The 72089-nt window shown below is 34.1% G+C and overlaps 4 protein-coding genes across 5 annotated transcripts; 3 read left to right on the top strand and 1 right to left on the bottom strand.

Moving 5' to 3' along the window:
- Positions 1-5496: 5496 nt before the first annotated feature.
- LOC139850206 (uncharacterized) lies at positions 5497-6123 on the bottom strand. The gene has a single exon (XM_071839793.1). It carries the CDS (start codon positions 6121-6123, stop codon positions 5497-5499), a length of 627 nt encoding a protein of 208 aa, XP_071695894.1.
- A 32389-nt stretch (positions 6124-38512) lies between these two features.
- On the top strand, positions 38513-42342 carry LOC139846851 (glyoxylate/hydroxypyruvate reductase HPR3). Of its 2 annotated transcripts, XM_071836394.1 has the most exons (3): positions 38513-39007; positions 39220-39279; positions 41671-42342. In XM_071836394.1, the coding sequence occupies exons 1-3, from the start codon at positions 38564-38566 to the stop codon at positions 42196-42198; spliced, it is 1032 nt and encodes a 343-aa protein (XP_071692495.1). In that variant the 5' UTR covers positions 38513-38563; the 3' UTR covers positions 42199-42342. The 2 variants fall into 2 exon arrangements, with proteins under 2 accessions (XP_071692495.1, XP_071692496.1); XM_071836395.1 differs by lacking the exon at positions 39220-39279.
- Positions 42343-43196: 854 nt separating this feature from the next.
- On the top strand, positions 43197-46358 carry LOC139850648 (glyoxylate/hydroxypyruvate reductase HPR3-like). Its single transcript, XM_071840199.1, has 2 exons — positions 43197-43739; positions 45720-46358. Exons 1-2 carry the CDS (start codon positions 43314-43316, stop codon positions 46245-46247), a joined length of 954 nt encoding a protein of 317 aa, XP_071696300.1. The 5' UTR covers positions 43197-43313; the 3' UTR covers positions 46248-46358.
- LOC139850649 (expansin-A7-like) lies at positions 43603-48290 on the top strand. The gene is made up of 4 exons (XM_071840200.1): positions 43603-43739; positions 46885-46998; positions 47120-47429; positions 47929-48290. The coding sequence occupies exons 2-4, from the start codon at positions 46899-46901 to the stop codon at positions 48239-48241; spliced, it is 723 nt and encodes a 240-aa protein (XP_071696301.1). The 5' UTR covers positions 43603-43739; positions 46885-46898; the 3' UTR covers positions 48242-48290.
- Positions 48291-72089: the final 23799 nt, after the last annotated feature.

The raw sequence follows: 72089 nt of genomic DNA, 5'->3' as shown, positions 1-72089 counted from the left end.
TAAGGAAACTCCTTGTAACATTTATCCATGGATAGAGAAACTCCTCACATTACATTAGTATTCGTCACGAGGGTGAATAGTCCTAACGAACATTTTTTTTTTTTTGAACCCTAACTAACTTGTTCAAACATATCTTAAGAGATTCTATTCCAACACGGTGTATCCTTGTCAATTATCCCGTATCGAAATACTCGTTTCACTTCTAGTTTTACAAGAAACCCTGGAGACCCGCTTAGACATGAGTACCACGTACCACCCACAAACCGATGAACCGAGCAAACGAACGATTTACGTCTTGGAAAGACATGTCACAAACTCGTATTGTCACCTTTAGTAGATCACTCGTACAACAGTAGTTACCACTCGTGTGTTCACCCGCACTTTCCGAAACCCTATATGACCGCTAATGTCGTACCCCTGTTCATTTAACCAACGCATGTGGCAAACAAAACACAGAATCTGAACTCAATCAAGAAACAACAATTGAGATCATTCAAGTCCGAGAAGGGCTCGAGACAACCCATAGTCACCAAAAGAGTTATACCAAACTTAGATGAAAACCTCACAAAATCCCTGTAACAGTGTAATATTGAGAACCCGCACCTTGGAAAGGTGTAATCCGTTTCGGGAATCAGGGAAAGTTAAACTCGCGACACGTTAACCCTTTTGAAACCTTGGGGCGTATTGGAACCGCTTCCTACCGTTTGGAACTTCTGACTCAATTAAGTTTCCGCTTACCCTGTGTACCATGTAACAAACTTAGAAACGTGTCCTGCGGAACAGGAACGTGCAATCCTGCTAGATACATCAACTATCGATGACAAACTTCTCTTCATAGGAAAACTAGTTGAAACCAGGGATCGTAAAAACCGAACCTTAATACAACGAAATACCCTAACTATCCAAATTCATGAGAACACTCAAGGACGTGCCTTCACTTATTCATAACATTGACAACGTAAAGTCTCGAGTAAGAGATATCGACTACTACTTCCAACTAAATTTCGGGACGAAATTTCTTTTGAGGTGTGGATAATGTAACATCCCGCATTTTTCCGTTAAATTATTTTAACGCCCGTCTTTTTCTTTTTAAATAATACCCTTCGTATCTAGATTCGTATCCTTGTTATGTAACGTTTTAAATATTCTCGTTATCGGATTTCAATATCTCCCGCACTCCCGTGTAACTTAAAATAAATCGTTTGGTTATATCCCGCACCCGATTTGAACTCGAAGGACTAAAGTCGCCAAAGGGTCAAACTAGTGACTAGGTCAACTAGTCAACCCTTCTCCTCCATCCATTCATTTCACCTCCTTCTTCCTTTTTGATACTTTCAAACTCTCCCAACATTCAAACCTCAAATCATCATCCAAATCCGTTCAAGCGAGCTTCAATCCAAACAAACTACATATTCTTGATCCTCTCATCATCCTCTTCGATTTGATGCTAACCACTTCGATTTTGGGTAACATTTCTTAAACACTAGATTTCTTTAAATTCGTGTTCTTGACTTAAAAGTATGTTAATTGGTGTCTATGGCTCATTGTGATGTCGTGTATGTAATTTGTATGCTCGATTTGTTGTTTTTGGGAGTAACTAGTTCATTATGAAAATTGCTTGCTAAATCCTTGATTTTGGATGATCAAATGTTGTTAGATTGTTAAAGTACATGTTTTAAAAGTGTTACTAGTATCTTTAGCTTCGTTTTGATGTATAGGTTGATTAAGGAAACATCAAACTCATGACTATTGATTTTTGTGAATTTTCGTTAGAGTTTGATAGACTTTAAATGAACTTTTGATGATTTGAATGCCATGAAATGTTGTTAGTAAGTGTTTAGTTGTATTACATGTTTCATTACCTTCAAAACGGCATATCATATGTATAAATTGGATTCCCGAAACTTGAATTGCAATTGATGAACTTGAAACCTTGTTTTAGAACGTTTAACGAACTTTCGACGAGATTTTTGTTGTCTAAAATGATAAATTTGATTTAGGAAATGTATCTAGTTGTGTTCCTTGTCGAAAGAGCTTTCCGGTGATATAAAATACATGTCTTGATTGTTTGCGGATCATAAACTAGGATTGATTGAAGTTTGGCTCGTGCCTTGTGTTTTCTGCAAACAGGACCTGTAAGCCTTTTGGGACGCCGTCCCAACCTCCTAGACGCCGTCCCACCTTTTGAACCTAGACGCCGTCTAGGATATCAGGACGCCGTCCCACCCTTCATTGTGGGACGCCGTCTAGCCATTTGGGACGCCGTCCCATTGTACTAAAACTGGCTGTTTGGGTTGTCTTTTGACGTAAAAATGTTTGCTATGCTACGGACCTCCGATTAACATGAAACTTGGCCAACATACTCATATATGATTATATAACTTAGAAAAATTGTCGGATACCCGACCCGACCCCGTTGACTTTGTCTTTGACCAAGTTTGACTTTTAATCAAACTTAACCAAATGGTTGTGCAATCGTTCTAACATGCTTTTATACTTGTATCTTGCATGAAACATGACAACTTGATTCACATGCTACATTATTGAGTCGTAACGAGCCATAGGACTAATTGAACATCTTTGACCTATCGTGTTTACCGTTATTGATACAAACCTATTGTTTAGGTCAAGACTAGCATTGTTCTTTGCACACGTTTACTTGTTGAAGTACTTTATTAACTCTCGCGCTCAAGGTGAGATCATAGTCCCACCTTTTCAACAACTTTTATACTTTTAAATCGTGGGCTGAGAAACATATACTTTGTTACATCTTGTACTACTTACTTTTATGTTTTGAACACAAGTGTGAAAACAAACATTCCACGTGCGAGTTAGAACAAAAATGCCTCAATTCGATTATCATTAGTTACACTTGCAGGGTGTAAGCGAGAACTTATATTGTGTGGCCATACGGGTTTAACAAACCCTCATTCGGACGGTTCGCTACCGTTATGCGGATGAAATATATTTTTGTGTTTTAGTGTGGGTTCTAGCACTGTGTGATGGGGTAACGTTGGTTAAGTTTTGATAATTGAGTGCTCGCGTATAACAACACTTTTGGAATGCAAATGATTTGGATAATCTACGTTATGGAAATACAAAATCTTGTGGTTCAAAAACAACGTTTAATACTTACTAAACCTATGATTTCACCAACATTTTCGTTGACAGATTCTTCTATGTTTTCTCAGGTTTTGAATGCTTAGTGATACATGCTTCCGCACTCTTTTGATACTTGCTTGGATGTCGAGTATACATGCATTTTGGAGCATCTTTTGAACTTATTTAAACTGTGTCGCATAGTTTTCATTTGTACTTATAACGCTGTAACTTAACTTGTGGTCAATTATCTTTGTAAACTTTGAAACAATCTTTACACTTGAATGGATGCGACATATTTTGGGTCAAACGTCTGTTTTAAAGACTTATGACCAGGTAATGGGACCTACGTAGTCGACGCCGTCACTTGACGATTTGTCGGGGTCGCTACATATGGTATCTCAAGATTACATAATATACAATATAAGTTGATTAAGTTATGGTTGGAATAGATTTGTTACCAATTTTCACGTAGCTAAAATGAGAAAAATTATCCAATCTTGTTTTACCCATAACTTCTTCATTTTAAATCCGTTTTGAGTGAATCAAATTGCTATGGTTTTATATTGAACTCTATTTTATGAATCTAAACAGAAAATTATAGGTTTATAGTCGGAAAAATAAGTTACAAGTCGTTTTTGTAAAGGTAGTCATTTCAGTCGAAAGAACGACGTCTAGATGACCATTTTAGAAAACATACTTCCACTTTGAGTTTAATCATAATTTTTGGATATAGTTTCATGTTCATAATAAAAATCATTTTCTCAGAATAACAACTTTAAAATCAAAGTTTATCATACTTTTTAATTAACTAACCCAAAACAGCCCGCGGTGTTACTACGACGGCGTAAATCCGGTTTTACGGTGTTTTTCGTGTTTCCAGGTTTTAAATCATTAAGTTAGCATATCATATAGATATAGAACATGTGTGTAGTTAATTTTAAAAGTCAAGTTAGAAGGATTAACTTTTGTTTGCGAACAAGTTTAGAATTAACTAAACTATGTTCTAGTGATTACGAGTTTAAACCTTCGAATAAGATAGCTTTATATGTATGAATCGAATGATGTTATGAACATCATTACTACCTTAAGTTCCTTGGATAAACCTACTGGAAAAGAGAAAAATGGATCTAGCTTCAACGGATCCTTGGATGGCTCGAAGTTCTTGAAGCAGAATCATGACACGAAAACAAGTTCAAGTAAGATCATCACTTGAAATAAGATTGTTATAGCTTTAGAAATTGAACCAAAGTTTGAATATGATTATTACCTTGTATTAGAATGATAACCTACTGTAAGAAACAAAGATTTCTTGAGGTTGGATGATCACCTTACAAGATTGGAAGTGAGCTAGCAAACTTGAAAGTATTCTTGATTTTATGTAACTAGAACTTGTAAAATATATGAAGAACACTTAGAACTTGAAGATAGAACTTGAGAGAGATCAATTAGATGAAGAAAATTGAAGAATGAAAGTGTTTGTAGGTGTTTTTGGTCGTTGGTGTATGGATTAGATATAAAGGATATGTAATTTTGTTTTCATGTAAATAAGTCATGAATGATTACTCATATTTTTGTAATTTTATGAGATATTTCATGCTAGTTGCCAAATGATGCTTCCCACATGTGTTAGGTGACTCACATGGGCTGCTAAGAGCTGATCATTGGAGTGTATATACCAATAGTACATACATCTAAAAGCTGTGTATTGTACGAGTACGAATACGGGTGCATACGAGTAGAATTGTTGATGAAACTGAACGAGGATGTAATTGTAAGCATTTTTGTTAAGTAGAAGTATTTTGATAAGTGTATTGAAGTCTTTCAAAAGTGTATAAATACATATTAAAACACTACATGTATATACATTTTAACTGAGTCGTTAAGTCATCGTTAGTCGTTACATGTAAGTGTTGTTTTGAAACCTTTAGGTTAACGATCTTGTTAAATGTTGTTAACCCAATGTTTATAATATCAAATGATATTTTAAATTATTATATTATCATGATATTATCATGTATGAATATCTCTTAATATGATATATATACATTAAATGTCGTTACAACGATAATCGTTACATATATGTCTCGTTTCAAAATCATTAAGTTAGTAGTCTTGTTTTTACATATGTAGTTCATTGTTAATATAATTAATGATATGTTTACTTATCATAATATCATGTTAACTATATATATAACCATATATATGTCATCATATAGTTTTTACAAGTTTTAACGTTCGTGAATCACCGGTCAACTTGGGTGGTCAATTGTCTATATGAAACCTATTTCAATTAATCAAGTCTTAACAAGTTTGATTGCTTAACATGTTGGAAACATTTAATCATGTAAATATCAATCTCAATTAATATATATAAACATGGAAAAGTTCGGGTCACTACATTTTAACATCCTCATGACGGAGGACACGAGCAAATGTTTCTTGAAGAGAGGGAATTGTAGACTCATTCAAAAACTGGGACTTAATAGCATCATGTTCTGGTCGTAAACCAGTTAGAAAGCTCATGACCGCTATTTGCTCACGTTGTGTCTGCATAGTCTTGATATCAACACTCAAAGGCATCACAGAATTAAACTCCTCATATACCTTCTTAAATTCCATAACATAATCCATTAGAGATCGATCGTGTTGCTCACCGCGATGAAAAGATTTGCACACATTAAATATTCTAGATATATTGCTCTTTCCAGAATACAGAAAATCGAGATACTCCATAAGCTCTTTTACATACTCACAATGATTTACCAAAGAAGTAACCGAAGATTCAATGGAATTCATAATTTGAAGAAAGAGTCTGGCATCATTTTGTAGCCACAGACCCCGTGTATCATCTTTAGGAGGTTCGGAAGTAAGATGAGAATCTTTTTCCATGCTCCTAAGATATACACGGATTGTCTTACTCCATTCAAAGAAGTTAGACCCATTAAGTTTATTGTCGGTCAAACGAGCTGCAACAGGAATAGTCTCGCTTAAATTACCGTCTATTTTCTTTTCATCGCTCATTTTTTTTATTATTATTGTTTTTTTATTATTTTTTTTTTTACAAAAACACTCTGAAATAAAATTAAATTAAAATATAGGTTAAAATAAATATTATATAATATGGATAGATGTGCTTTATGCTTTGCTAGTGGATATAATAGAAGATATAAATAAATAAATATCTAACTCCACTTGCTAAGTGGATATAATAGGATAGAGAACCAGAGTACCAGACAGGAGAGTACCAGACAGATTCACCAAAAGAAAAACACAGTCGACCCTTTTTTTTTTCCTTCAGCGAGCAATCGGAATAATATTCTGGAAAGATGATCGGAATCAAGAGACAGACACTCAGACTAGAAAATCGACGATGAACAGTGATACACGTGCTCTCACGTGCCTGTGAACGGACGGGGTGCGACAGAGATAGGAGGCGTGTGGGGGTTCTGTGGTGGCCGGAATTCAAATTAAATTTCAGGGTTTGCTATTCGAGGACTTCTGAATCGATTGGCGGGGGTGGTGATATCAGAAAATGACATCAAAGTGGCCAATTTTTATTGACAGTGACGATCAATGGTGATGACAGTGGTGATGGTGATGACAGTGGTGACTACAGACTCAAACGACAACAGGTACGCTCTGATACCATGTAATTTAACATTTACAAACATCTAAACTCTCTGTAATTTCATCTCTCTTAATTCATACATATTTACAACATACAACGAGGATATATATAGACCCGAGATACAAGACTTGACTGCCCAATAAATGCACTAACTCAGCTAACTACATTAATTGCACTGACTACCTACTAACATTAAATGTGTATACGTATGTATTATGTATTATAACAGGAAATAATACTAGTAAAACCCGAATGCATGACTTATTTCTGGACTTATGAATTACGTGTCTTTATTGCCTTTGCTGAACGACTTGCGTATTAACTAAAATTGTCTTCGCAACTGCCTTGTATTAAAGTTATTGTGTGCTATATTTCATACTATATGTAAAATAGCGGTATTGTAAGTTTGTAAAATATTGTATAAAAGTTTGAACACGAAATATTATTATCAGTTTTTCATATAGAATTGTAGTAGTTGAATTGTATAGTAGCTACTAAGTATGAACTTAACGGGTAGGTACTACCCGAATTAAAACTATAAAACACTAATATGAAGAAAAAGCTTTTATAAATAATTTCATATTATGCTACGAAATACTATTGACTACTCTTAAATTATATATGATTAACTCAATACTTTTGGCTATTTTGAAGGAAATGGCACCGACGACTCGTCAGAACTTGAACATGAGTGGGGAAGACTTCCGTATTTTCCTTGCTGCAAACATAGCCGCAATACAGGCCGCAATGTAAAATAACAACAATAACTCTGGTTCTAGCAGTGGAACTAATTCCACAAGAAATCGTGTAGGATGCTCCTATAAAGAATTCACTGCCTGTAAACCTTTAGAATTCGATGGAACCGAGGGTCCAATCGGATTGAAACGGTGGACCAAAAAGGTTGAATTGGTGTTTACCATAAGTAAATGTACTGAAGAAGACAAAGTAAAGTACGCTACGCATACCTTCACATGTACTGCGTTAACATGGTGGAATACCTATCTCGAGCAAGTGGGACAAGATGCTGCTTATACATTACCGTGGTCAACATTCAAACACCTGATGACTGAGCAGTACCGTCCCAGAAATGAGGTCAATAAGCTCAAAGTAGAGCTTAAAGGATTAAGGACACAAGGATTCGACATTACCACCTACGAACGACGATTCACAGAGTTGTGCCTATTGTGTCCAAGAGCGTTCGAAGATGAAGAAGAGAAGATCGACGCGTTTGTGAAAGGCTTACCAGAAAGGATTCAAGAAGATGTGAGTTCACACGAACCCGCCTCCATAAAAAAGGCAAGTCGAATGACTCATAAACTCATAAATCAAATTGAGGAAAGACTTAAAGAACAGGCGGCCGAAGAAGCCAACACGGAACAAGTCAAGAGAAAGTGGGAAGAAACCAGTGACAAGGGTCACCAATACAACAACAACAATAATTACAACCACAATCTCAACAACTATCCCAACAACCGCAACATCAACCGCAACAACAACAAACGTCCCAACAACTACAACAATCGTCCTAACAATAATAACAATCGCAACAACAACCATTTCAATAACAACAAACAGCAGAAACAGCCATGCCAAAGGTGTGCAGAGTACCATCCGAATGTGTTCTGCACAACATTTTACACCAAGTGTAAGAGAAATGGTCATAGCGCGGCAAAGTATGAGGTTTACGGACCGAAGAACAACATAAATAAAGGAACAAATAATGTTGGAACAAATAATGCCGCCGTAGTTTGTTATAAATGTGGAAAACCGGGCCACATTATTAGAAATTGCCCAAACCAAGGGAATACTAATGGGCAAGGCCGCGGAAGAGTTTTCAATATTAATACGGCAGAAGCGTATGAAGACCCGGAGCTTGTTACGGGTACGTTTCTTATTGACAATACATCTGCTTATGTTTTATTTGATTCGGGTGCGGATAGAAGCTATATGAGTAGAGATTTTTGTGCTAAATTAAGTTGTCCACTGATGCCTTTGGATAATAAATTTTTATTCGAATTAGCAAACGGTAAATTAATTACAGCAGATAATATATGTCGGAATCGAGAAATTAAACCAGTTAGCAAAACATTTAAGATTGATTTGATACCAGTAGAGTTAGGAAGTTTTGATGTGATAATTGGCATGGACTGGTTGAAAAAGGAGAGAGCAGAGATCATATGTTACAAAAATGCAATTTGCATTGTACGGGAAAAAGGAAAACCCTTAATGGTGAACGGAGAAAAGAGCAACGCGAAGCTAAATCTTATTAGTAATTTGAAGGTGCAAAATCTAATAAGAAAAGGTTGCTATGCTGTTTTAGCACATGTCGAGAAAGTACAAACCGAAAAAAAGAACATCAATGATGTTCCCGTCGCAAAAGAATTTCCCGATGTATTTCCGAAAGAATTACCGGGATTACCTCCACACCGATCCGTTGAATTTCAAATAGATCTTGTACCAGGAGCTGCACCAATAGCTCGTGCTCCATACAGACTCACACCCAGTGAAATGAAGGAACTCCAAAGCCAATTACAAGAACTTTTAGAGCGTGGTTTCATTCGACCAAGCACATCACCGTGGGGAGCTCCTGTTTTGTTTGTCAAAAAGAAGGATGGTACATTTAGATTGTGTATCGACTACCGAGAGTTGAACAAACTTACCATCAAGAACCGTTATCCACTACCGAGAATCGATGACTTATTTGATGAACTACAAGGCTCGTCGATTTATTCGAAGATCGATTTACGTTTCGGGTATCATCAAATGCGGGTGAAGGAGGATAATATTCCAAAGACTACTTTCAGAACGTGTTACGGTCATTTCGAGTTTGTGGTTATGCCGTTTGGATTGACTAACGCACCAGCTGTGTTCATGGACCTCATGAACCGAGTGTGTGGGCCATATCTTGACAATTTTGTCATTATTTTCATCGATGACATACTCATTTACTCAAAGAATGATCAAGAGCACGCAAAACATTTGAGAAAAGTGCTAGAATTATTGAGGAAGGAACAACTGTACGCACAATTTTCAAAGTGTGCGTTTTGTCTGGAAGAAGTTCAATTCCTCGGTCACATAGTGAACAAAGAAGGTATTCAAGTAGATCCGGCAAAGATTGAAACCGTTGAAAAGTGGGAAACCCCGAAAACTCCGAAGCATATACGCCAATTTTTAGGACTGGCTGGTTACTACAGAAGGTTCATCCAAGATTTTCCAAAATAGCAAAACCCTTGACTGCATTAACGCATAAAGGAAAGAAATTTGAATGGAAGGATGAGCAGGAGAAAGCGTTTCAATTGTTGAAGAAAAAGTTAACTACGACACCTATATTGTCATTGCCTAAAGGGAATGATGATTTTGTGATATATTGTGACAACTCAAAGCAAGGCCTCGATTGTGTATTAATGCAACGAACGAAGGTAATTGCCTATGCGTCCAGACAATTGAAGATTCACGAGCAAAATTATACGACTCACGATTTGGAATTAGGTGATGTTGTTTTTGCATTAAAGACTTAGAGGCACTACTTATATGGGGTCAAAAGTATTATATATACCGACCACAAAAGTCTCCAACATATATTTAATCAGAAACAACTGAACATGAGGCAGCGTAGGTGGATTGAATTGTTAAATGATTACGATTTTGAGATTCATTACCACCCGGGGAAGGCAAATGTAGTAGCCGACGCTCTGAGTAGAAAGGACAGATAACCTATGTGGGTAAAAGCTATGAATATAGTTATTTGTACTAACCTTACTACTCAAATAAAGGAGGCACATCAGGGAGTTTAAAAGAAGGAAAGTTGAGGAATGAAATACCCAAAGGATCGGAGAAACATCTAAATATTCGGGAAAACGGAACCCGATATAGGGCTGAAAGAATTTGGGTAACAAATTTTGGAGATATGAGAGAAATGGTACTTAAGGAAGCACATAAAACCAGATATTCAATACATCCCGGAGCGGGAAAGATGTACAAAGATCTCAAGAAACACTTTTGGTGGCCGGGTATGAAAGCCGATATTGCTAGATATGTAGGAGAATGTTTGACGTGTTCTAAGGTCAAAGCTGAACATCAGAAACTATCAGGTCTACTTCAACAACCCGAAATCCTAGAATGGAAATGGGAAAACATTACCATGGATTTCATTACTAAATTGCCAAGGACTGCAAGTGGTTATGATACTATTTGGGTAGTAGTTGATCGTCTCACCAAGTCAGCACACTTTCTGCCAATGAGAGAAGATGATAAAATGGAGAAGTTGGCGCGGCTATACTTGAAAGAAGTCGTCTCCAGACCAGTCTCTATTATCTCTGATAGAGATGGCAGATTTGTTTCAAGGTTTTGGCAGACATTACAACAAGCATTGGGAACTCGTCTAGACATGAGTACTGCCTATCATCCACAAACTGATGGACAGAGTGAAAGGAGGATACAGACGCTTGAAGACATGCTACGAGCATGTGTTATTGATTTTGGAAATAGTTGGGATCGACATCTACCATTAGCAGAGTTTTCCTACAACAATAGTTACAACTCGAGTATTGAGATGGCACCGTTTGAGGCACTTTATGGTAGAAAGTGCAGGTCTTCGATTTGTTGGAGTGAAGTGGGGGATAGACAGATTACGGGTCCAGAAATCATCTAAAAAACCACAGAGAAAATTATCCAAATTCAACAGCGGTTAAAAACCGTCCAAAGTCGAGAAAAGAGCTACGCGGACATTAAAAGAAAAGATATAGAATTTGAAATTGGAGAGATGGTCATGCTTAAGGTTTCACCTTGGAAAGGTGTTGTTCGATTTGGTAAATAGGGGAAACTAAATCCAAGGTACATTGGACCATACAAGATAATAGATCGTGTCGGACCAGTAGCTTACCGACTTGAATTACCTCAACAACTCGTTGGGGTACATAATACTTTTCATGTCTCGAATCTGAAGAAATGTTTTGCTAAAGAAGATCTCACTATTCTGTTAGACGAAATCCAAATCAACGAAAAACTTCAATTCATCGAAGAACCCGTTGAAATAATGGATCGTGAGGTTAAAAGACTTAAGCAAAATAAAAAACCAATCGTTAAGGTTCAATGGAATGCTCGTAGAGGACCCGAGTTCAACTGAGAATGTGAAGATCAGATGAAAAAGAAATACCCTCACCTATTTCCAGAAGATGCGTCAACACCTTCAACAACTTAAAATTTCGGGACAAAATTTATTTAACGGGTAGGTACTGTAGTGACCCGAACTTTTCCATGACTATATATTAAATGAAAATTATATTTACATGATTAATTGTTTCCAACATGTTAAGCAATCAAACTTGTTATGACTTGATTATTTGAAATGAGTTCCATGTAGACAATTGACCACCCGAGTTGACCGGCGATTCACGAACGTTAAAACTTGTAAAACTATATGATGATATATATATGGATATATATATATATATATATATATATATATATATATATATATATATATATATATATATATAGTTAACATGATATTATGATAAGTAAGTATCTCATTAGGTATATTAATAATGAGTTATATACATAAATAAATGAGATTACTAAGTTAAGAAACTCGAAATGATATATATAACGATTATTGTTATAACAACGCCTTACTAAATACATATGTATCATATTAAGGTATTGTTACACTATATTTAACATGATAAAATTATAATTATATATATATATATATCATTATGTATGTTAACAATTAACTACATATGTAAAACAAGACTACTAACTTAAGAATTTCGAAACGAGGCATATATGTAACGATTATCGTTGTAACGACATTTTAATGTATATATCATATTAAGATATATTCATACATCATAATATCATGATAATGTAATAACTTAACATCTCATTAGATATAATAAACAATGGGTTAACTACATTAAATGAGATCGTTAACTTAAAGGTTTCAAAACAACACTTACATGTAACGACTAACGATGACTTAACGACTCAGTTAAAATGTATATACATGTAGTATATTAAAATGTATTAGTACACTTTTGAAAGACTTCATGAGACATATCAAAGAACTTCTACTTAACAAAAATGCTTACATTTACATTCTCATTCATTTTCATCAACAATTCTACTCGTATACACCAGTATTCGTACTCGTACAATACCCAGCTCCTAGACGTATATAATATTGGTATATACATTTAATGATCAGCTATTAGCAGCCTTTAATGAGTTATAAAACATGTGGGAACCATCATTTGGCAACTAGCATGAAATATCTCACAAAATTACAAAAGTATTATAAATCATTCATGAATTATTTACAAGAAAACAAACTTACACATCCTTTATATCTAATCCATATACCAACGACCAAAAACACATACAAAAACTATCATTCTTCAATTTTCTTCATCTAATTAATCTCTCTCAAGTTCTATCTTCAAGTTCTAAGTGTTCTTCATAAATTCTATAAGTTCTAGTTTCATAAAATTAAGAATACTTTCAAGTTTACAAGTCTACTACCAAGCTTTCTAATCCATTCCAAGTAATCATCTAAGATCAAGAAACCTTTGTTACTTACATTAGGTTATCTTTATAATTCAAGGTAATACTCATATTCAAACTTTGATTCAATTTCTATAACTATAAACTATCTTAATTCGAGTAAAAATCTTACTTGAACTTGTTTTCGTATCGTGATTCTACTTCAAGAACTTTCAAGCCATCCAAGATCCTTTGAAGCTAGATCATTTCTTGTCAATTCTAGTAGTTTTACCTACTAAACTTGAGGTAGTAATGATGTTCATAACATCATTCGATTCATATATATATAACTATCTTATTCGAAGATTTAAACTTGTAATCACTAGAACATAGTTTAGTCAATTTTAAACTTGTTCGCAAACAAAGATAATCCTTCTAACTTAACTTTTAAAATCAACTAAACACATGTTCTATATCTATATGATATGCTAACTTAATGATTTAAAATCTGGAAACACGAAAAACACCGTAAAACCGGACATACGCCGTCGTAGTGAAACCGGGAGCTATTTTGGGTTTGATAATTAAAAACTATGATAAACTTTGATTTAAAAGTTGTTCTTCTGGGAAAATAATTTTTCTTATTAACATGAAACTATATCCAAAAATCGTGGTTAAACTCAAAGTGGAAGTATATTTTTCAAAATGGTCATCAAGACGTCATTCTTTCGACTGAAATGACTACCTCTTACAATATTGACTTGTAACCTGTATTTTAGACTAAAACTTATACTTTTTCTGTTTAGTTTCATAAATTTCAATTCATTATGAATCCATAGCAACTTGAATTACTCAAAACGGATTTAAAACGAAGAAGTTATGGGTAAAACAATATTGGATAATTTTGCTTGTTGTAGCTACGTGAAATTTGTAACAAATCTATACAAATCATAACTTAACTAACTTATATTGTATTATACATGTATTCTAACATATATTATGTAATCTTGGGATACCATAGACACGTATACAATGTTTTGACACATCATATCGACCCATCTATATATATTATTTGGGAACAACCATAGACACTCTATATGCAGTAATGCTAGAGTTAGCTATACAGGGTTGAGGTTGATTCCAAAATAATATATATACTTTGAGTTGTGATCTAGCCTGAGACTTGTATACACTAGGTCGTGGATTGATTCGAGATAATATATATTGATTTATTTCTGTACATCTAACTCTGGACAACTAGTTGTAGATTACTAACGTTGGACTGCTAACTTAACAAACTTAAATCGTTAAAACGTAATAAAAAAATGTTGTGAATATATTTCAATCATACTTTGATATATATGTATACATTTGTTATATGTTCGTGAATCAACCCGTGGGCAAGTCTTACTTCCCGACGAAGTAAAAATCTGTGAAAGTGAGTTATAGTCCCACTTTTAAAATCTAATATTTTTGGGATGAGAATACATGCAGTTTTATAAATGTTTTACAAAATAGACACAAGTACGTGAAACTACATTCTATGGTTGAATTTATTAAACCGAATATGCCCCTTTTTAGTCTGGTAATCTAAGAATTAGGGAACAGACACCCTAATTGACGCGAATCCTAAAGATAGATCTATGGGCACTAACAAGCCCCAGTCAGAGAATTTGAACTGCTTTAGTACTTCGATTTTATCATGTCCGATGGATGTCCCGGAATGATAGGGGATATTCTTATATGCATCTTGTTAATGTCGGTTACCAGGTGTTCAAACCATATGAATGATTTTTATCTCTATGTATGGGATGATGTTTATGAAAAATGGAAATATGAAATCTTGTGGTCTATTATTACGATTTGATAAATATATAGGTTAAACCTATAACTTACCAAGATTTTTGTTGACATTTAAAGCATGTTTATTCTCAGGTGATTATTAAGAGCTTCCGCTGTTGCATGCTAATTTATGGACAAGAGTTGGAGTCAGCATGCTTGTATAATATTGTTTAAAAACTGCATTCGAAGACTTAAATTGATGTGTAATATTATTGTAAACTATTATGTAATAATCGTATGAAAACGCTATATTTTAGATTATCCTTATTTGATAATCGTCGTAATATTTTTAAACCTTTATCGATAAAATAAAGGTTATGGTTTGTTTTAAAATCGAATGCAGTCTTTAAAAATGTCTCATATAGAGGTCAAAACCTCGCAATGAAATCAATTAATATGGAACGTTTATAATCCATATGAACGGGACATTTCATGGGTAGCATGGGCATCCATTACCTCTCTTTGTTTTATTGTCCGGAAGTGGTAATAAAGGAGTTGGAGAGTTTACGTGCTAAATTTTTTTGGGGGTGGTGATGATTCGAGTAGGAAAATGCATTGGGTGAAATGGGATGTAGCTCTAAATTCGCTAGAAAATGGAGGTCTTGAGGTTGGTAGTTTGTGGGCGTTTAATTTGGGTTTGTCTTATAAATGGATATGGAGGTATCAGGCTTGTCCTAATCTGTTATGGGTAAGAGTGATCAAATTGATACATGGGGACAATTCGGTTTTTACTCCTAACTGTGTAAAAGTAAACGGTATTTGGTACTCAATTTTGAATAGTTTTTTAAATGCTAGAAATAATGGATGGATTCCTAGAGATGTGCTTAAGTTAAAGGTTGGCAACGGTTCGGGTATTCGATTCTGGGAAGACGTTTGGGTAGGCAGAGAGCCTCTGGAAACAAGATATCCTAGACTATATTTGTTGGATAGTGAACAAAATGTGAGTCTTGCGGATCGTTTGGTTAATGGTGTATGGTCGTGGTCATGGAGGCGAAGTGATATTTGTTCAAGAAATCGGGAATCGCTTCAACAACTTAATGAGGTTATTGATTCGGTGACTCTATCGAACGAAGAGGATAGATGGACTTGGGATCTAGCTGATGATGATGGGTATTCGGTCCTTCATACAAGATTATGTATCGATAATGCAATGTTTCCTGCTTCGGATCCGTTTACAAGATGGATGAGAGAGCTTCCGAGGAAGATTAATATCTTCATTTGGAGGGTGGCTCTGGATAGATTGCCATCTCTACTTAACTTATTTGAGTGTGATGTAGCTCGTCAACTTTGGAGAAAAGTGTATCGGTGGATTGATTTGGATATCCCGCAGTTCGAGAAGTGGTCTGAATTAATGTCTTGGCTTGATGTGTGGAGAGCTTCTTCAGTAACAAAGACGAGTTTGTTTACTATCTTCGCGTCAACGATTTGGAATCTTTGGAGGTATAGGAACGGTGTTTTATTTAATCCGAACATTTTGAAGAAGAACGCCCTTTTTGATTTTGTTTGTTTGTTTGTTTTCCTTTAGTTGGCTAAATTTTAGAGGAAAGGTACATGTAAATTGGAATTTGTGGCAAAAAAAGCCATTGTATTCTTTTTTGTTTTCCTAGTTGCTCGCTGTAAAGGTCCGTCCTAATCCACCTGGACGAAGTCTTCAACATCTGGTTCCATTGTGAGGTACTGACCTCTATATGATACGTTTTACAAACATTGCATTCTTTTAAAAGACAAACTTGTTTCAAAATATAACCTTTCGATACTAATGACATATGATTCCCATAATATGAATGACTAATCTTCCATTGACTTAATAAATGTCTTTTTAAACTCGACGACTCGAATGCAACGTCTTTTGAAATATGCCATGAATGACTCCAAGTAATATCTTTAAAATGAGCAAATGCACAGCGGAAGATTTCTTTCATACCTGAGAATAAACATGTTTAAAACTGTCAACCAAAAGGTTGATGAGTTCATAAGTTTATCATAAAGTAATAAAATTCAGTAATTTTGATAGACCACAAGATTTAAATACAGTACACCTATCTCGTATACGAAACCATTTTTCATAATATTTGGCAAAGTAGGTTCGTATCCTTTTCTCCCTCATAGGTTGTCTCGCGATTTTTAATAACCATACACATATCTCGTGTACAAAAATAACATACACATAACCTGTGTATAAAATCATTCCTCCTATATATAACCTTTGCTTAATAACCGACCTTAACATTTAATACGCATCATGAATATCCCCAAAATAAACAGAACTTTCAGTCTGTAATAAATATATAAACCTCGAAGTACTAAACACCACGCCCACTAGCTCTTCTGTCTAGTGAACATTCTGGGTGAGGGTGTTAAACCCGGTAGCTACCTTTAGGATTCGCGTCAATTAGGGGCCATTTCCCTAATTCTTAGGTCATCAAGATATAATAATCAGGGGGAAATATTCGATATAATAACTTACAGAACTTCTGTCTATATAATAATTCATTCGAGGAATGTTTTGCTTGTGTCTATCATGTCAAACATTTATAAAAGCATTTCATGTATTCTCAGTCCCAAAAATATATATTGCAAAAGCATTTAGGAAAAAGGGAGCAAATGAAACTCACGATACGATATTTTGTAGTAAAAATATGCATACGACAGAACCGAACAATGCAGGGTTGGCCTCGGATTCACGAACCTATATCAATTGTATATCTATTAACACATAATCGTAATCGAGCATGTTTATATATATTATTATTAATAATATACTTGTTATATTATATGTTATTTAGATAAATTTAATATATTTAATTTATATATTTTATATAACTAATATTTATTTGGTAAAATAATATTAATAACAATAAATAAAAAGTTGCATTTTTTATAATAATAATAATAATAATAATAATAATAATAATAATAATAATAATAATAATAATAATAATAATAATAATAATAATAATAATAATAATAATAATAATAATAATAACAACAACAATAAGAAAAGAGGGCTACCTCAAAGAATAGGTCTAAAAAAAATATAACGCCACTACAAGGCTCGAACCTGAGACCTCTCGTTCACCCACACAGACCTTAACCATTACGCTGATCATTCATTTCTATTTTAATCCCTTCGTTAATTTCTTTTAACCATTTTCTGTCTGTTTTAATTTCCTAATCCAATCATCCTCATCATTAACGATCAATCATATAATCATAATCATTTTCATCTATCATCATTCTTAATCGTGCTCACGAAAATTATCGTATCATTATCATCAAAGATCATTATCTAAACACGCACCATCATCATTAACGAACTCGTTTCATCATTAACATCTCACATACAATCACGACTCATAATCGTCTTCTTCACATACAATCACCATCATACTTAACCTCTTCATCATCATTCATATTAGAAAACAAAAAAATGTTTTGCTCCTAGCAGAAGAATCATTGGTAGTAGCAGGAGATTGGGCTTGGATTAAAATAGAAAACAATTTCGATTTTGTTACGGCCCAACAATAATACGCTGGCCCAAACAATTTTTACTCAGCCCTACATCGAATTAACTGTCCAGTTTTCATGAATTAAATAGGTTAGATAGGAAGAAATGGGTGGGGTTATATGCTTCATGAAATCAACAGGTGGAAGTGGGTTTATGTATTGTCGGCCAATCAATAAAAAAACATAAAAGCAGCAAATTTTGTTTCAATTTAATTTGTACCATGAATTAATGGTGGTGGGGTTCGTGTGGTAGTATATCTCAAATGCATATCGTTTCCATCGTTATCATCATCATTCTTATCTTCATCGTTCACAAAAAAATTGAAAAAGATACTGTAGTAGCAGCGAAAGAAAATAGCAATAGCAGTCTTTCATCGTGATGGTGGTGGTTCAACAAGGGTTCATGTGGCGGTGTTTGGTGATGATCAAAAATTAATATAGCAACAATAGCAGTAGCAAGTCAGAAGAATAAACATATGTGTTGTGACGACCCGAAAATTTCTGACCAAATTTAAACTTAATCTTTATATAATTTCGACAAGATAAGCAAAGTTGTAATGTTGAGTCTCGAAAATTTTGAACTGTTTCATATATTCATTTGACCTTCAACTATTTCCGACGATTCACGAACTACTATCTGTAAATAAATACATATATATTTATATATATATATATATATATATATATATATATATATATATATATATATATATATATATATATATATATATATATATATATAAATATGAAAGAGAAACTTATGTGATTTAATTCATTTGTGTAAATAAAAAAAATATATGATATTACTATAAATCTATATATATATGAAAAGTATATTGAATATATATATATATATGATTTAGAATTTTTTTAAAAACACTCGTAGCACTCGTTTGTCATCTTGATAGTTATTAATCAAGTTAAAAACGAACTTATGTGATTTTAAAATAAACGGTGATCCGAAAATGAGTTCGATAAATTTTAGGCTTACTAAAAATATATTTCGGATTTAGTTATTAAATTTTAACACTTTTTATATTTTACCCAGAATTGAGAGGGACAGTTGATGTAATTTTTATTTAATAAATTAATGACCAAATTTTATACCATAATGACCAAAATAAATAAATATAGTTAATTTAAAAATATGGGATTTTTCTGAAGACTCTTATCCGCCACTAATTATTAGCGGAGTACGAAACTCAGTCCAAAAAAGACGATGGCTAATATTATCGCACGTTTTAATTTTTAAATTATATTATAATTAATATTATATTCATATTATTATTTTATGAATTTGATATGTCAAAAAGAATCAATTATTTTAGAATTGAATTGGACATATGTGATTGAATTATTATTACAGTGCCTATTGTTTTCTTCCAACTGTCCACCATCTATCCATTTTTTTATATACATATACATATACTTATGCAGAGCACATAAATATACATACCCATTTACATAGTTATATAAAACTTAATCGTAACCATCTCCCTTCTTCGGTACACACCCACCACTCTTCGTTTGATCACCTCACAGCCCCCACCTCGCCGGACCGTCATCCGCCACCATGACATCACCAATAACCACCATCCTTTACCTCCCTCTCTCACCCATCTTCTCTCTCCCTCTCTTAATACTTGTAACCGAAAAATCATTGATCACCACTTCACCTACAATTAACCAAACCACCACCATCACACACCTGCAGCTGCTGCTCTCATTGTTCCCGTCTTAAACAGTAGTAATGATGATGATGGTGACGGTATTATGATGATGAAGGTGACGGTATTATGGTGATGATATCACGAAGGTGAAGATGATGATCTTAAATGAAGATGATGATGAATAGCGACTGTTGTAGCTGCGGTTCCTGCTTCGATTTCTGCTGTTATGTTGCTGCTTCTGCAGTTGTATGCAATACTTTTCTGTTTCTATTTCTTTTGTGGTATAATGACGGTTTATGATTATGCATGATGACAAAGAAGAATGAAGGTGATGATGAATAGTGTAAAGGTGATGATGTATGGTTATGATAACGAGCATGATGATGAAAGGATAAACGATTATATATATATAATATTGATGAGGATGGTGATATGTGGGATTGATAATAATAAATAGAAATGAGTAGATGATGATTTTGTTGGTGATAAATAGTTCTGGGTTTTGATTTTTGTTTGAAAAAGAAGATAAAAACAGTTAATGGCTAAATAGATATTAAGTATGATATATTTCAGAAAAACATGATAGCTTAGATGGTTAGTGTGTGTGTTCAGGGGACGAGAGGTCCTGGGTTCGAACCCATGCCACTATAATATTTTTTTAATTACCAAGAGAAGCTGTCTGGGCTGTGCTGAAAGTTTGGACCTGTTGGGCTATTCATATTTTAAATGAAACTATGGACTACTTCTTGGGCCGATAGATGGGCTGTCATGTTTCTGGTTGGCCCGAAATGAAAATAAATTGGGTTAAATATACTTTAGGTATAATTAAATTCAGGAAAATTGGAAATAGAGGAATGGTTAAAGGATGGTTCAAGTTAGTAAGAGGTCTCGAGTTCAAGCCCGGTCTGAGGCGATTTTTTTTAGAAAAGCTTGAAGGTAGTTTACTCACTTTAATTATTATTATTATCATTATTAATATTATTGTTATTATTAATTATTATTGTTATTAGGTTATTACTAATATTAAAAATATAATTATTAGTATCATTTATACAATTAATATTATTATCATTATTGTTAGTATTAGTAATATTATTATTATTATTATTATTATTATTATTATTATTATTATTATTATTATTAAAACTATCATTACTAGAAATATCATTACATTATTAGTAAAGTTATCATTATTTTTAAAAATTTTTTTTTATCAAAATCATCATTTTGATTAAATTATTAGTATCATTATTATTATTGGTATTATATCATAACAAATAAATAAGTTTGTATATAAAAATATACTTATTACATATACTATAATTATATTAATATTACATATAAATTATGATTTAAACATAATAACATTATTTACATAAGTATTTACATATAACAAATATATTACTAAATTAAATAAGTAATATAGATAAACTAGTTTGATTATTATTACATGTTAATTATATGTGTTAATATATATATATATATATATATATATATATATATATATATATATATATATATATATATATATATATATATATATATATGTATGTATGTATGTATATATATAATTGATATAGATTCGTGAATCCGAGGCCAACCCTGCATTGTTCAGTTTCATCGTATGCATATTTTGCCACAATACAATATTGTGAGTTTCATTTGCTCCCTTTTTAAATGCTTTTGCAATATATATTTTTGGGACTGAGAATACATGCGCTTCTTTTATAAATGTTTTACGAAATAGACACAAGTAATCGAAACTACATTCTATGGTTGGATTATCGAATCGAATATCACCCCTTTTAGCTTGGTAGCCTAAGAATTAGGGAACAGACACCCTAATTGACGCGAATCCTAAAGGTAGATCTACGGGCACTAACACCCCCCATACTGGAAAATGGTATGCTTTAGTACTTCGAGTTTATATTATACAGATGGATTTCTGTTTTGGGGATATTCTATATGCATGATGTTAATGTCGGTTACTAGGTGTTCAATCCATATGAATGATTTTTAAACACTTGCGAGTGTATGATTATTGAATAAAGGAAATCTTGTGGTCTATTAAAATTATGGAAATGATTGATTACGATAAACTAATGAACTCACCAACCCGTTGGTTGACACTTTAAAGCATGTTTATTCTCAGGTATTAAGGAAATCTTCCGCTGTACATTTGCTCATTTTAAAGATATTACTTGGAGTCATTCATGGCATATTTCAAAAGACGTTACATTCAAGTCGTTGAATTCAATAAAGATTATTATTAAGTAAATGACAGATTAGATCATTTATAGTTTGGATATTATGAAATGGTATGCATGCCTGTTAACTTTCGATGTAATGAAAGTTTGTCTTTTTAAAACGAATGCAGTGTTTGTAAAAATGTATCATATAGAGGTCAAATACCTCGCAATGTAACCATATGTTATTGTATTCATCCTTATGGATTAGGACGGGTCGCTTCATATGTATGTGTGTAAGGCTTATTGAACAGTATTATTGTTTGAATTGTAGCAGACAACGGAATGGTTCAAGTGGTGTTGTTATCGAATGAAAACATAAAATAAGTAGTATTAGCAATGAAAAGGTTATGGTTTTTAGTGGTGATGGAGTGGCGGTTTGTAATCAACTTAAACAGAAGCAGTAGTAGCAAAAGAAAGTTGTAGAAACTTACAACAATGGTGGTCTTATTGGTGGTTTCATCGAGTAGAAAACCAGAGACGGTATCGGTTTACACAAGAAGTAGAAGTAATAAGTGTAGCAGTGGGTACACGTAAACGACGGTGTTGATGGTGGTTTAATGAAGGTTAGCGATGGAGATGGTTAAAAGAAAAAGGATAGAATAAAATGGTGAGGGTTCTCGGATGATGGTGGTGGTGGTTGTTTGAGTTGTAAAACAGGAGTCGAGTAATGGTGATGGTTGTCGATCAAAACAAGTAAACAAGATGATATTTTTGGGTTCGGTTATGGTGGCCAGTGGAGAAGGTAACGGTTGATGGTGGCTATCGAGTTTAAGTGGTGATGATGGAGTTATTGGTGATGGCGGATGAAGGTTATATATCTATAGCTTATATCATAACTTGGTTGTAATACAATGGGTTTCAACAAAAACGTAATCGAATAGTAACAGTAGGTAGATGGTTTGATCGTTGCAGGTTTTCATGGCTTAGTGTGGTGTTCCTCGTTGATGAGTATGGTGAGTGGGATGATAATATGGAATGGATTGCAGGTGGCGATGTGGGTGGTGAACCAAGGTGATGGATGGTGATCGATGCAAACAAGGAGGATGGAGTGGTGATGGTCGTTCCTGGTTGAAGAGAGTGGTTGTGGGTTTGTAGGTTGAAGATGGTATTTGTGGTGAGGGGGTGGAAGATGAAAGGAAACCGAAAAAGAAACACAAGGTGGTGGTCGTGGTGTGAGAAGGATGGTGTTGGGTGTGTGATCAATATGGTGGATTGAGTTCATGTTATATATGTGAGATATTTTTATATGCCTATGCTACGTATATGTATGTATGTATATATATATATATATATATATATATATATATATATATATATATATATATATATATATATATATATATATATATATATATATATATATATATATATATATATATATATATATATATATATATATATATATATATATAGATTATGATAGATAGAAAGTGTGGTTATATTGATCACAAGCAAAACAGTAGTGAACAGTAATTAACTTTAATAAATGAATGAATCCTAAATCAATTTCTTAATATTACAAACGTGCACAATTATCAGAAGCCAATTATAACTGCCGACAGTTTTCACGGGAAGTGAATCGTGTCCATTGCTAAACAGTTAAAATATAAAAGTGTTCCTAAAAATCTCAAAATTTTAAATTAAGTCCATTTATTTATTCTGGTCATTAGCTGTTTGAAACCTGATAAAAAAGTTTCGTTAATTATTTATTTTCTGTTCCAAATAATATGTACGGACAGAGGCGAAGCCAGGATTTGAGGTTAAGGGGGCTTGACAATATGTATAGTTTATTGAAAAATACTCAAAATATGACTTTGTGACATTGACTCGAATTCAAACTAAAAGATAGTATCTGAATCTTTCTAAAGCATTCTTTTACATTAGGCTCGTTGCCAGATAAAACATTTAAGCTAACGAATAGATCAAATTTCAAAATTCTTTACATCTATTAATGTTATACTTGTCCATTAATTGAATAGTGTAAAGATTGTACATTTTACAAATAGTTTGTATATTAATATGAATAAATTAATCGAGACGGATAAATAGTTTTTCTATGTATATAGTTGAAATTATATAAATATAAGCTTTATCTTCATAAGAAATTTCATAAATTTCACTTTGTTTTAAAGTATTATTATTCAACTTTCAATTTTTATCATGTAAATAATCAATTTAAAGAAAAGTGTGACATTCACATGTATACTAAAATAAAATGATATAAGAGTGGGATTTAAATTGCACTTAATAATTGATAAAGTGAGGGACTAAAATGAATTGTAAAATGTTTATTGGAGGGCTCAATCGAAAAAAAGACAAAGAAGTCATCTTCCTCACCTCATCTTTCAAGAAACTCACATCCAACTTAGTAATCCAGTTCGACAGTTTAGTTTTTTTCATAATTAAAACATATTACAATACTTAATAAACTACTACAATTAAGGGAAGCAAGGCATCCCCAAGCCCCCCTACTGTCTCCGCCTCTGTGTACGGAGTACTAAAATTTAAACTAAAAAGGTAAAAATATTTCTGTCAAACCTATAATCTTTGTAATCGATTTACAGTTCAACTTTTATATTGAATCTTCATAAACTCGTATTAGATCTATATGAACACTAGCGAAACATCAACCGAGTATTACAATTGTTTACTATTTAAGCTCGAAATCATTTATTTTCAATATACTATATGTATATATATAAATACATTTTATTAACAGGTTTTATTACATAAATAAATATATTAAATATATATATTTAAATAAATAAATACAATCTTATATATTTACAAGTAATATATATATATATATATATATATATATATATATATATATATATATATATATATATATATATATATATATATATATGTATATAATAATATCTTTCACTACATCGCATATTATTTTACATATTTATTTCCAACAAATAAATCATATATTATTTCAAATAATATTTCAAATTATATATATATATATATATATATATATATATATATATATATATATATATATATATATATATATATATATATATATTTACAATTAGTTGTTCGTGAATCGTCGAAAATGGTCGAAGTCAAATGAATGTACAAAAATAGTTCAAAAATTTTTGAGACGCAACATAACGGACTTTGCTTATCATGTCAGAATTATGAGATCGTATCGTGAGTTTGGTTCAAAATTAGTCAAAATTTTCCGGATCGTGACAGTACCTACCCGTTAAAGAAATTTCGTCCCGAAATTTGATCGAGGTCGTCATGGCTAACACTAAAAAAATTTTCATGACGAATATGAGTTGCTAAATAGAGTTTTATCATTATTGAGTAATATAGATAAAACGATTCCGTTACTTGAAGCGTATAAGTGAAGCTATCACAAAAGAGTGAAATGAGAAAAATAAAGACTCGTCTTAACTTTTGATGTAGACTGGGTTGATTTCCAGAATTCAAGGAATTTAAGGAAATCTTCTAATCAGAAAGAAAATGTAATAGCTGATGGGATTTAACATAACAACAAGTTCTTAAGGTTTACATAATCACAAAACCAATTTTATGAGAGTTATAGCAAGCGGAATCATAATATTAAAATCATGTTTAAATGTTTAGCCATTTTGTTTAATCCCATGTTAATATCAAGTCTTGAACATATGCTTACATTTAACAAGAAAGGAAGAAAGTATATACCTCCTCAAGTTAATTGAGGGCTGTTTTGGATGAGCAAGAAGATGATGAAGATGATGGAATAATAACTTCTAACTTGAAGCCTCAAGTGTGTAATACCCACAAGCCTTTTGTGCACCAACACCACCTTTAATTTGGTTAGGATTTTGACACTTAATGAATTAGATTACCAAAGCAAAAACCCTCTCCTTTTGTGTGTGTAAGTTTCGGCCAACAGCCCCCAAAAACACAAGAAGGAATGTCTTGAACTTGTAAGTGTATTACTTGAGTCAAATTGCTTGGTTAAAGAGTCTTGCATGCACATGAGGAAGTGTGTTCTTAAAAGTAACAAACAAGCATGGGTGTGTGCCCTTGGTTGACACAAAAACCTTCCACCATGAGTGTATTTTATCAAAATGTAATTTTTATAAAACTTGATATATAACACCATGTATTTGTTAAGTTACTTACATTTTATAAACTAATTTATAAAATATAACACAACATAATTATTTAAACCTATAAATAATTAAATATAAATTATCCAAATAATTTATCTCAAGTTATAATATTTTAGAAAACCGATTTTCTAAAATCCAAGTGTCGCGTATTTATCTAACGATCCAATCGTTAAGATTAAATACGTATAAGGTGTCGGTAAGCTTGTTATTGGGTATGACCCGACTTGGATCAAAAAATATTAGCCACATTAATTTAATATGTCTCTCGGGCATACGAAATACCTTCAATAGCACGATTTATCAGCAAACTATTAAAATTACAGAAGAACAGAAATATCAAGGAAATACTTCTGTGATATACTTAGAGATTAAGTAGAATGAAAGAGTCGTGTAACATGGCACATGATGAGGGTAAGGTCTGTGAACCATCATCACGTTCCATTAGAAATTCAGCATGTTAGTGTAATATAATCACGTTGGTCGGGCGTCATTATATTATACTAACTCATGCTTCAACTCCCAACACTTCTCCAGAAATCATTCATAATTTAAACTTAAATTTTATGGAAGGATAGAAACAAAAACAGTTTCTGTTATGATGTAACATAGATAGCACGAGGAGATAGATAATTTCAGACAAAGATATTTATGAAGGTATGTTCCGAAATATTGAGGATATTTATACTGAAAGATACGATGATATCTTAAAATATCTGGAATCAAGAATGATGCAGAAACTTTTCCGCAAGAATTTAAGATAAGTAAGGAGCAAGATATTCGCTATGGATTTCAATAGATGCTGAATCATCTGGATTCGTTAAGTACAGGTTTAGTCCTCGTGATTTGTCCACAGCCTCCTTCATAGTTTTTGCATAATCCGCTTTTCAGTACCAAATTTTCTATTGAGCGTTTCCAACATCTCATTCTTTATTATCAAACTTTTGGCCATTAAGACCATCTACAATTTGCTGCTTCATCAGCATTCAAAGTTATCATAACTGACTCCTTGGTTACCAATCCGAGGTGTTTCAAGAATTTCAAAGGATTTGAACGCAGTTTGTAATTGTCAAGATACAAATGATGTTTAAGATGAAATCAAGTGGCTAATTTGAAGAAATGTTTAACTGTAGAAGATGTAACTTGTTAATAATATTTTAGATCAAAATGTGTTATAATTAGTATTTCCTACTCTTTTAATACTTTTTAATTGTCCAAGGTTAGTAGTCCAATGTTAGTAGTCCAGTAGTCTAATAGTCCAATGGTCCAATATATTGTCTCGGGATTAACCAAGACTAGTATATTATGACAGTATTTAACTGACGATATTTAAAGTGCGTAAAATAAAAAACAGTATTTAAATGAAGATAAATATAATTGCGAGTATTAAAACTGCGATAGATAAATTGCGATAATTAAAATTACGATAAATAAATTGCGATAATTAAAATTGCGATAAATAAATTGCGATAAATAAAATTGCGATAATTAAAATTGCGATAAATAAATTGCGATAATTAAAATGACAATAAATAAAATGTAATAAGAAAATAGTCATAACGGGTATATGAACAGTTAGCTAGGATTTGGTTAGTATAGATTTACAATTTTTCGTAGTTAATTAATTTGTTTCTAATCAATTTTATTTTGTCCATTATTTTCTTCATTGTGCCACTTGTCAAATCTTGACTTGGATTCTGATCGGTCAAAATCCGAATATGAAATTGAATTTGAATGAAAATAGTTGTTCTTTGGTGAACGGATACGTATATGTGCGAATTTGAGCAGTATTGTTAATGACTGCTGAATCAGAACTGAAGAGTGTACAGTGTAACTTATTAATGTGAAATCTAAATATTTCTCGGGTATTACCTACCCGTTAAAATATTTTCACGATTAACAGTTTATACAAAGAATTTTTAATTACAATCTTTATGAATATATACTTACATATATATTTTCTTCAGATGTAATCATGGATTTAATGAGTTAATATGATATTAAACTCATATGATTTACGGTTAGAACTAGAGTAGATAATCTCTAAAATATTAGAGATTACATAATCGCCATGTCGAACGAAGATAAATGAGGTAGAACGATATGTAGAACGAAGATCATACTCGAAGTACAGATGGTGATATTGAGGCGTGTGATGTTAAGGCTTGTGTTATTGGTGGTACTGGTGCCGATGCTGGTGGTACTGTTGGTGCCGGTGATGCTGCTGGTGCTTGTAAGTTTTGCACCATATTCTCTAAAGCCACTACTCGAACGCGAAGCTCGTTGATTTCTTCTATTACTCCGGGATGATTGGCGGTTGGAACGAGGAGATGAATAAGATTTAGAATTCGAGATATTATATAATCATTACGAGATATTCTGGAAATGAGAGTGAAAATGGTGTTTCAGACTGGTTGGCCGGTAAGTGCTTCAGGTTCATCGACAAGAGGTGAATTCGTTTGGTGGAAGGGATCGCCTTCTTCTCGTCTCCATTGATTTAGTCGATTACGAACCCATCCCCAATTCATCCAGAATTGGTGATGGCTGATTGGTTGATCTATTCCAGTTGTACTGTTTTCGGAGCTCGTGTGAAAATCCATATCGGAATAGCTATCGAAATCCGAGGGATTCGAATTAGTTGCAGACTCCATCTTTACACGGTCAGATAATAGATGTTTCGATATGAAATGATTTTCGAACATCAGATGATATTCTAACTACATAGAATACCTATATGTAGTACAGAAGATTCCGTAGATTACGGAGGAACTTTCGAAAGCTGTCAGGAAAATTTTACAGTAATAGATATGATAAGATATGAATTTATCTATACACTATCTATGCAATCAATGCAGTAAGACGTGTTTAGACTAAGAATGATAAACAGATAATTTTTGACACGAAATGATAAGCAAAACTTTTGACATGCAGACACGGTCAAAGTCCGGACTCACTAATGCATCTTAACAATTATCAGTTAGACACACTAATGCAAGACCTGGTTCGCTAAGACCACCGCTCTGATACCAACCGTAAAGGCCCCTCCTAATCCACCAGGACGAAGTCTTCAACATCTGGTTCCATTGCGAGGTACTGACCTCTATATGATACGTTTTACAAACATTGCATTCTTTTAAAAGACAAACTTGTTTCAAAATATAACCTTTCGATACTAATGACATATGATTCCCATAATATGAATGACTAATCTATCATTGACTTAATAAACGTCTTTTTGAACTCGACGACTCGAATGCAACGTCTTTTGAAATATGCCATGAATGACTCCAAGTAATATCTTTAAAATGAGCAAATGCACAACGAAAGATTTCTTTCATACCTGAGAATAAACATGTTTAAAAGTGTCAACCAAAAGGTTGGTGAGTTCATAAGTTTATCATAAAACAATAAAATTCAGTAATTTTGATAGACCACAAGATTTAAATACAATACACCTATCTCGTGTACGAAACCATTTTTCATAATGTTTGGCAGAGTAGGTTCTTATCCTTTTCTCCCTCGTAGGTTGCCTCACGATTTTTAATAACCGTACACATATCTCGTGTACAAAAATAACATACACATAACCTGTGTATAAAATCATTCCTCCTATATATAACCTTTGCTTGATAACCGACCTTAACATTTAATGCGCATCATGAATATCCCCAAAATAAGCAGAACTTTCAGTCTATAATAGATATATAAACCTCGAAGTACTAAAAACCACGCCCACTAGCTCTTCTGTCTAGTGAACATTCTGGGTGGGGGTGTTAAACCCGGTAGCTACCTTTAGGTTTCGCGTCAATTAGGGGTCATTTCTCTAATTCTTAGGTTATCAAGGTATAATAATCAGGGGAAAATATTTGATATAATAACTTACAGAACTTCTGTCTGTATAATAATTCATTCGAGGAATGTTTTGCTTGTGTCTATCGTGTCAAACATTTATAAAAGCATTTCATGTATTCTCAGTCCCAAAAATATATATTGCAAAAGCATTTAGGAAAAAGGGAGCAAATGAAACTCACGATACGATATTTTATAGTAAAAATATGCATACGACAGAGCCGAACAATGCAGGGTTGGCCTCGGATTCACGAACCTATATCAATTGTATATCTATTAACACATAATCGTAATCGAGCAAGTTTATATATATTATTACTAATAATATACTTGTTATATTATATGTTATTTAGATAAATTTAATATATTTTATTTGTATATTTTATATAACTAATATTTATTTGGTAAAATAATATTAATAACAATAAATAAAAAGTTACATTTTTTTATAATAATAATAATAATAATAATAATAATAATAATAATAATAATAATAATAATAATAATAATAATAATAATAATAATAATAATAACAATAAGAAAAGAGGGCTATCTCAAAGAATAGGTCTAAGAAAAATATAACGCCACCTGCCAGGCTCGAACCTGAGACCTCTCGTTCACCCACACAGACCTTAACCATTATGCTGATCATTCATTTCTGTTTTAATCCCTTCGTTAATTTCTTTTAACTATTTTCTGTCTGTTTTAATTTCCTAATCCAATCATCCTTATCATTAATGATCAATCATACAATCATAATCATTTTCAACTATCATCATTCTTAATCGTGCTCACTACAATTATCGTATCATTATCATCAAAGATCATTATCTAAACACGCACCATCATCATTAACGAACTCGTTTCATCATTAACAACTCACATACAATCACGACTCATAATCGTCTTCTTCACATACAATCACCATCATACTTAACCTCTTCATCATCATTCATATTAGAAAACAGAAAAATGTTTTGCTCCTAGCAGAAGAATCGTTGGTAGTAGTAGAAGATTGGGCTTGGATTAAAATAGAAAACAATTTGGATTTTGTTACGGCCCAACAATAATACGCTGGCCCAAACAATTTTTACTAAGCCCTACATCGAATTAACTGTCCAGTTTTCGTGAATTAAATAGGTTAGACAGGAAGAAATGGGTGGGGTTATATGCTTCGTGAAATCAACAGCTGGAAGTGGGTTTATGTATTGTCGGCCAATCAATAAAAAAACATAAAAGTAGCAAATGTTGTTTCAATTTAATTTGTACCATGAATTAATGGTGGTGGGTTTCGTGTGGTAGTATATCTCAAATGCCTATCATTTCATCGTTCTCATCATCATTCTTATCTTCATCGCTCACAAAAAAATTTGAAAAAGATACTGCAGTAGCAGCGAAAGAAAATAGCAGTAGCAGTCTTTCATCGTGATGGTGGTGGCTCAATAAGGGTTCATGTGGCGGTGTTTGGTGATGATCGAAAGTTAATATAGCAACAATAGCAGTAGCAAGTCAGAAGAATAAACATATGTGTATGTGTGTAAGGATTATCGAACAGTATTATTGTTTGAATTGTAGCAGACAACGGAATGGTTCAAGTGGTGTTGTTATCGAATGAAAACATAAAGTAAGTAGAAGTAGCAACGAAAAGGTTATGGTTTTTAGTGGTGATGGAGTTGCGGTTTGTAATCGACCTAAACAGAAGTAGTAGTAGCAAAAGAAAGTTGTAGAAACTTACAACAATGGTGGTCTTATTGGTGGTTTCATCGAGTAGAAAACCAGAGACGGTATCGGTTTACACAAGAAGTAGAAGTAATAAGTGTAGCAGTAGGTACACGTAAATGACGGTGTTGATGGTGGTTTAATGAAGGTTAACGATGGAGATGGTTAACAAAAAAAGTATAGAATAAAATGGTGAGGGTTCTCGGATGATGGTGGTGGTGGTTGTTTGAGTTGTAAAACAGGAGTCGAGTAATGGTGATGGTCGTCGATCAAAACAAGTAAACAAGATGATATTTTTGGGGTCGGTTATGGTGGTCAGTGGAGAAGGTAACGGTTGATGGTGGCTATCGAGTTTAAATGGTGATGATGGAGTTATTGGTGATGGCGGGTGAAGGTTATATATCTATAGCTTATATCATAACTTGGTTGTAATACAATGGGTTTCAACAAAAACGTAATCGAATAGTAACAGTAGGTAGATGGTTTGATTGTTACAGGTTTTCATGGCTTAGTGTGGTGTTCCTCGTCGATGAGTATGGCGAGTGGGATGATAATATGGAATGGATTGCAGGTGGCGATGTGGGTGGTGAACCAAGGTGATGGATGGTGATCGAAAACACAAGTGGTGATCGATGCAAAAAAGGAGGATGGAGTGGTGATGGTCGTTCCCGATTGAAGAGAGTGGTTGTTGGTTTGTAGGTTGAAGATGGTATCGGTGGTGAGGGGGGTGGAAGGTGAAAGGAAACCAAAAAAGAAACACAAGGTGGTGGTCGTGGTGTGAGGAGGATGGTGTTGGGTGTGTGATCAATATGGTGGATTGAGTTCATGTTATATGTGTGAGATATTTTTATATGCCTATGCTATGTATATGTATATATATGGTGGATTGAGTTCATGTTATGGAGTGATCAATATGGTGGATTGAGTTCATGTTATATATGGTGGATTGAGTTCATGTGATCAATATGGTGGATTGAGTTCATGTTATATATATATATAGATTAGGATAGATAGAAAGTGTGGTTATATTGATCACAAGCAAAACAGTAGCGCACAGTAATTAACTTTAATAAATGAATGAATCCTAAATCAATTTCTTAATATTACAAACGTGCACAATTATCAGAAGCCAATTATAACTGCCGACAGTTTTCACGGGAAGTGTATCGTGTCCATTGCTAAATAGTTAAAATATAAAAGTGTTCCTAAAAATCCTAAATTTTTAAATTAAGTCCATTTATTTATTCTGGTCATTAACTGTTTGAAACCTAATCAAAAAGGTTCGTTAATTATTTATTTTCTGTTCCAAATAATATGTAAGGAGTACTGAAATTTAAACTAAAAAGGTAAAAATATTTCTGTCAAACCTATAATCTTCGTAATCGATTTACAGTTCAACTTTTATATTGAATCTTCATAAACTCTATGAACACTAGCGAAACGCCAACCGAGTATTACAATCGTTTACTATTTAAGCCCGAAATCATTTATTTTCAATATACTATATGTATATATATAAATATATTTTATTAACAGGTTTTATTACATAAATAAATATATTAAATATATATTTAAATAAATAAATATAATCTTATATATTTACAAGTAATATTTATATACATAATTATATATATTTATATACATAATTATATATATATATATATATATATATATATATATATATATATATATATATATATATATATATATATATATAATAATATCTTTCACTACATCGCATATTATTTTACATATTTATTTCCAACAAATAAATCATATATATATATATATATATATATATATATATATATATATATATATATATATATATATATATATATATATATTGTCATACCCCCAAATAGGGCCGGGGAAATATGACTTCACAATATCACAACACAAGTATGTATAAACGAGAACGACTCTATATGAGACGTTTTTAATATAAACTAATGTATTTAAAATAGCGGAAAGTAATAAGTCTTTACATTTGTAAACTTAAATGTTTTAATGCAATAATATGAATGTATAAATGCGGACTTCAAAAGCAGCAAAGTTCAAATAGAAAATAATCTTTAGCAATCTTCACCTGAGACAAAACATGTTTAAAAGTGTCAACCAAAATTGTTGAGTGAACAACATAGGTTTATAATAGTGTTTAGACCACAAGATTTAATTATAAAGTTTAATCAGTTCGGTAGTAGTGCTGAGGTGTATGATATCGAGACTAAACATAAGTTACCCCGTAATCACATTATTCGTTCGTGTCATTAAATCATTATTATGTAACCAAAGACCAACGGTCAAATGGTTAGAGACGTCGCTCTCAATAGGCCTACTCACAATAACTAAGTTTGCATTTATACGTAGCAATTAACGATATCATGGCAGGGATTTAGCATGAATCAAAGCATGGCAGCACAGTTTGAATTAATCAAAATAAAGTTTTCATGTACTTGTGTCTAAGCGTAAAACAGTTTGAAAGCAAACATGTGTCTCACCCCAAAAGTTCAATATAAGTAATAGAAACAGTTAAAAAGTGGGGCTATGAAGTTCACCTTAGTAGCAAGTAAGTTATTCCACGCAAGTCGTATGAACCTATGTAATCGGAGATCTCAATCTAGAGATATAACGTTTAATTAGTTAACGTCTAATAGATATAAAGTTTGTTTATTAATATAGCAAACTATATTAACAGTGACGGTTTTCGAGAAAAGTTCCTATTTCTCAAAAGTTTCTATTTTTGGAAACCTACTATTTATGAAAAGCTTCCACTTATAGTAAGCTTCTAGTTTAAGAAGTTCGGGTTATAATTCTTAACAAAGATGTTGTACCATCTCTCCCAAACTTCGTTGCCACCATGCAAGTGACTCGAATGATCTATTGTTACCGAGCGGCCCAGGATCTCTTGACCAGAATCTAAGTCATGGCATTCGAGATCCACAAGCGTCCCATAATGGTACCAAGGATCACCCTAGGCCACAAGTAGCAGTGATGTTTGTAGTCTTTGTACGCTATCTTTAATTATAACCTTCACGTTAATAGTGTATACACTTAACAAGTTATTAATATACTTATATATATATATATATATATATATATATATATATATATATATATATATATATATAAGTGATAATATATTTAGTGTAATTAAGTGTTACCATATAGATAGGTGTCTAAGTTATACTAATAATATTATTATCTAATTAATCACCCATTATGTAATCTTATCATTATGTTACATGTATAATTATATACATGTATAATAATAATAAAGAATATATATATATATATATATATATATATATATATATATATATATATATATATATATATATATATATATATATATATATATATATATATTATTCTTTATTATTATTATACATGTATATATATATTATTCTTTATTATTATTATACATGTATGTATTCATAACTATATGGTATATATATATTAGGTGTAGGTGTTACATATATATAAGTGTAAGATGATACATATATATATATATATATATATATATATATATATATATATATATATATATATATATATATATATATATAATGGGTGATTAATTAGATAATAATATTATTAGTATATATATATATATATATATATATATATATATATATATATATATATACACTTATTACTTTTATTATTATATTTACTAACCTTATATAACTTACATAATACACATTTATACATACATTCACACGTACACATACATACATATATACACATACATATACATGTATGTATATATTTACATATACACACACATATATACCTACAATGTATACATGTACATACGTACGTATGCATGCATTCATGCATGTACATCCTTTATTATTACTTATTAATTACCCTCATGCACATAAAATCATACCTTATTCATCAACCATAATCTTAATATTCATACTCATCTTTATAATCTATATCATAATCATTATTATTTACTAATCAACTATTATTATTAGCTACTTATTAATCAAAACCCTAATCTTTCATTATAACAACTAACTAATCTCCTAGCTTATTTACTTACATAAAATCATAATCTTTAACCTTAACCTTAATACTTCATGATCAATTCATAATTCATAACTCTTTATTATATTAACTAGTTTATTATTCAATAACCATAATCATACATCTTTTAACCTTATTAATAACCATAACACTTTTAATTTTCACAATCTTATTAATCATAACCTTCATTATCTTTTAACCTTAATCACCATAATTATACTTAATTCATACTAACATAAACTAATCAAGATCATACATCATATTCATACATATATTCAACATGAAATCATAAACTTTTATCATAATACTTATAATTATAACTTAAGAGATTTAATGTAGAATTGAACTAGGGTTTATAGGATACCTTACTAAGGTTGGAGATTAAGGATTGGTAATGATGATACGCGAACAGAAGTAGAAACCAAGCAGCTGCAGCAACGACCCAATTGAGGGTCTGTTTGGGTCTGAATGACTCGACAGGAAACAGCACACAGCAGCAGCAAAATTCGATCAATCAAGGAGCTTCTTGGATCTATTTTGGTTCGTAGAAACAGCAACACAACAGCAGGAAAAAGTCTGTTCGATTGGGGTTAAAGGAGATCGACTGCAGCAGGCTTTTTGTAAGGATTTTAGTCAACAACAGGAGAGGGTATGGGAGCTGTTTCAGTCGACTAGAAGGCTGGATGGGAATTGGTTTTAGTCGACAAGATTGGAGGGAAAAAACTGGAATTAGTCGACAATTTGCAGAGGTTTATTTGTGGTGAACTTATGGAAAATCACGAGGGTTTAAATAGGTGATCAAGTGTTAGATCAAGATTTTGATTCTTGGTGATCAAGGATGGTAATTAGAGTTTAACTAGGATTATGAATTACTTATTGATCAAGTTTTTATCCCCTAAAATCAAATAGCCGATTTATTATTAAGTTTATATGTTTTTTATACGGCTTTAATGTATTTTTATATATATTTTATATATTTTTTATTATTATTATTATTATTATTATTATTATTATTATTATTATTATTATTATTATTATTATTATTATTATTATTATTATTAATATTAGGATTACATTTTATTTAAATATTAGACCCTAACTTTATTAATTTACATTTACTTCTATTTAGTTTTAATATATATAATTGTATTTGTTATAAAGTTAATTATATATTATATATTACTTTAACTATTAACAAAGGTAATATAATTTACATATATGTTCATAATGTTAATAATTTAATTAGCACTAGGGTTAAGGTTTTATTTTGTTAATTTATTATTAGGGTTAGGGCTTATAATATTAATAAACCTTTAAGGTTAGAGTTTAGATTATTAATTACTATTAGGTTTAGGGTTTCAGGTTTTTAATTACGAGCATTATTTATAAAGCATTTAATATGTCTTGATAACAACCCTAATGAGGCACAGAATATGACATTGAAACCCTAAGGGCAACTTGGTAAATTCAGAAGCGAAAAGTGAGGGTTGTTATATATATATATATATATATATATATATATATATATATATATATATATATATATATATATATATATATATATATATATATATATATATATATATATATATATATATATATATATATATATTTACAATTAGTTGTTCGTGAATCGTCGGAAATGGTCGAAGTCAAATGAATGTACAAAAATAGTTCAAAATTTTTTGAGACGCAACATAACGGACTTTGTTTATCATGTCAGAATTATGAGATCGTATCGTGAGTTTGGTTCAAAATTAGTCGAAATTTTTCGGGTCGTGACACTCGCTAGGAATTCGTTTTTAATATATTATGGTTGTTCGAAAAAAAAATGATAAAAAATATTTACATTGGACACTGATTTATTTTATATAGCATTTGTTTTTATATTTTTAATATATAATTGAACTAAATAATATTATTAAAAGTATTAAAAAATAATTAAATAATAATTTAACACTGAACGATTTCTTTTATTTTGGGAATTGATTCGTACACCACCTCAAATTTGCCATACACCACCAAATAAATTATTTAGACATTTATACCCTTCATTTGGTGGTATATGACAAATTTGATAGTGTAAAAGAAAGGGTAAAAATGTCTAAATAATTAATTTGGTGGTGTATGGCAAATTTGAAGTGGTGTACGAATCAACCCCTTTTTATTTTAGCCGCAATATTAAATTCAATGTTAAATTTAACACTGAGATTTAACATTAAACTAGGCTTTAAGTCAATACACAAAAAGGTCAAAAAAGGATTTAGTAGTACCATGATAAAGATGCATAATCCATAAAGTCAGTACACATGAACTGATTCTCTATCAGCTACACTCGCTATTCTTTCTCTCCCATCAATGGCCGACTTAGTTCAATCCACCGATAACAGCCACCTCCCTGTTGCAATCATCCACCGTGCCCCTAATTTTAAATTCTCTTCATCATGGGCTACAGACATCTTTACCCCAATCGAACCGTCGGATCCTTTATACCCGACCCATCGCCCATCTGCTCGGGTCATCATCGTCATGGCTCTTACCCCACTCAAATCCGAACATTTGGACCTATACCCGTCCGTTGAATGCGTTATCGGAACAACCGCCGGCGTTGACCATATCGATTTAGCAGAGTGCCGTCGTCGGAATATTCGTGTCACGAGCGCCGGTGACGCTTTCTCTGAAGACGGAGCCGATTATGCAGTTGGTTTACTCATCGATGTTCTCCGACGTTTTTCTGCTGCGGATAGATATGTTCGGGCCGGGTTATGGCCCGTCAAAGGCGATTATCCACTTGGAAGCAAGGTAAACTAATTATAATTAATTATCTTTATTAGTAATGATACTATTATTCAGCACGTAAGTTACAAGAACCATAATCATTTATTATTGGAGTAAAATTATACTAATACAATACAGATGATGTGTATTATATCTACATGTACATCTTGTAAAAATGTGTCAGAATTTGCATAAATTTTGTGCAGGGTGTAAAAATGTGACATAATTTGCATAAGTTTTGTGCAGGGAGTCATGATAAAAACATCAAATTATCACTCTTTCAATTCAATGCAATGGTACAATATCTTGATTCAAATTTTTTTTGTTATATGTAGTGTAAACTGTAAATATCATTTCACATGTGAGATTGTATGTATGCAAGTTTACAAACTGGTTAACTGAATAGATCTTAAATTAAGGGAAAATTGTTTGAAAATGCATTGAACTTTCACCAAATTCCTATTGTATGCATTCAACTTTCAGATGTATGCATTCAACTATTTTAATTGTTCTATTGTATGTATTTACCTGTATTTAACCTGTTATAACAAGTAAACTTCAGCTTACCTCAATTTCAAAATTACATCATTGGTCCCTCTTGTTTGTCAAATATTACATCATTTGTTTTTTCTAGACAAAATTACATCGTTGGTCCCTGACATATATCTTTTTTCATTGGTTACAAATTTGAGTTATACATATCTAGGTATTCTGACAGCTGTAATGCTAGTATGTGAGTTTATATGAGGACTAGAAAGTTTATTCCTTCATGTGTTCATCGCATTATTACTGGTAGTAATTGTATTATTCTAATTATTTAAAACCAACACGTTAGATACAATAGTTTAAACTAGGTTTCGAACCCTCGCTTCGCGCCGGGGGTTCGGTTTTCAATGTATTTTATTGCGTTTAGTTTGTAAAATTATTTCGTGACCAACGATGATGCCGTTGAAGCGCAACTCGATTCGAACTAAAAGGTATAGCTCGTGAAAGATTTAAATGTTATGTTAAATTAACAATATATGTACATCTCCGCGTTTCGCTATGGAATTGTCGCCTTTTAAAAATTTAATGCAAAATCGACGTGTATGAAAAGTTTCCCAAATATTTAGCGTTTTTAAAAAAGCGTCCGTTTTGCGTATAGTTAGTGACATTGTGTTCCTAAAATTATTTCGAGTTTAACGATGTTGTCGGAAAAATTTAACTCGTTGCGAGCGAGATGATATGACCCGTTGAAGATTTGAGGGAGTTTATTTAAGATTTTTTTTATGAAAATGGTCATTTGACACTTTACCTCTCTGTTTAGGGGGCCGATTTGATTTTTTAAGAAAAGTCTGGGGTCTTTGTTGGTGGAATGAAATTTAAATAATAAAATAAAAAAAGTGAAAAGTCGGAAATACCCTTGTGTACTATTCACTTCCACTATGTCTTTTAGATATATAGATATGAAAATGGTCATTTGACACTTTATCCCCCTGTTTAGGGGGTCGATTTGATTTTTTTTAAAAAGTCTGGGGGTCTTTGTTGGTGGAAATGAAATTTAAATAATAAAATAAATAAAAAGTGAAAAGTCGGAAATACCCTTGTGTACTATTCACTGCCACTATGTCTTTTAGATATATAGATATAATATAATATGCTAAACACAATTTTAGTTTATGAATGCATGTCTAAATATATATACTGGTTCAAGTACAACAACAACAATACCCAATTCCACTAAAGTGGAGTGTGGGGAGGTTAGATGTAGACAGTCCTTTCCTCTACCCTAAATTAAAAGGGAAGTGATTCCTCCACCCACGGATACCTATCGGTCCCCAGGTAGAGGAAGTCGTCCCTCCCTATTCTGTAGAGCAGAGAGGCTGCTTCCTAGGGACATCCGACCAGAAAGAACCATGAATTCCGATATGTGCAGTAAAAAAAAAATAAAAAATACAAGTAAAGTTGATAAAATAGAAACTTTACCATGAATAATGTATACTCCAATACGATATGTATAAGTAAATAGAGCATGTAACAATATATACTGGTTCAAGTGATGGTCTATAACTTATACTGTAATTAAGAAATCTTGCATTCTCTACAATATTCATAATGTTTTTCACCTGTGATCTGTGCTGCATGCTTGTTTAAAGAATAACCAAGGCTTGTTGGTTATGGTCAACTTGAAATGGTTACGGTTTTAAAAATGTGGAGTGAAAAAATTAGAAAAATATAAATTTAAAGATTCAAATAAAATTTCAAATCAGAGATAATATAATTTGATTTAAAAAGTTAAGATACATACTCAAATCATATCATGTACGGGAAAGTCACATATTTGGGTTGAGGTTTTCAAAATTAGGGTTCTTATTTTATTTTATTTTTTTGATTTTTGATGATGAAGATGAAGATGTGAGTGGAGTAGAGTGAAGGAGAATGTTAGGACTATGCGCGTCAAAAATAAATATTAATTGGACAAACATGAAGGACCAATCGGGTAACTTTTTTTACATATTAACCTGGTACCTTCTTTACAAGTTACCTGATACATACAATAGAACAATTAAAATAGCACAATGCATATAATAAAAGATTTGAAAGTTGGATGCATACAATAGAAATTTGGTGAAAGTTCAATGCATTTTCATATAATTTTCCCTTAAATGAAAACTGACACTAATTGATAACCTACTTTCATTTTTCAGTTAGGAGGGAAACGAGTTGGGATTATTGGGCTTGGAAGTATCGGCACGTTAGTTGCTAAACGTTTGGAGCCATTTGGGTGCACCATCGCATATAGCTCGAGAAATAGAAAGTCACAACTCCCCTACGTGTTCTACTCCAATGTTCTTGATCTTGCAACCAACAGTGATACCCTAATCGTTTGCTGCTCGTTGACTGACAAAACACACCACATCATAAACAGTGATGTTTTGACAGCCCTTGGGAACAGGGGCATTATCGTCAATATTGGGCGTGGGGGCCTTGTGGATGAAAAGGAACTAGTGAAGTTTTTGGTTGAAGGTAAACTTGGAGGAGCAGGTCTTGATGTTTACGAGAATGAGCCCGAGGTACCAAAGGAACTGTTTACAATGGACAATGTTGTTTTGTCTCCACATCGAGCTATTCTAACGCCAGAAGCATTTGAAGGAGTTAGAGAGGTAATGGTCGGGAACTTAAAAGCCTTTTTTTCAAACAAGCCATTGTTGTCTGAAGTTAATCTTTCTGATTAATGTTTGATTTCAGTTGACTTCGCTTTTGTGATTGTGTATTAATTTGATGATAATGTTGTTTTGTATATTGAACATCAGCAAGAAAGAATCACACTTGATTAGATCCATCAAATGGGCTATCTGAGATAAGATTATACTCTTGAATCTGTATCTCTCTGTTCACGCATTTGAATATGATGTCAAAATTGCAACCATACTTTTAACTACTTGAGGAGTAGTAGTGATACTATATTTTATTGATGACTCTAGCACGTCATGATGCAACTTTGCACAATATTGAACCCAAGGGAGGAGTTGTCCAAAATAAGACCATAATTTTAATGGTGATGGGCAAAATTAGGTGTGTTGGGGGTGGGGTGTTTGGTACTGACGTGACAGACATATTGGTAAATTCGGAAATAATGGGTGATGTGTTGCGTGACGTGTTTGGTGAAGTGTTAAAATATGATTGGAAGATGAGTGAAATAATAAAAAATAAACAAATTGGACCAATCAGATTTTTTGAGTGCCATTTTTTTTCCCGTGCTCCAAGCACACATGTCATGGTTGAAGGCTTCCAACACACCGCACTAGAGGCGTGTTGGTGGCACACAAGGGTTTAATGCGCTCGGTTAAAATAGGTCTAAAAAGGGACGTTGATATTTCTTTCATTAATTTTGATAAATTTATCATATTTGTGCATCATTTATACAATGGTACAAGTACATAAGAATCCTTAAAAAATTAAGCTCACATTTACATTTATAGGATTCTCGTTTAGGCCAAAAAAAAAAAAAAAAAAAAAAACTCGTTTAGTTGGAGCGTTTGACTTTTTATTACAGTGTATAAAATTGTCTACCTGGTGCCAAGATTACAATATTTTACATCATATACCTTTATTGTTCCACGACATATAAAGGATCATTCGATTTTAGCTAATTCAACTGACTTGTACAATTAAACCCAAATTGGTCTGAACCTTCGATTGTTAGTAAGATCAAAACCAGAATTATCCGTTTTGTGTTGTAAAACCATACTAAGGAAATATCTTGACTATAACGACTAACGTATATAAATAAATATCCGTCAAATACCAAAATAATTACAGTCACACCGTTCAATATTTTTGTTCATCAATGGCCACCGAAAATAAACTCCCAGTCGCTATAATCCATCGCAAACCCGCTTTCAATTTCTCCGTCTCATGGCTCAACGACATCGTCAACCCGATTGAACATTCGGATCCTTCATACTCATCCCACCGTCAATCCGCTCGTGCTGTAATCGTCGTCGGCCCTTCACCACTCAATTCCGATCACTTGGATCAGTACCCATCCGTTGAATGCGTCTTTGGAACGTCCGCTGGAACTGATCATATTGATTTAGTGGAGTGCCGGCGCCGGAATATTCGTGTCACTAGCGCCGGCGATGCCTTTTCCGAAGACGGCGCTGATTATGCTGTTGGTTTGTTGATTGATGTTTTACGGCGTGTTTCTGCTGCTGATAATTATGTTCGGGCCGGGTTATGGCCCGTTAAAGGCGATTATCCTCTTGGCAACAAGGTATACTAAATTCTCTTCTCAAAAAAGACTAATTTATAATTCAATTTTTGCCTAGAAGAAAAGTGAAATAATTCAGGCTTAACAAAAACAAGGATTAACATCTATCAACATCAATTTTATTATTTAATGGTAAGTTTTACTCTAAGTTCACATTTAGATAGGTTGTTTTTAGCAATCTATTTTAGGTGGGTTTTAGGTCGTAGAATGTGGTGATCCCGGGCGGTTCAGGGATAGCTTGAAGGTGGTCAGTCGGGTGGTTTAACAGTGGCGGAGGTAGGAATTTTTTTTCACTGGGGGCGAAATTTTTTTTAAAGCGTAGCAAATGTTTTTGGTCGAAATATGAACATTTTTGGGCAAAATATGGAGGTTTTTAGGGAAAATATGGAGGTTTTTGGGCAAAAAATTTGAAAGTTTTGGGGCAAAAAAAATCCACGGGGGCAAAGTCGGAAAAAATCGAAATTTTTACAATGAAAATTGCAAATCCACTAGGGGCGGGCGCCCCCCCTTTGCCCCAACATAGTTTCGCCCCTGGTACTGGTTTTCATTTGGCCACTTCAATTTCAAGTAAGATGTGTGCAAAGGGGGTGAAGGTGATGTTCATGTTGTGGATTCTAGCTAGTTCCAATCGTTTTTCAAGGTGCTTTGAGTGGTTTTTTTATTGTGGTTATGGCGGTTTTCAATCACTCTTAAGTGAGCCCCTGTGGCTCCGGCCGGTGGTCTGTTTTGTAGTGCTTTGGATAGTGGGTTCAACTAATCTCAAGGTAGTCATGGTGTTGGTCAGTTTTTGTTGGTGGCTTCAAGCAAAGTTATTATGGAAGGTAGTCTTAAGATATGGGGCCCTGAGTTCCAGAGGTCTCAGGTTCGAATCCTGTCCAGGGCGAATATTTAGTGGTGGCCATGGATGGGTTGGAAACAGCCAGGGAGTAGTTCTGATGGGCTGCGTACATCAGAGTATTGGGACGGATTACTCGCCCTCCCGGGTTTTCGAACAGGGAAAAACCTTCTACCTTAGTCGTCTCAAGAGGTTTATGTTGGTGGTTTTAGGTTTTGGTGTTAGGTGGTAGTTCCTGGTGGTTCTTGCCGGTGTTTTTGGGTTTTTTTGAATGGCTTTTTAGGTGGTTGTAGGTTGTGGTCCTAAGGGTCAGGATCAAGGTGTGTGACTTTAGCTAGAGATTTTTGTTCGTGAAATTAGATTGGTGGTCTCATGTTATTTTGATGGGTGGTTTGGTCCGGTGGTTTAAATGATCGTGGTTTCATGTTGTTCCTCTAGTTGTAGATGGTTTTGATTGTGGTTGGGGATGTGGGTTCAAGTCGTTGACACTGGTTTGGCTTTACGTTCAAAGTTTCTTTCTCTGCTAACATTTCTATAAATCACGGAACCACCACTTGTTAGATTGTGTGATCGAAACTGTTCGGTTTTAGGTTTCAGGTTTTATCTCAGTTATCGTTGTGATAGCCGTGGTTGGTTTTTCACTCGTTTACATGCTTTTTGCCCTTAAGTGGTCTAGTGTTGATTTGTTTGGTGAATTGTAGCTATAATCGTTTGTACTTTTTTGGGGTCATATTTTGAACATGGTTGTAAGGTTTTTTAAGAAACGAGTGAACTTGGTAGTAGGTTGATTTAATTTTATCGGAGTTGGCCTTTAGGGTCGTAGTTTTGAGGTCATGAAGTCTTGTTTGTTGGAGTTAGATTTCGTTAGGTTTTGGTATAATTACCATCTTTTTTATAGTCTTATTTTGTAAAACTTTTTTAAAAAAGTTCATTTTCTAAAAAAAAGATGTTAATGACAAACTTTGAGGCCTTTAAGAGAACTCTTAAGGTTATATTTACCATTTCCTTCTTTTTAATACTTTAATTTTTTGTTCATAGAAGCCTTCCTATCAGGAGAGTAGGAGACTATAGATCTAACTTAAAGATTTATTGGTTACGATAGTTACATAATGTGCTAATTACCATTAGCCAATTCTTTAATTGTTTAGTTAGGAGGTAAACGAATCGGGATTGTTGGGCTTGGAAGTATTGGTATGTTAGTTGCTAAACGGCTCGAGCCATTTGGATGTGCCATTTCCTATACCTCAAGAACAGAAAGATCTCAAGTTCCATATTCATTCTACTCGAGTGTTATTGATCTTGCAACCAATAGTGATGCTCTAATTGTTTGTTGCTCGTTGACCGCAAAAACACACCACATCATAAATCGCCATGTCTTGACGGCCCTTGGAAACAGGGGTATTATCGTCAATATTGGACGTGGGGCCCTTGTGGACGAAAAGGAACTTGTGAAGCTCTTGGTTGAAGGTCAACTTGGAGGAGCAGGTCTTGATGTTTTTGAGAATGAACCCGACGTACCTAAAGAACTGTTTACACTGGATAGCGTTGTTTTGTCTCCACATAAAGCTGTTATAACTCCAGAATCAGTTGCAGCATTACAAGATATAGTTATCGGAAACTTAAATGCTTTTTTCTCGAATAAGCCATTGTTGTCTGAAGTTAATCCTATTGATTAAGTATAATGTTGATTTGAATCATTTGACATTTGCAATGTTGTATTCAGCTAGTGTTAATCTACTCATAATCGTAATGTTATGTACGTTCAACTTCAATAAACTAGTTACATTTTTCAATAGCTTGTAAATAATACGAAGAAATAACCAATTTTTGGTGCAGCAACGAATACCTTTTACATTACATAAAGGCTATATTCTATACCTCCAACTTTTATACACATAATTAATCCTATTTTTGCAACAGATAAGTGAAACGTGAGCCCATTTGGTAATATATTTATGTATTATGTCGTCGAACAAACCATGCTTTTTCACCCAAAAAAAGCAATAAAACCTGCTCGCACGTTATCAACTACATTTTAATTAGTACAAATCCATATTGCCTAGTATAACTGATGCTATTTTCATTATTATAAACTAAAAATATTTGACTTAAAAAAACACAAACTCTTCGTGATGGTCACAAACCCACTCTTTTCTTGCAACGTTATTTTGGGTCCTATAAATGTCTTTATGACATTTAGAAGGTCAATAGGCACTAACATTCAGAAAAAAAGCTTAACAATGGCTTCTTTTCATAATTCATGGGTCTTATGCCTCTTCATTGTGATTACCACATTTGTGTCATTTGGTTCAGTTTTGGTTGGAGCTATGTTTGCACGCCCTCGTGCACCGGCTGTGTACCGCCCTAGTCCTTGGACTCTCGCCCATGCCACGTTTTATGGAGACGAGTCAGCATCTTCAACCATGGGTACGTACTACTCATTTGTATACAAATACAAATACAAAATAATTCTAAAAGGATGTCTAGATAGATAGATTAATGGCATAAAGTATGTCTCTTAACTATGATTTTTAATGATATATATCAGGAGGTGCTTGCGGATATGGGAACATAATCACTAATGGATACGGGACAAATACAGCTGCGTTGAGCTCAACAATCTTTAGTAATGGGTTCGCGTGCGGGCAATGCTTCCAAATGAGATGTGTCACGTCTCCATGGTGCTCGAAAGGCATTGTCACTATCACCGCTACAAACCTCTGCCCCCCTAATTGGTCCGAGGGATCCAATAATGGTGGATGGTGCAACCCACCTAGAACCCATTTTGACATGGCTAAGCCCGCTTTCATGCAAATTGCACAATGGAAAGCCGGTATTGTTCCAGTCATGTACCGCAGGTATATTTGTTAATTTCTTCCTTAAAACCAAATATGTATAAAGTACAGAGAAACGTTACACTGACAAAAATAAAAACCATGAACATATACAAAATGATGTTGCAAAATGGTTATATCATTTGCACACACACACGCGCTTTCGGTCCGGACTGATGCAAGCTTGCCTTTCAAAAAAAAAAATGGTTATATCAACCTTACTTATAAACCATCCCATAATACAGTTGAGGCCTCATATTCTCACAAGAGTATCAGATTCAAACCTTACTAGCAACATATCTTCGGGTGGCAAGAGAAAAAGATCGAAAAACGGGAACATGTTAATACAGTTAGCCCACGTACATATGAGTAATAATATTCCCCTTCATCGAGTAGCTTGAACAGAAAAACCTTATCCAATACTACTATTTTCATTTATAATACTCCATTTTGTATTTAACATATTGAAAAGCCCGAGCAATAATTACATATTGACCTAAAATGTTACTCCATATTCTCGTAGGGTGCCCTGCGCCAGGATCGGTGGTCTTAGATTTTCTTTTCAGGGTAATGGCTACTGGCTACTTGTTTACGTGATGAACGTTGGTGGTGCGGGTGACATTAGTAGCATGTGGGTCAAAGGAACCAAGACTGCTTGGATAAGCATGAGCCATAACTGGGGTGCATCATATCAAGCATTTGCGACACTTAAAGGTCAAGCCCTCTCATTTAGGCTAACTTCCTACACAACCAAACAGACCATAATATGTAACAATGTTGCACCAGCTAATTGGAACCTTGGGTTGACTTATGAAGCTAATGTAGACTTCCATTAATTGATCCACCTCGATGTTATGTTATTTTGCAAATCAATTTACTTTAGAATTTGTGACACGTTTTTATGTCATTATAAATGTATATTTTTATATTATTCATGGAACGTAATATGTATGTAAGAATTTGTGGATCCAGATGCTGAGGTGGACAAGGGTCCCACAGTATCCTTAAGTGGACCCCAACATTCAACCCTGTTGAATTCTTGGATGTTCTAGTGATAGTAAACCCAAACAGAAGCTTCTTGTAACTCTGGGTAGTTCTTTAGAAAGTTCCCATCTCCATGAGCAAATGCCTTCAATTAAGTGTTAAATAAACTAAAATACGTAAATTAAGTAAACTAAGTAAACGAATTCTTTGATTAATGTGTTAAATAAACTAAAATACGTAAATTAAGTAAACGAATAACAATCAATGGATAAAGTAGTGTTCACTCAGATGGTTCATGATTGATGCGGGTTGTTATTTCAATTAAAGTCAATTAAATCTCTCAAAATATAGTTTTATGAACCTTCACAAAGTCTTAATCAGTCAAAGTTAATTAACTCACGTAGATTTCCTTTGAAGGATTAAACTATATTTGATTAAACTACGGAGACTCAATTTAGATTAAACTCACGTAAAATATTAATTACAATGATTACTCGAAGCAATTACACAACTATGTTATCGAATTACCAATTAATTACGGAGTACCATTCACACGCAAATGTAAATGTCTAGATCACTAAGTGTTGAAGCATAAACTAGCAAACTCACATAACCTGTTGAAGTATTAATAACCTGTTTATCACTAGCAAACTTTCATAAACTAGTCAACAAGCTATGTAACTAAAGTAAAGTACACGATAAACATAATAATAGTTCTTTTAATCAAGCTCAGTAATCAATATCAGTATTCAAACATAAAATCCAAATATTACAAACAATCCACAATCAAAAATTACTACATCTAAGCAAATAGTAAGAGATTTAGCTTGACATAGTTATGATAAAATTAACAAAACCAACGGAAACACAAGTATTCATGATAATATCACTATAATAAAAAAAAATACCAATTATAATAGTTTAGCAATTGTTTATCTTTGTGTATGATTTCCTTTATTATCATGTCCAACTAAATTGTTATGTATCCACTTTGATGATTAAACATTGGCGTTGTATTGTTCATCTTATGGTTTTAAATATTTGGTTAATTACTCTTGATTATGTTTGGTTGAAGAACCATCGTTACTTATGCATGTATTAGTTTTATTGTGAGTTTGTTGGTAAGGTTAATGATAGTTAATTTGATTAATGAACTTTGCTAGATTATTGATGAAAAATATAACATTCATTGAGTTATATGCAGGAAATCAGTGTAACTACACGTTTAACGATATTAACTACTGATTTGCTAAAGTAATATTGAGGTTAAATAGGGACACCGAACTTACCTAAGATCAAATTATAATCTTGAGTAGTTAAAAGTTGCTTGATTGTGTGATGAGAATCGGTACACTGATCTAGCCTAGGGTTTATGAAAGTAAAAACTAGAATAAGTTACATGATTATTTGACTAATGGTAAATTAACTCGTATCTAGGACAGTGACAGATTCTAGAATAAAAACTTGTTAAGAAATTGTGAAAATCGACGGATAATTGCAGTGTCACCACATTATTAATTATTATAACGAGCTTAACATAACAATCCTAGCCAAAGGATTTGACTCTAAGTGGATACCTTTTTTCTCCAGTGAATTCTTGCTTATTTAATTTACGCATTAATTAGTTTTAATTCAAATTCAATTCAAGACCCCCTTTTAATTAGGATAATTATTAATTTAAATTCTTAATTTTAACTGCTCGCTGTTGAACAAACTAGGACTTGCTATTAACTTCTACTGCACGATTAGGATAGTTGCCTACTTCTTTGTTAATCGTTCGATCCATATCCAATTCATTATCATCTATATGTGCATCCTAATTTCTATGAGATCGGCTGTGATTTTTAATCATATATTTAAATTTTGGGCTCCTTTTATTGTGGGCCTAGTCAAGGCTTATTTTAGGCTCCCTCAACGTAGGCTTATACGAGGATTACTTTAGTCAAGATTTATTGTAGGCTCCCCTTTTATTGTGGTCCTAGTCAAGGCTTTTTTCGGGCTCCTTTTATTGTGGATCTAGGTGAGTTAAAGAAGTTTAAAGTGTGCAAAGACTGTGTGAACCATTCGAGAATTGAATATGTACTCTTTAATAAAAGTATAAATATGATCGCGATCAAAAATCTGCAAGGATGGTTGAACAATCGATATGTATTCGACTTGATTGGAAATTCGAGTGAGTTATTTTTGTTAGAATTATAGAAAGAGAACGTGTGTATGAGAGATAGTGTTATGTCTGAGAATGTCTGTGAATATATGTCAATTAATGTGTCAAATAGTAATGTGATAAACATATATAAGTTCGAAATTAAACTTAATCTAAATGAATTATCTTTTCAAATGCTAAGCACGGAAATTTTAACGTATGTTATAGATTTCATTTTTCCGTTATACTTTAACACAACTTTCATTCTTTTACTTGAAATACGTTTTGTAAAACTAAAATCCTTTCTTAAATAATTTCATTTAATATTTTACTGTGTCCTATGATTATCATTCAATTAAGCAAATCCGAAGATAATGCGGTAGCATTTTAATACAGGCGACACAGATGGTTTTAAAACAATGATACGAACAATTCGAAGCACTCATCATGTTGTATCATCATGATTCATGACATGAAATTTCATATATTATATTTTATTTTGAAATGATGACGTGATTGTGACATGACACGTATTAGTGTCATATCAACGTTTGTTTTTTCCAATCATGATGATAAGATTTCATACATACTTTCATTTGATTGACTTTAAATTAACAACAACATAACTTAATTAATGGATGTTGATATTTTTACCATTCAAATTGATAGATCTACCACACTCATACATTGAATACTTGTGTTGTATGAGTATTAATGCGTGAGAGTGGTGAATTTAATATGATATGCAATTTAATGAAATTTTTGTTGATCGTATACTTATATCTTCTTCATTAAATGACTATAATACGATGTAATCAAATTGAGTTTTCTGAGTGTTATAATGACCGATTAATATGATGTGATCGTATATAAATTTTTTTTATAAAAAATTAGAAATTATATGATGCGTTTTTTACTTTGTTTATGGGATGTTAATATTTTTATCATTGAATTTTATAAGTACGCGGTCAAGGCGCTTCGCCGCGTGCGAATACTTTTTTTTATTCTACATAACTGTGTGTTTTTAATTAAAATATTTTAACATTAATGAATCAAACATAACCACAAAATAATTAACCGTTTGAACAGACCAAACACACCTAATTTAATATTTAATAATTAAACTAATTAAAACATAGAAGAAAAGTTATAAATGTAACACCCCGTTTTTCGTAGCACAAATGTTCCGAGAGGTGTTTAAATGATGAAGTATATTATTTTATTAATAATATAATGTTTGGGGTGTCGGGTGTTGGAAACGTGGAGAATGGAGCGTGTAAAGAGAGGTTATGCACACTTTCACCATTTTGGTCATAACTTCCTCATACGGACTCGGATTTAGGCGAATCAAGAGCCCAGACGGCCGTAATTCGAGCCCGGACATTTTTAATTTCAAGTTGTAAGCTAGAAGGCTCTAGGAGCGCTGATCCTGGCCTGGGAATGCCGCTTTTGGTCCTGAGTGAGTGCTTTTGGAAATTTTAAAAGAGTTAAATGAGGGGTATTTGGGTCTTTTCACTTAGGGTCAGTTTTGAGCCATTAAAACTGATCCATTGATCATTCTTATCCTCATTTCACCCACACAAACACTTTCATCAAACCCTAGAGTGGGAAACCCATTTTAGTGAGAGAAAGCTCCATTTGGAGAAGAAGAAGGTTGATTCGGGTTAAAGTGCAAGTGTTAAAGTTGTTCTTCTCGTCAACGACATCATTTTGGTGGTATTGGTAAGTCTTAACTCCGATTTTCATCTTTATGATTTGATATTCAAGTTAGGGTTTTGAGCTTGTTAGTTGTAAAACCCATTTAGATGATGAAGTGGGTTTATGGTGACTAGTTATTTTTGATACTTGGCGAGTTTTGGGTTGGATGATGATTTAACCATGTTTAAGGCTTGTAAATGGTGTATAATCACTAGTGTTAGTGATTATAGAAGTGTTGTAAACCATTTTGGGTGTATTTGGTTAACTAATTTTGAATTGGGTCAAAATTAGGGTTTAGGTGTCGAATTGGGCAAGATGGGTGTTTAACCCTTATGATTGGGTTTAATTGGCGTATTAGGACCATTCTCACTTGTGTTAGTGATTATTGGTTAGCTTGGGCGCGGTTTGTGCTTGGAAGTGCGTTTGGGTCAAAATTGCACTAGTTGTCGAATTGGGTTGGTTTGTAAATCCACCCTAATTGTGTTGTTTGTTATGTGATAAATGGAATAGGTACGTTCCATTGGCGTTTGCGGATTTATTTCGGTTGCATTCATCAAGACGACAAGGTGAGTGTTAATATCCTATGTGCATATGTATGTGTAGGATGGGTGCGGGTCGGGTGAAGTGGTTCTCGGTTATAGAGCTCACTTCACATATAGGTGGATTTGATGGACTTGTGTAATAGGTCCAATTGGCACGGTTGTGCATTTTGGTTGGCCACCTTTCGGCGAGGTGCACACTTTGTGTGTACGTTATCACATATGCTTGTGATATGGATTATACAACCCCAATGGCGAAGGGTTGGTATTGAGTTGTGATTAGAGAAGTGGATCACGTGTGGATGCGGATTCACGATGACTCGTGTAGTTCGGTCATCTTATTGAGGTAATGATCTCGTGTGGTTGCGGATTAACTAAGGCTCGTGTAGTTCGGCCAACCTCGATGTTGTTGTGATATTGAAGATAGTAGTCTCGTGTGGTTGCGGATTTACTAAGGCTCGTGTAGTTCGGCCAATCTTCATTTGGTATTGGGTTAAGGGGTTAACCTTGGGCGTGTTACGCTTTATTATATATATATATATATATATATATATATATATATATATATATATATATATATATATATATATATATATATATATATATATATATCGTCGTATTGTTGTGATGTAGCTAGCCCTCCGGGTGTATCTTGTTTGGCGATGTTCACATCGTCGTTGGTGAACTTACTTGTTGATATTATTAGCTTGTTGTATAGCGGTCGTATGGTATGCTTAGATTAGCTTGCCTTTATGCTTGGATACTCCGGTATGTGGTATTTGCTTATTATTGTGTGGCGTGTCCATTTTATGCATATCTATGCATGTAGTATATTTTCACTCACTAAGCGTTAGCTTACCCTCTCGTTGTTTACATTTTTATAGATTTCGCGTGGAAGTGGTGGCAAGGGTAAGTGCGGGGATTAGTGGACTACTGCAGGTTGCTTTAGAAGACTTTGCTTTTGGATTAGACTTAGCAATGGGTAGTGCAATCCCAATCGCCATGCTCGGTCTTTTGTCGTGTTTAAACGAAACGGGTCGTTTTCTTACAAACTAATGAATCGTTATGGTTATGGAGTATTTAAATTGTGAACGAGTGTATTTTGAGTCATATTCAACTTGTATTTGAGTCACTAAATTGTTAGATTTGGAATTTGTGTTTAATGGGTTGGTTTAACTCTTATATATTTCGAAACTGCACATGTTCAGGTCTAAAAGCGCCGCTCCTGAGGTCAAAAGCGCCGCTCTTGGGCAGCACTTTGTAGACTTTTTGATCAGATAGCAAAAGCGCTTCTTTTGCCTTTAGAAGCGCCGCTTTTGGGTAACAAAAGTGCCGCTTTTGGGTTAAAAAAAATTCATTCGAGTTGAATACGGGTTGGGTCATTACGAGTGGTATCAGAGCATGGTCTAAGGGATTTAGGTGGACTTGAGATAGGTGCCTAGACTTAGACTTTTGTGTGTGCTAAATTGTTGCGGGACTTATAGGACTACGGGTCAGAACGGGTTGTAGTTAGTGCCTTAATTTGTAGGTGGACTAACGGTCATATTAATATGCGGATATTATTAATATACTTTGCGTGGTGTTTGTATTTATGTTTGCATTGCGAATATCATCAAGCAATATAGTCGTTGTACTAACGAGTTGATACGATGTGTGCGCGTAATAAGGACTTGCAAGCCTTATTACGGGTGCAAATCATGTCTAACAAAGTTATGTACGATGAGTGTTGAGCAAGATGGGGCGGTGTTGTGCGTGTGGTTTTATACGTTCGTGGAATAATCGTTTTGCATTCCTTAGAATGATGACGCGAAACGAGATCGAGACGAACGACGTTGAGTTTAACGCTAGAGTTGCGGCCGCCGTTGCGGAGCAAATGAGTGTGTTTCGAGAAGAAATGGATAGGAAGTATTCCGAATTTCAAAGTAGTGGTGAAATGGAGCGTTGTCATAAGAGCTTCATGAGGACTAAACCCCCGATGTATGACGGAAAATCGGATCCTTTGGTAAGCACAGCATGGATCTCGGATGTCGAAGGGTGTTTTCGTACTATTGATTGCCCTCCCGAGAAGAGGACAAGACTCACTACTAGTTTGTTGCGGGGTAGGGCGAAGGATTGGTTGGATGGTAAGATTGATCTTGTCGGTGGTGAACCGTTTATGGTGTTACCGTTGGACGAGTTTAAGAAGAAATTCTTTAAGGAGTTCCGGACGCAAGCCGATTTGGTGGAATTGCGTAGTGAGTTGCGAAATTTGCAACAGGGTTCTATGGATTTGAATACTCTCAAGACGACCTTTATGGCGAAGGCTTGTTTTTGCCCGGAGTATATGGGGAATGATCGTTTGTTGATGGAGGATTTCTATCGAACTTTGAATGATGAATTGAAGAACAAAATTAGCAGAGGTCACGCGAAATCGTTTGCAGAATTATTCGCCGTGGCTAGAGGTTTCGAGTCGTATTCGCGATCGAAGATTGGTGAACCTTCAAGTAAGAGAAGGGTTGTTTCGTATGGTGCTCTAAGTAAGAAAACTAAGGGCGCAAGTGGGAGCACGGATGGTATACGTGCAGGTATATCGGATTCTAGTGCGTCTAGGTGTTATATTTGTGGCGTGAGAGGTCACAAGTCTTGGGAATGTTCGGTGCCAAAGGGTGATCGCACGGTGTGCTTCAATTGCCAAGAGGAAGGACATGGTAAGTTGGAGTGTCCCTAGTTAGCGGGGACGGGTACGGCAAGGAGACGTTAAGGTACGTTTCGTCTTAATAAATATGTCCTTTGTTTATTCATTATGTACCGATGAGTTCGGGTTTGTTGAATGCATTGTGTTGTGCATGTTATTGTTACGGGTGATATTCCTAATGGAATTACCCTACGGTGACGTTTTGATTTATGGGCGAAGGGCGTAAGACTTGGTGCAACCAAGCATTCCTTAGTGTTGGGAAATGTTCTACCAAGCCATGGGTATGGGTTTTGGTGTTCGATTGTTAAGCGCATGTTTGCTTTCTTGTTGAAGTTGATGAACCATGAGGTTCGATGGGTGGTTTAAAACTCTAAAGATCGAGTGTTTGATCTTGATGTGTGTTGGTAATGGAGTCTACGTGATGCGATGTTAGGTGCCTCTTTCATACCTACTAGCGTGGTATTCGACTCCGATGGTGTGGCGGTCACATTGTACTTAGGGTACCGGAGAGACACCCTTAGGTACATGGGTGACTAGGTGGAAATTTGACAAGCTAGAGCAATCGGAGGATTGCGAGATTAAAGTTTGTGCAATTGTGGTAACCTCTTCGTTCGAAGTGTTAAAGGATAGGTTAAAATCCTTTATGTGCTCAAGGATGGAGCAAGGTATTGTGATGTGGTTATGGAACGGAGTTCTAAGTGGGGGCGTTTGAACTCTCGCACGAGGATGTCCTAGTGTATTGATATTGGACGATGCTCATATGGATTCGGAGCTAGTGTTGAGACCTACATTGGTCGATTGTGGTAAAAGTACGATTTGGAATAAATTGTACTTATGGTTTTGGATTTAAATTATCACCGAGGTGGTAATGTGGTGAATCTCGTTGAGAGATAATGGACGTGTTTGATGAGCAAGTGAGATCCCTTGGTTAAGGGATGTGTGTGGCGGATTCTCTTATAGAGAATTATTGTTGTGTGCCTATGTGCGATATAGGTGGTTCTTGTTCGATTGTGTTGGCATTGTGTACACGTACGTATGATGCGCGTATGAGTATGATGGTATACTTGGGTGGGTTAGTCGCGGTGTTAAGACACCACCTGGTGATTAGTGTTACGTGGTGCTAAGTACACTAATGGATTTTTGTTTGGGATGGATGGCTAGTGTAATCCGTTAGGATTCACTATGGTGTAGCAGTGTGCGATGTTACACTACTCGTCGTATGAGGCCAAAAGAGCGTGTGTGATTGGTGGGTTATGGCCGTGACTCGGTCCACTAACTTCACCATGGGAGTAGTGTTATATCGGTAAGGTATAACGTTATCGGGAAATGTAAGTACCGATGGGGAATGGGAGTACCATTCCTGTGTTGTGATTTGGGAGGTGAATCACGTGTGGATGCGGATTCACGATGACACGTGTAGTTCGGTCATCTTATTGTGGAAGTAAGTCTCCTGTAGTTCGGATTCACAATGACTTGTGTGGATGTGGTCATTCTTTTGGGATAGTGACTCGCGTGTAGTTTAGATTCACTAAGGCGCGTGTAGTTCGGCCAATCCCGATTGTTGTTGCGGTGGAGGTGGTGAGTCGCGTGTGGTGCAGATTTACTAAGGCGCGTGTAGTTTCAGCCAGCCTTCATGTGGTTAGTATTGAGAACTATCGGTTGTTTTATACGCCAATGGTGGGGTCGTGAGGACCATGTTGTGTGATTAGTGATGCAATAGCCGTGTTTTGCTCACGTATTTGCGGTAGTTGCGTATTAGCCGTGTTTGCGCACTACAAGGGATAGTAAGTGGTAAGTGTTATCCGTAAGGATTCGCTTTTATTCGGTCTTCATTCGGTTTGGTTGTTGACCTTATTTTGGTATGTGGATACTTAGCATTGTGCTTGGTAGGGTACGCCAAGGAGATGATATCTCGATACGAGATTGGTTGAGTTTTCCCGACGTGAGAGATTGAGCAAATTTTAGTGCTCGGATCCGGGGATTCGATAAATCACGGGTGACGATTTAGTTGTTGAAGGTGACTCTTCAAGAAGAATTTCCTAGAGGAGTTAGAAGAATACATGGTGGTTCCGCGTATTCTAAATGGTCGTTGTAGACTTCGGTTGTTGTGTGCATTGCATGCCTCGGAACGCGTGCAAGTGTGTATTTAATAAATGGAGTAGTCTTCGGGTTAATGAGAAATATGGTGGAAGTCGGATTGGAATGATTGCCGAAGGACCGTAGAGTGTAGTTTCGGATTGGTTAAGTGACTAGGATCGCGAGGACGCGATCCAGTTTAAGTGGGCGAGAGTTATAACACCCCGTTTTTCGTAGCACAAATGTTCCGAGAGGTGTTTAAATGATGAAGTATATTATTTTATTAATAATATAATGTTTGGGGTGTCGGGTGTTGGAAACGTGGAGAATGGAGCGTGTAAAGAGAGGTTATGCGCACTTTCACCATTTTGGTCATAACTTCCTCATACGGACTCGGATTTAGGCGAATCCAAAGCCCAGATGACCGTAATTCAAACCCAGACATTTTTAATTTCAAGTTGTGAGCTATAAGGCTCTAGGAGAGCTGCTCCTGGCCTAGGAGCACCGCTTTTGGTCCTGAGTGAGTGCTTTTGGAAATTTTAAAAGAGTTAAATGAGGGGTATTCGGGTCTTTTCACTTAGGTTTGGTTTTGAGCCATTAAAACTGATCTATTGATCATTCTTATCCTCATTTCACCCACACAAACACTTTCATCAAACCCTAGAGTGAGAAACCCATTTTAGTGAGAGAAAGCTCCATTTGGAGAGGAAGAAGGTTGATTCGGGTTAAAGTGCCAGTGTTAAAGTTGTTCTACTCATCAACGGCATCATTTTAGTGGTATTGGTAAGCCTCAACTCCGAATTTCATCTTTATGATTTGATATTCAAGTTAGGGTTTTGAGCTTGTTAGTTGTAAAACCCATTTAGATGATGAAGTGGGTTTATGGTGACTAGTTATTTTTGATACTTGGCGGGTTTTAGGTTGGATGATGATTTAACCATGTTTAAGGCTTGTAAATGGTGTATAATCACTAGTGTTAGTGATTATAGAAGTGTTGGAAACCATTTTGGGTGTATTTGGTTAACTAATTTTGAATTGGGTCAAAATTAGGGTTTAGGTGTCAAATTGGGCAAGATGGGTGTTTAACCCTTATGATTGGGTTTAATTGGCGTATTAGAACCATTCTCACTTGTGTTAGTGATTATTGGTTAGTTTGGGCGCAGTTTGTACTTGAAAGTGCATTTGGGTCAAAATTGCACTAGTTGTCAAATTGGGTTGGTTTGTAAATCCACCCTAACTGTATTGTTTGTTATGTGATAAATGGAATAGGTACGTTCCATTGGCGTTTGCAGATTTATTTCGGTTGCATTCATCAAGATGACAAGGTGAGTGTTAATATCCTATGTGCATATGTATGTGTAGGATGGGTGCGGGTCGGTTGAAGTGGTTCTCGGTTATAGAGCTCACTTTACATATAGGTGGATTTGATGGATTTGTGTAATAGGTCCAATTGGAACGGTTGTGCGTTTTGGTTGACCACCTTTCGGCGAGGTGCACACTTTGTGTGTACGTTATCACATATGCTTGTGATGTGGATTATACAACCCCAATGGCGAAGGGTTGGTATTGAGTTGTGATTGATTGGAGAAGTGGATCATGTGTGTATGGGGATTCACGATGACCCGTGTAGTTCGATCATCTTATTGAGGTAGTGATCTCGTGTGGTTGCGGATTTACTAAGGCTCGTGTAGTTCGGCCAACCTCGATGTTGTTGTGATATTGAAGATAGTAGTCTCGTGTGGTTGCGGATTTACTAAGGCTCGTGTAGTTCGGTCAATCTTCATTTGGTATTGGGTTAAGGGGTTAACCTTGGGCGTGTTACGCTTTATTGTTATATATATCGTCGTATTGTTGTGATGTAGCTAGCCCTCCGGGTGTCCCTTTTTTGGCGTTGTTCACATCGTCGTTGGTGAACTTACTTGTTAATATTATTAGCTTGTTGTATAGCGGTCGTATAGTATTCTTAGATTAGCTTGCCTTTATGCTTGGATACTCCGGTATGTGCTATTTGCTTATTATTGTGTGGCGTGTCCATTTTATGCATATATATGTATGTAGTATATTTTCACTCACTAAGCGTTAGCTTACCCTCTCGTTGTTTACATTTTTATAGATTTCGCGTGGAAGTGGTGGCAAGGGTAAGTACGGGGATTAGTGGACTACTGCGGGTTGCTTTAGAAGACTTTGCTTTTGGATTAGACTTAGCAATGGGTAGTGCAATCCCAATCGCCATTCTCGGTCTTTTGTCGTGTTTAAACGAAACGGGTCATTTTGTTACAAACTAATGAATCGTTATGGTTATGGAGTATTTAAATTGTGAACGAGTGTATTATGAGTCATATTCAACTTGTATTCGAGTCACTAAATTGTTAGATTTGGAATTTGGGTTTAATGGGTTGGTTTAACTCTTATATATTTTGAAACTGCACATGTTCAGGTCCAAAAGCACCGCTCCTGAGGTCAAAAGCGCCGCTTTTGGGCAGCACATTGTCGACTTTTTGATCAGACAGCAAAAGCGCCTCTTTTGGGTAACAAAAGCGCCGCTTTCGGGTTTAAAAAAAAATTCATTCGGGTTGAATACGGGTTGGGTCGTTACAATAAAAGAGGTTAAGGGCATATTGTAAAATAAAAAAAGTGAAAGGGATTTAAATGAAAAATCAACTTAAAAAAGAAGAGGTACATAAATTAAAAATGTAAAGATAAACACTACCCAGAATTTGAACATAGTTCTACTGATAGTGTAACAAAGGCAACTACCACTTGTTCACAATTACAATTTAATATATATCTACGTTTTGACCTATATTTATATAATCATTAAAAATCGTGTTTAAAAAAAATAATGGGGTTTGGTATGAATTGTAACATCTAGCCTACTTTAACCAATCTGAAGCTACCAATAAAAACTAAAAACGCGGTTCGGTATGAACAGTAACACCTATCCTACTTCAACCAATCTGAAGCTAGCAATGGTAGTGTTGAATTTTGTAACACCAACCATTTTTTTTAATCACAGCGAAAACATATATTATATTAACAAACCATAATTAAGTAATTGACTTATGTTTTGTGATGGGGGTGGGGAGGTCTCAAGTTTGAGTCTATCCCCTTTAAATATCTGTGGGATTTATTTCCTGAAATTTGGATTGCACCGGGGAGTTTTACCGACCCGTATTCAGGATCTAGGTCTGACCCGCCTGCCCTCGGGATGATTTAAGGTTCGAATTCCTGTAATGCGATTCGGGTTTTTGCCCAAAAGCGCGTGTGATCGCTAGGAACTTTCGATAAGGCAATAAACTGTAAGGTTTGTCGTGTAGGTATGACTTTGGGTCATTATTGTGGATAGATGGGTGACATCGGGTGTATGGAGCCCAAAGATCGAGTTTCTAAATTTCGGTAGATTGTGGTGGAAGTCTGCATGACACTGCGTCAGGTGCCTTCTTATACTTGCTAGTGTAATGTACAACTCCGGTGTTGGCGTTGTTGCTTCATGCTTTAGGGTGCTCGTGAGATACCCTTGGAAGCAGCGGAGATTACAATAGTAATCAATGGGTGATAGTAATTCGACGGTTGCGAGAGTTAAAGTTTAAGAGCATTGCGGTAAATACTTCTTATGAAGTGACGGATGAGCGAATCTTGTTGCACTTAAGTGATATACGGATAGAGATGACCGGTGAGCCGGTGATGGACTTAATGGCCGGTTAGGCCGAAGGTTATGATGAAGTGTTTATATTGAGGTCGACGCAATTATTGTGTCGGATTGGTCACTCTTCTCCATGAGAGTGAGCAATTGTTGGTAAAGGTTCGTTGAGTGGAAGGTCGGGTGATCTCGACTAAGAAGCATGACCTAAGCGGAGTGGCATATGCCTAGGCTTAGAGGCGTATGTAAGACTTGGGTGGAGTTTGCTTTGCGAACGATGAAGGGATGTTAGTTGTGATTTGTTGTATGAAGGTGCGATGTCGTCGCGTGTACCGTACGACATCTCTACTGTGTGTATGACTGCTCCGAGAGCCTAAAGTGAATTTACGGTGATTTGGTGTTTATGATCAATGATGAGAATGATCATGTGTGTTGTGTAATGGTAATTCCGCGGGATGCTATCATCTTGGCGGTGAATTCCGAGTGGGGGAGTCTTTACATCCGCCCGAGGAAGCTCCCGTGGTGTTAAATATAGTGATGTTTCGAAGTGTACCGTGCTAGGCCTTAATAGGGATTCGGAGTTCCTACGAGGAAAAGTGATGGGTTGTTAATGTCGACTCGAGATCGTGTGTTACGATTCCGGAATGTTACGTGTGAAGTTGTTATGATGGGATTGAATGAAGTTTAAGTATTCTTATGTAAGGTGGTCGTGTAGAACTAAAGTGCGGTATGAGACCAGGCGTGAAGTTGGAGATCACGGGAGAGGACTATCGTTGTGGGTGCTCTCGTGATGTAAATATGGTTTGGTGTGGAACTCGGATAGTAATGTCGAGTGAGTACGAGTTCGATATTGTGGTAAATACTACATTTTCCCTATCGGGAAACGTGATCGTGGAAATTGTCAGTGGATTATTCCACTTTATGGATGATTGTGAGGCAGGGAGCGCCGGTTCATATTGTCTCACATCGAGACACACGGATGTTGTTTGTTTGCGAGGGTGTGTTCCCTAGTGATGTGACCCGTTGGTTGCATTGAAATATCGAGGTCATCCTTAACGGACGGTCAAGGCAAGCAGATTCACCCGGCGTTGGTGAATATTTTGTGGGTCGTGTGGTGAAATGCGCTATTGTTGTGATGATAATTCGCTGTTGACGGGGTTCTAGTATACGAATAGTTTCCATGCTAGTACTAGGAGGCCGTCTTGTGTAGTGACCCAAACTTTTCCATGATTATATATATTAAATGAAAACTATATTTGCATGATTGAATGTTTCCAACATGTTAAGCAATCAAACTTGTTAAGACTTGATTAATTGAAATAGGTTTCATGTAGAAAATTGACCACCCAAACTGACCGGCGATTCACGAACGTTAAAACTTGTAAAAACTATATGACGATATATATTTGGATATATATATATAGTTAACATGATATTATGATAAGTAAGTATCTCATTAGGTATATTAATAATGAGTTATATACATAAAAAATGAGACAACTAAGTTAAGAAACTCAAAACGATATATATAACGATTATCGTTATAACAACGTCTTACTAAATACATATGTATCATATTAAGATATTGTTACACTATATTTAACATGATAAAATGATAATTATATATATCATTAAGTATGTTAACAATGAACTACATATGTAAAACAAGACTACTAACTTAAGAATTTCGAAACGAGACATATATGTAACGATTATCGTTGTAATGACATTTTAATGTATATAAATCTGATAATGCAAAAAACGAACATATATTTCATAGCATTATCCTTCAAGAAATACAAGCTTTTAGTTGCAGTTGTTCTATTTACAAGTTATATTCGTTTAAATAATAAAAGGTGAAGACAAAAGACAGATTCGACGAATTAAAGATGCAAATGACCAAAAAGCTAAAAAGTACAAAGTACAATCCAAGTGGTTCAAATTATTGATGAGAAACGTCTAAAAATTACAAGAGTACAAGCCGTGAAACGCAAACTACAAAATATTAAATCGTACGAAAAGGCGTTCGAAAATCCAGAACCGAGACCTGAGTCAACTATCAACGCACGACGCAACGGACCTAAAATTACAAATTAACTATGCACATAAATATAATATAATATATAATTACTTCTATAAAATTATATATATATATATATATATATATATATATATATATATATATATATATATATATATATATATATATATATATATATTATATTTATATATTAAAAACCGTCGGCAAGCTAGGATCCAAAGTATGTTAGCTGGAAATGGAACCTCCGCACTCGCGGAGGTGTAAAGCACAAAAGCTCAGCACTCGCGGAGCTGTACAGTGAAACATGGTGTAATGACCCGAAAATTTCCGACCAAATTTAAACCTTAAACTTTATATGTTTTCGACACGATAAGCAAAATCTTTGAGTCTAGAAAGTTTGAAATCTATTTTCGGTTAATCAGTTACCCTTAACCAAGCCTGAAGATTCACGAACATTTATATGTATATGCGATATATACTCATTAATTGATAACGTTAACAAAGTATTAGATATGTAATATTGGTTTCGATATAAGATTACTATATTATATCTGATACAATTGGTTAACTACATTATTATTAATATTATCATTGATTAATATTATTATTATATTATTAGTAGTTATTATTAGCATATCATTAGAAAATAATAATTATTATTATAGTAATATATTTAATAAGATTAAAATATAAATGCAGATTTATATATATGTAGATATATAAATAAAAAATATATATACGATTATATGCAAATACTATTAAATAAAAGTTGATCCGCTTATTTATTAAAGAGAGTATGGACACGATATAGTCATCCGGGATAAACTGTCGACAGAATAGGAGATATATATTTTTCTCTTTTTATTATAATACGTTCATTGATTGAATGCATTACTATGAGTAATTGATTGAATGCATTACTGTGTAAAATTTATTAGTTATATTATTGTTCCTTGTTTTCGTCAATCCATCTAACTCTATATATATACATATACATATAATGCAAGATTATCATACAAAACCACCCCACTACTTTTTTTCTTCTTCTCTTATGACTTCGGAAACCATCACCTTCTACTTTCTTCTTGAACAATTACAACTCCACCAACGAATCACTTCGGACTCATATTTAAACAACTGTCACCATGAAACCTTCTATCACCACCTTTAGTTGATGAACAAACACCTTCGAACCAAACTCACAACTACCCTTACAAACCGCCATGATCACACTCCATCGCCACCGACCACCCATATCCACCATAAACCATTTATTGTTTCTGTTGTTGGGTCTGGTTTCAAACGAAAACCCACTTGTTCTAGTTGTGTTCAACGAAGACCTAAACCACCACAACTCATTCGAAACCCACTTACATAATCACGACAATCCTGCACCAACGTAGGACCACTACCGGCTGCCGCTACCATCACTTCACCACCGTCACCTTGAACAACCCATCAACCACCACGACAATCACTCTCTCTCTCTCTTCTTCCTCTTTTCTCTCTCTACTGTTTCTGAGTTAAACCTTCCCAAACATCACACCACCTCCACCTCCTGCTGACCGCCACGTTAAACACCACCACCGTAAGCTACTGCATCTACAATTATTTTTCTGTTAACAACGTGAAAGGCTACTACTTTTGTTTTCTGTTTAACTCAAAACCCACATAAACTACCCACCATAAAACCAATATTATTTTCGTTTTCAACTTCTACCATCGAAAACTCAATATCAAAACCCAGCTGCAACTATCTTCTTTCCATTTCTTGTTCGTTATCACACTTGAAATTTGTTCTTGCTTGACTTCAACAACCAAAACAAACCTTCTCCATATCTCTTTCCTTCTCGTTCACTACTACAGCTACAATATTTGCTTCAAATGAAAATATTATGAAATCCTTCTGTAAGTACTCGAAGCTAACTAATGCGACTACTATCATGATCAATGATTGTGCTGCTTTTGATGTTTTAAAAAAAAATCCGATTATTTATTAGTTGTTGTCAATGGTGGTATCCCATAACTTGAAAAATAATGGAGGCAGAGAAATAATTAGGTGGTGGGACAAGAAGTGAGAAAAGAAAACATGTGAAGGATTTTTTTTTTTTTTTTACCATACACCTATCTTCACAATTGAACAAACACGTATCATAAAAATGTTTTAAAATCGGTTAAGGATATTGGCTGAGACTTGTTGGGCAGTGACCATAATTTTGTTAGTGGGCCGAGATTTAATTAGTGGGCCGTATTTGTAGTTGGGCCAAGAAGATCCAAATGACACGGTTTTATATTAAGTAGAAACTGTTATGTTCAGGAAAAATATTATTGGAGGAGTGGTTTAGAGGGTGGTTGTTTGAACAGGAGGTCTTGAGTTCAATCCTAGCTTGCAGCAGTTTTATTTATTTTTATTTAATGGTTGGGCTGTCTGGATTTGATTGGGCCGTGTCACAAGATTCTGTTGTTGGGCCGTTCCTGTAATCTAAATCCATCACGCATACATGTTAAAACAATTTAATGAATGGATTAAAAGTGAAAGAATCAAACAGAGTAGATGGTTGGGAGTGTGGGTGTTTAAGCGAGAGGTCGTGGGTTCGAGTCCTGTCTTGAGTATTTCTTTTTACTTAAGCTTTTAAGGGTATGACTCTTTTAATTTTTATTTCTATTATTATTATTATTATTATTATTATTATTATTATTATTATTATTATTATTATTATTATTATTATTATTATTATTATTATTATTATTATTATTATTATTATTATTATTATTATTATTATTATTATTATTATTATTAAGTACTAAATATTATCATGTGTTAATATTATTTGATATATATACAATTAATATAGGTTCGTGAATCCGAGGTCAACCTTACACATGTTCAATGATGTTATATGTATTTTTACTACAAAATACAGTATGGTGAGTATATAGTCCCTTTTAAACTCTAAATATTTTTGGGCTGAGAATACATGCGCTACTTTTATAAACGATTTACGTTATGGACACAAGTGACAAAAATTACGTTCTACGTTGAGTTGTACCACTGCATATCTCCCTATAACTTGGTAACTATTAATTACATGGGCCAGTGTAAACGCGAATCCTGTTGATAGATCTATCGGGCTGACATCCCCAACCGGGCTGGACGACCAGTTTTCAACGGTTGCACAGTACTTCGTTTAGGTGGCTACACTTGGTACGGTGTAGTGCGATTATATATAAAGGGAATATGTGCTGTTTATTACTTGTAAAGTTTGGTTACCAGGTGCTCAACAAACTTAGAATGTCTTTCATACACTTGCGAGTGTATTATGTTTAAATATATGAAATCTTGTGGTCCATAGTTATAACGCTGCTAGCATCAAACCTATATCTCACCAACTTTATGTTGACGTTTTAAAGCATGTTTATTCTCAGGTACGAATTAAGTCTTCCGCTGTGCATTAGCTCATACTAAAGACATTACTTGGAGTCGATCATCGCAATGGAACCAAATGTTGAAGACTTTGTCTAGGTGGATAAGGACGGGTCTTTACAGGTGGTATCAGAGCGGTGGTCTTAGCGAACCTGGTCTTGCATTAGTGTGTCTAACTGGTAGTTGTTAGGATGCATTAATGAGTCTGGACTTTGACCGTGTCTACATGTCAAAGGTTTTGCTTATCATTTCTAGTTGAAAATCATCTACTTATCATCCTTAGGAAATTGCCTGCTTATCATTCATAAGTCTAGACACGTCTTACTGCATTTACTGCATTGATAGTGTATAGACAAAATTCATATCTTAGCGTATCTGTTACTGTAGAATTGCCTGACATATGCTGTAAATTTCTCTGTAGTCTATGAAATCTTTAGTATTATATATATGGATATTCTATATAGTTAGAATATCATTCGTTATCCGAAAAGCATTTCACATCGAAGATCCCTTCCATCCATCAAATTGCCCTCTTGGCGATGAACCTGAAGCACTTACCGGCGAACATGTTCGAGAAACCAAACCTGAAGCACTTACCGGCGAGCCTGTTCGAGAAACCATTTTCTCTCTCATTTCCAGAGTGTCTCATCATGAATATATATTATCCCATATTTCGAATCTTGTTCAGTCGCTCGGTCCAACCGCCAATCATCCCGGTATAATAGCAGAAGTTAACGAACTTCGCGCTCGCGTGACGGCATTGGAAAACATGGTGCGAAGGTTACAAACACCAGTAGCATAATCAGTACCACCACCATCAACGCCAACAGTACCCTTAACACCCTCAACCACAACCGCGTCGTAAACCTCAACATCATAATCTGTGCCTCAGATATCAACATCACACGCCTCAATATCACTATCTGTACTTCGAGTATGATCTTCGTTCTACATATCGTTCTACATCGATCATCTTCGCTTTACGTATCGTTCTACCTCATTTATCTTCGTTCGACATGGCGATTATGTAATCTCTAATGTTTTAGAGATCATGTAATCAAATACTAACGATAAATCAAAGGAGTTTAATATCTTATTGACTCATTAGATCCATGATTACATCTGAAGAAAATATATATGTAAGTATATTTTCATGAAGATTGTAATTAAAAATTTCTTTAGTACAAAGTATTAATGATGAAAATATTTTAACGGGTAGGTAATACCCGAGGAATATTTAGATTACACATTAATAAGTTACATTGTACATTCTTCGAATCTGATACAACAAATCATTCACTATCCTATTTACATCCACAAATATACGAATCCGTTCACTGCAGAATAACCATTTTCATTCAATTTCATATTTGGATTTTGACTTCTCAGAATCCAACAAGTGGCATAATGAAGAAAACATTGGACAAAATAAAATTTGTTAGAAACAAACGGATTAACTAATTGAAATATTGTTAAGATTCCACGCTAACTGTTCCTAGCTAACTGTTCCCAGCTAACTGTTAATTCCGTATTACATTTTATTTATCGCAATTTAATTTATTTTTATTTAATTTCTGTTATTTACTTTTACGCACTTTAAATCGGGACACATGTACACAATACGTCGGATTAATTCTGAGACAATACGTTGTACACGGGTCATGATATCTTTATTTATTTATTTTACGCACTATAAATAACGGGACACGTATACAAGGTTTCGACCTATCATATCGACCCATCTATATATATATTTCGGAACAACCATAGACACTCTATATGTGAATGTTGGAGTTGGCTATACAGGGTTGAGGTTGATTCCAAAATATACATATGGTTTGAGTTGTGATCAATACTGAGACCGGTACACGGGTCACGATACGTATTAATTAATTCAAATATTATATATATATATAACTTATATGAATCATTGGACTATTGGACCATTGGACAATTGGACTATTGGACTACTAACTTTGGACAATTAAAATGAATTAAAAATATTGATTATAATACATAAAATTAAATAATTCTTCAAGCTTGCCACTTGATTTCATTTTAAACCTCATTTGTACCTCGACAGTTACAATTCGCGTTCAAATCTTTTCATGATTCTTGAAAACACCTCAACCAAGAAGTTGAACCAACCGCACTTCATCTACGGAAGAAAAGATTTATGCACCTGAAAAACTCTCGAACCCAAAGTCATAGTTTAACACATACCGCGTCGAATTCTTTATCATTCATTAACAAAAACAACCTTACAATTCCTTTTCAAAGTAGCCAAATTTTGTCACAGCTCCAGCAAGTCAATTTCGACTTTACAGTTGGACTAATCTTATTATAACCTTGAAATATAGACGTTGTCTCCTCGCCTTCGTTACCGGAAAATCTTTTATGTTTCACCCTGCTACCATCAGCATTTAACCATCTAAAAATACAATTCTCCTAAACCCACCTTGGTTTGATAACCGATGACCCGGATCCGTTAACTTTAAAAATGCTGATGAAGTAGCATGTTGTAGATGGTCTTAATGGTCAAAAGTTGATAATAAAGAAGGAAGTGTTAGGAACGCTCGATAGAAAATTCGGTACTGAAAATCGAATTGAGCACACCATGAAGGAAACAAAGAACAAATACAAGGATCAAACCATATATTCAAAGAATCCAGATGATTCTGTATCTGATGAAATCTTTAGCGAACACCTTGCTTCTGAATCTAAACCCTTACGGGTAAATCTTCATCATCATCCTTCGATATTAGAAATTTCAAGATATTATCGTATCTTCCATTGAAAATATCTTCAGTACTTCTGAAGATATCTTCAAAATACTCTCGTCCGATATTATATCTCTGCTCAATCTGTACTACATCATAAAAGAAACTATTTTAGTTCTAAATTCTGAAACCTTCAAGTTTAAAATAGGAATGTTTTGAAGTAGTATTGGGAACTGAAGCATGAATTAGTATAATATAATGACACTTGATCAACGTCATTATATTACAGTAAGTCATGTTGAGTTTCTAATGAAGCATGATGATTTTCAGTACCGTCATCATGTGTCATGTTACACGGCTCTTACATTCTATATAAATTCTAAAAATATCAAGAAAATATTTCTTGATGATTCGGTCCTTTCCAGGATACTCTGGTAATTTGACAAATCAAAATTGTGCCATTACCATTTCTTTCTTAGAGCATTAGCTATGTTCAATCCGAATTTCATACCTACGAATTCCGGACCATTGCTCGCTTGACTCGAGGACGGGAAGAGGAAACGAAAGAATAAAGCTCCGAAATAGAAATTGGAGTATAAATCGCAGCAAATAGGAGAGAGCATTAACTGTGGATGATAATGATTATAGAAAACAGAAGCAGGGACATCGAGGTGTAAGGGAAGATATAAAACCCAACAACCACCCAGAAATTATAAACCATATATATCGATGCAGATAGTGATATAAAGAGACGGGAGAACTAGAAACACTATAAACCCAAGAGTATAGTAGAAGTAAATAGATTCTTCTAGCGGTAGTGGGGAGAGAAGAAAAACGGATATGAAGGTTAGAAGTATATCAAGGATCAGGACTGGATGGAGCACATTGATGAATGCTTTAAAGTAGGAATTAAGGAAAAAGAATAGAAGGTGTGAGTTATAAGGAAACGAAGGAGTGGATTTATAGTGAAGTATCCGACAGAGAAATCAAAACAGATTACCGCATTAAATCAAAGAAGATTCTGATCGCCGAAAAACCAAATCTTGTTACGTAAGATTTTCTTTAAGTTCCTTAAATCCCGGAAGTCAACAGTACCTACGTCATCGGTTGAAACAAATATATTTACTCATTTCACTCTTTTGTGATAGCTTCACTCGTGCGCTTCATATGATCAAATCGTTTTATCTATATCTCTCAATAATGATAAAACTCCATTATTACCACATACTAGTCACGAAAACATTCTTATTGTTATCCATAACGACTTCTATCAAATTTCGGGGACGAAATTTCTTTAACGGGTAGGTACTGTAATGACCCGGAAATTTCCGACCAAATTTAAACCTTAAACTTTATATGTTTCCGACACGATAAGCAAAATCTTTGAGTCTAGAAAGTTTGAAATCTATTTTCGGTTAATCAGTTACCCTTGACCAAGCCTGAAGATTCACGAACATTTATATGTATATGCGATATATACTCATTAATTGATAACGTTAACAAAGTATTAGATATGTAATATTGGTTTCGATATAAGATTACTATATTATATCTGATACAATTGGTTAACTACATTATTATTAATATTATCATTGATTAATATTATTATTATATTATTAGTAGTTATTATTAGCATATCATTAGAAAATAATTATTATTATTATAGTTATATATTTAATAAGATTAAAATATAAATGCAGATTTATATATATGTAGATATATAAATAAAAAATATGTATACGATTATATGCAAATACTATTAAATAAAAGTTGATCCGCTTATTGATTAAAGAGAGTATGGACACGATATAGTCATCCGGGATAAACTGTCGACAGAATAGGAGATAGATATTTTTCTCTTTTTATTATAATACATTCATTGATTGAATGCATTACTATGAGTAATTGATTGAATGCATTACTGTGTAAAATTTATTAGTTATATTATTGTTCCTTGTTTTCGTCAATCCATCTAACTCTATATATATACATATACATATAATGCAAGATTATCATACAAAACCACCCCACTACTTTTTTTCTTCTTCTCTTATGACTTCGGAAACCATCACCTTCTACTTTCTTCTTGAACAATTACAACTCCACCAACGAATCACTTTGGACTCATCTTTAAACAACCGTTACCATGAAACCTTCTGTCACCACCTTTATTTGATGAACAAACACCTTCGAACCAAACTCACAACTACCCTTACAAACCGCCATGATCACACTCCATCGCCACCGACCACCCATAGCCACCATAAACCATTTATTGTTTCTGTTGTTGGGTCTGGTTTCAAACGAAAACCCACTTGTTCTAGTTGTGTTCAACGAAGACCTAAACCACCACAACTCATTCGAAACCCACTTACATAATCACGACAATCTAGCACCAACGTAGGACCACTACCGGCTGCCGCTACCATCACTTCACCACTGTCACCTTGAACAACCCATCAACCACCACGACAATCACCCTCTCTCTCTCTCTCTTCTTCCTCTTTTCTCTCTCCACTGTTTCTGAGTTAAACCTTCCCAAACATCACACCACCTCCACCTCCTGCTGACCGCCACCTTAAACACCACCACCGTAAGCTACTGCATCTACAACTATTTTTCTGTTAACAACGTGAAAGGCTACTACTTTTGTTTTCTATTTAACTCGAAACCCACATAAACCACCCACCATAAAACCAATATTACTTTCGTTTTCAACTGCTACCATCAAAAACTCAATATCGA

Source organism: Rutidosis leptorrhynchoides, chromosome 5 (genome assembly GCF_046630445.1).
Source record: "Rutidosis leptorrhynchoides isolate AG116_Rl617_1_P2 chromosome 5, CSIRO_AGI_Rlap_v1, whole genome shotgun sequence".
Lineage (NCBI taxonomy): Eukaryota > Viridiplantae > Streptophyta > Magnoliopsida > Asterales > Asteraceae > Rutidosis > Rutidosis leptorrhynchoides.
This window is presented reverse-complemented; position numbering and strand designations above follow the sequence as displayed.

What these genes read in the sequence shown, in the direction of transcription:
- LOC139850206 (XM_071839793.1), bottom strand. Translation starts at nt 6,123, where the DNA reads ATGAGCGATGAAAAGAAAATAGACGGTAATTTAAGCGAGACTATTCCT.
- LOC139850648 (XM_071840199.1), top strand. Translation starts at nt 43,314, where the DNA reads ATGGCCACCGAAAATAAACTCCCAGTCGCTATAATCCATCGCAAACCC. An exon ending in ATTATCCTCTTGGCAACAAG is followed by an intron (nt 43,740 to 45,719) that starts GTATACTAAATT and finishes TTAATTGTTTAG; the next exon opens with TTAGGAGGTAAACGAATCGG.
- LOC139850649 (XM_071840200.1), top strand. Translation starts at nt 46,899, where the DNA reads ATGTTTGCACGCCCTCGTGCACCGGCTGTGTACCGCCCTAGTCCTTGG. An exon ending in GTCAGCATCTTCAACCATGG is followed by an intron (nt 46,999 to 47,119) that starts GTACGTACTACT and finishes GATATATATCAG; the next exon opens with GAGGTGCTTGCGGATATGGG. An exon ending in GTTCCAGTCATGTACCGCAG is followed by an intron (nt 47,430 to 47,928) that starts GTATATTTGTTA and finishes ATATTCTCGTAG; the next exon opens with GGTGCCCTGCGCCAGGATCG.
- LOC139846851 (XM_071836394.1), top strand. Translation starts at nt 38,564, where the DNA reads ATGGCCGACTTAGTTCAATCCACCGATAACAGCCACCTCCCTGTTGCA. An exon ending in ATTATCCACTTGGAAGCAAG is followed by an intron (nt 39,008 to 39,219) that starts GTAAACTAATTA and finishes AATTTGCATAAG; the next exon opens with TTTTGTGCAGGGAGTCATGA. An exon ending in TCTTTCAATTCAATGCAATG is followed by an intron (nt 39,280 to 41,670) that starts GTACAATATCTT and finishes TTCATTTTTCAG; the next exon opens with TTAGGAGGGAAACGAGTTGG.